The sequence below is a fragment of the Dendropsophus ebraccatus genome, chromosome 4 (genome assembly GCF_027789765.1).
Source record: "Dendropsophus ebraccatus isolate aDenEbr1 chromosome 4, aDenEbr1.pat, whole genome shotgun sequence".
NCBI lineage: Eukaryota > Metazoa > Chordata > Amphibia > Anura > Hylidae > Dendropsophus > Dendropsophus ebraccatus.
This window is the reverse complement of record NC_091457.1, coordinates 127,481,994-127,554,082: the sequence shown is the minus strand read 5'-3', so window position 1 is coordinate 127,554,082 and position 72,089 is coordinate 127,481,994. Positions and strand designations below refer to the sequence as shown.

The 72,089-nt window shown below is 43.6% G+C and overlaps 3 protein-coding genes across 6 annotated transcripts in view; all 3 read right to left on the bottom strand.

The window, feature by feature from the left end:
• The window catches only part of LOC138789927 (ficolin-2-like), a 14,075-nt gene extending 8,549 nt beyond the window's left edge, over positions 1-5,526 (bottom strand). For both annotated transcript variants that reach the window (XM_069968798.1, XM_069968797.1), the window contains exons 1-4: positions 5,349-5,526; positions 1,723-1,836; positions 1,468-1,512; positions 979-1,017 (exon numbers count right to left, since the gene is read on the bottom strand). In XM_069968798.1, the coding sequence (XP_069824899.1) occupies positions 979-1,017; positions 1,468-1,512; positions 1,723-1,836; positions 5,349-5,430 (280 nt within the window). In that variant the 5' untranslated portion in view covers positions 5,431-5,526. The remainder of the gene's footprint in view (positions 1-978; positions 1,018-1,467; positions 1,513-1,722; positions 1,837-5,348) is intronic.
• Positions 5,527-11,102: 5,576 nt separating this feature from the next.
• LOC138789926 (ficolin-2-like) lies at positions 11,103-22,481 on the bottom strand. 2 transcript variants are annotated; one of them, XM_069968795.1, is made up of 9 exons: positions 22,392-22,481; positions 19,690-19,803; positions 19,513-19,557; positions 18,900-18,935; positions 18,504-18,542; positions 17,754-17,881; positions 17,036-17,165; positions 15,698-15,832; positions 11,103-12,012 (listed from the first exon to the last, which is right to left on the bottom strand). In XM_069968795.1, exons 1-9 carry the CDS (start codon positions 22,474-22,476, stop codon positions 11,765-11,767), a joined length of 960 nt encoding a protein of 319 aa, XP_069824896.1. In that variant the 5' UTR covers positions 22,477-22,481; the 3' UTR covers positions 11,103-11,764. The 2 variants fall into 2 exon arrangements, with proteins under 2 accessions (XP_069824896.1, XP_069824897.1); XM_069968796.1 differs by lacking the exon at positions 18,900-18,935.
• A 13,049-nt stretch (positions 22,482-35,530) lies between these two features.
• Positions 35,531-65,294, bottom strand: LOC138788749 (interferon-induced very large GTPase 1-like). Of its 2 annotated transcripts, XM_069966967.1 has the most exons (3): positions 65,272-65,294; positions 65,056-65,142; positions 35,531-43,900 (listed from the first exon to the last, which is right to left on the bottom strand). In XM_069966967.1, the coding sequence occupies exon 3, from the start codon at positions 43,896-43,898 to the stop codon at positions 36,654-36,656; it is 7,245 nt and encodes a 2,414-aa protein (XP_069823068.1). In that variant the 5' UTR covers positions 43,899-43,900; positions 65,056-65,142; positions 65,272-65,294; the 3' UTR covers positions 35,531-36,653. The 2 variants fall into 2 exon arrangements, with proteins under 2 accessions (XP_069823068.1, XP_069823067.1); XM_069966966.1 differs by lacking the exon at positions 65,272-65,294 and having other exon boundaries at positions 65,056-65,205.
• Positions 65,295-72,089: the final 6,795 nt, after the last annotated feature.

The following is a 72,089-nucleotide window of genomic DNA, read 5'->3' as shown; positions in this document are numbered from 1 at the left end:
TCAGATAACAGCCCTGACACAGAGAGAAACAAAACCTCCTCCCCCCCCTCACCTCCTAGCAGCACGTTCTCCCCACCTCCCCTCACAGAGGTGACTAAGCAGAGCTGAGAGTGTTGTGTGTGAGGAGCAGCGCAGGGGAAGAGCTGGATGGAGGGACAAGTGTATCCAGTGCCACCATCACTCCAATGTACTGCATGAGGGAGAGTGGGTGAGTCACTGAGGGGAGGACTACAAGTCCCAGCACAACACAGCTGTAGTCCTTCCATAGTACATAGAACATTCACTATCAGATGTCTGCAGCAGGTGCCCCCACCTCCATGGCTGACATTATCCTACAGTGTAATGAGAGCAGATGACTGTATCTAATCCCACTGTGTGTGATACCATCTGCTGGGGCTCTGTATCTAATCTTACTGTGTCATACTGTATGCTGGGGTCTATCTGATCCTGCTATGTGTGATACCATCTGCTAAGCTGCTGGTCAGTGAATGGAGGGACCCAGCCAGGGAGATGAGGGATAGGCCACGCCCACTTTCTCTCAGCCAGAAGAAAAATTCATTTATTCCTCTGAGCCAAACAACTGGGGATATCTCAGCAAGCGTACACACTATCAACACAGTTTAGGGCTCTTTTTAAAGGGTAACATATGGGCTTTTTACTTGAGAAATTTAATTTTTTGGCTACTGAAATTATAGTTACGCTTTAAGTTGCGCTCATCTCTAGACGGTCGGCATACACAAGAATGCTTGGTGAGAAGCGGGACATGACCCGGCTGTTGGACTGGCCGCTCAGTCAGTCAGTCCTGTTACTGACTGACTGAGCGGCCAGTCCATCAGCTGAGACAGGCCTTCTGGCCACACTTCTCCTTTAAATGTAATACCTTTATAGTAACAAAACAATGCACTGTCATGTTACAAAAGAACGAATGTATAAAACATAACTTTATATCATCCAATCAAAATATCTTTCCAAACTCACCATATGCAGGACCTGAGAATCCAGGTTCCCCTTTTTCTCCTAGAAAAAAATAATTCAAAAAACAAATGTAAACTCATGAGAAATAAATGTACTTTGTATTTACTGGATTTTTCAATTTGCTTTGATGGAGAAGTCAGAATCCAGCTGTAACTGTAAATTAATTTTTTTCCCTTTAATTTGCATATACTATATAAACGTCAAGTTTAAGTATTTCTGATAAGGAGCAATGTTAACATTTGTATGTCCATATTACCTTAGTGTATGCAGCAATGGCAGTGTGACAAGCTAATTCCCAATACCCAGATATAACCTAAATTGTTTGAAAGAGATTCCTCGCCCTATACTTTTAGTAACTGGGATATCAGAGCTAGGAGTACCAGGACACTGCAAGTGCATATAAAATATATTGTGGCTATCCATAATTTAGAGGTACTCTTCATGCAGTGGTTCATTTACTAAAGACAGTCTATTTATCTAGATGAAAAAAACCTTGCTGTCCTGTAGGTCCGGCTTTCCCGGGGTCTCCTTTAGAACCTGAAAGAAAAACAGCAATTATTCATCTATTATAATTACACATTCTAGTAGTCCCAGCCCAGTAATATGGATAATAAATCAGGGTCTCATTTAGATCCTATACGAAAACACCATCTATCCACACAATGACTTTGCGCTCTAGGTGTCCCAACCCAAAATAAGAAAGTGAAAATTATACTGCCCCAAAAGAGGCAATAAATCAATATTCACCTTTCTCCCCTGCTTGACCAGCTTCACCTTTTTGTCCAGGAGCTCCGGGCAGACCAGGACATCCTCGGAGGATCGTCAACTTATCTGCTTCACCAATTGCCACATATTTTACTTCTGTAAACAAAGGATTTACAGAGAATGAATTGAAATAAAATGTGAACAGTTACTGCCATATGCCTGGGTAGCTACTCAGTGTTGTGGCAGCTAGGTGGGTGTTGGGTCACTTGGGCACTTGTCACGGTGGCCAGGAGTGGTGTTGGAACAGGTGCAACAAAAATAGGCCAGAGTCCAATGACTTAACCAGGGTAACTGCGTTTACTTGTAGAAGTTTCAATGCAATACAATATAATAACACTTTGGAGTGCAGGGGCAAGCAAGAGGATGTTGAAGCTAGCTGTAGAGAAGAGAGTAGAAATGTAATCTACTGGGATAGTGTAGAGTAGTAGAGTAGTTAGATTCAATATCTGACTGCCTTGTGCCCTAACTAGTTCACAGAGTGGCAAGTTTGGGTAGTACGAGGTCCCAGGACTTTACAATTGGACGAAGAAGACTTTCCAAGACTCCCAGAAGAGCCGTGTGTTGCAGTAGGGTACACCAGCTGTGGCACTTTTTGTTTTACTGGGGTTAGTAGTGGTCAGTGCCCTGTGTTTTTAAGAAGGTATCCAAGGTGTGGACAAGGTTATCCTCAGAGGACGGCAATCCCTCCCAAGAGAGCACTAGCACTGCATGCTTACTTTAGCTACTTGCAGAGAGAAATCTTTAAGGCTTTGAGGTCCCTGACAAGGGTCCTGGCCTAAGCCAAGCTCGGCTTCACTGCAGCAGGAACTTCTCTCTCTGTGTCTGCTTCTTTCTCCATTGCTACTGACTAAACATCAAAAGACCTCCCACCAGGAACTAACCTCCCTTTTATAGCGGCTGTCTAGCTGTCTAGTCACCTAGGGACTGTGTAGCTGTCTAGTCACCACTCTCTGCCTGTCGGCAGGCTTGGAGGGGATGATTGATAGGCAGAGAGGTCCGTTACTGGCCTCTCTGCCTGTCAATCATCCCGCCGAGTACGTTGACAGGCAGAGAGTGGTGACTAGACACGGGCGGGGAGCCGCCCAGATAACTACCTCCCCGTCTTTGCCTGTCACACACCCGGGTTATTAAACTCGTTTTTCTCCGGTATAAAGCTTCTGCAGCAGCCGCGGCCAGTACTAGCCGCGCCTGCTGCAGGAGCTTTATACAGCTCTCCAGGGAAACATATCAGCCCAATTGGCTGATTGATTCTCTTTAACATGGGTTGTGTTTGCACAATAAAAAAAGACCTATATGGGCTGACATTGTGTTGCTGGATTAATCTTTTCATAGCACAACGCTTTAGTTCTGCTTTTATGGATGACATATCAGTCGGATAGCAGCCACAGTTAATAGGAATTCAGTTATTTACTCTATAGGAGCAATTAGTCTAGAAAAAGTGACTGTGATGTATTCTTCTGATTTGTTAATCCAACTGCATGAAATCCCATAAACTGTATGACATACAGCAGATGTACAATCAACATTTCCAATCTTAAAGGGGTATTCCCATCTTAACTAATACAGTTGAATGTGTAGGGCCAATACATTTATTTAGCAAACTTGCCTCCTTCTCCTGATATGCCGCTCTTTCCCTCCCATTGTTAACAGCTTGTTTTTGAAACATAGAAACATAAAAGATTGTCAGCAGAAAAAGACCACTGGGTCCATCTAGTCTGCCCTTTTAGTATTTTCTTTCTTATTATCTTAGGATAGATATATGTTTATCCAAGGCGTGTTTAAAGCGACTCCGTACCCACAATCTGACCCCCCAAACCACTTGTACCTTCGGATAGCTGCTTTTAATCCAAGATGTGTCCTGGGGTCTGTTCGGCAGGGGATGCAGTTATTGTCATAAAAACAACTTTTAATCCAGCAGCGCTGTGGGCTTACATTTGTATATGCATTAGGCTGGCACCACCTCTCTGTCCTTCCTCCCCACCCTCCTCATTATTAGGAATGATCCAGGGGAACTATTCTATATAGGCATATTACAAAGGGGGGGGGACTAATCTATATGGGCATATTACAAGGGAGGGGAGAACTAATCTATATGGGCCTATTACAAGGGAGGGGAGAACTAATCTATATGGGCATATTACAAGGGGGGGACTAATCTATATGGGCATATTGCAAAGGTGGGGACTATTTTATATGGGTATATTACAAAGAGGGAAACTATTCTATATGGGCATATTACAAAGGGGGGATATTTTATATGGGCATATTACAAAGGGGGGCTATTTTATATGGTGATGTTACAAAGGGGGTGCCTATTCTATATGGGGATCTTACAAAGGGGGGGGGGACTATTTAATATGAGGATTTTACAAAGTTGGGGCTGATTCTTTATAGGGATGTTACAAAGGAGGGACTACTGTTTGGAGGCACAAACTGGGCCTAACAGCTTCTATGGGAGCATAGAGGGAGCAAGGTTACTGTGTGACGCAATACTCTTAGGGAGTTTGTATATAAATATAGATGATGCTGGAGCAACGAGCCTAAAATGTTTGTCTGGTAGATTCTGCAGAGAGGAGTCATGACCGTAGAAGTCTTCACGATAGCCGAGCAAGAGAAAGCCAACAACTTCAGCAAAAACATCACTTGGAATTCATGCAGAGAAGACGCTTTCTGTGAGTCACTGGATGTAATTGCACTATATTCACTTAATTTATAATCATTCTTTTCATTACCAGCTGAAGTGTCACAGCCACAGCTGCAGCACCGCCATGTATGGCACAGCAGGAAGGGGCGGAGGCAGGAGGTGCAGCTGTGGCTCGGCTCCGCCTCTGTGACACTTCAGCTAGTAATGGAAAGGAGGATTATAAAAGTTTGCACTGGACTAAAGATCTTGTCACTTATACTGTATCTCCCCCCACACCTCTCTACAGCACTGTACCTGGTATGGACTTAACAGAGTCCATAGGGCACATACATACCTAATCCATTGCAGATTTGATGCTGCTGAAATACATACATTTGCAACATTAAATCCACAGCAGATTAGGTTGTATCTTTATTTTTATGCATTGATGGTGGGGTTCACATAATTAGGGAAGTAGTGAGGAACATGACCAATTGAAACAGAATTCGCTACAGTATATTAAACTGCTATGTATAATATATCGTGGAGGATATGGCATGTGGGCTGCTGAGGTTTGAGTGTCAGGTCTGATTTTAAGTCCCAGTCCGGCCCTGCCTTAGCTGCAGGCCTGTCGGCGAAGAGGTCATGCAGAATTTGAACAGCGCCGCAGGACCGGACTGAAGATTCACCGCGGGACACCGATCATCATTGGTAAGTACTGTGTATGCTCCAGACTGCAGTGGAGGGAGGGATAAAAAAGTGGACTGTTTCTTTAAATTTTTATAAAAGAATCTATAGTTTTTGTTGAAGCCAGTATACCTTCCGAAGTTCTAAAGAGCAGAAGAGTGATATACTACTACTAGTAATAATAATAATAATAATTATTATTATAATAATGTGCTTTCATGTTTCTATCCCCTAAAACACAGCTTCAGAAATAGATATTTTAGGTCTATCTAGTATGTGGTGATCAGAGATTACTCACCTGGACAGGACTCTTCAGCTACAATACCGGTTACCAAGCAGAGCGCAGCCACAGAAGCCCACATTGTGACTGTAATCACCATCTGATCATCGGCAGCCCGACTGAAATGGGTTTTTATTGGAACCTAGACAGAAAACATCTGTATACTTCCCTTCAGATGTAAGACGTCTTCATAATCTTTCTTCAGGCACAGGGAATGTTGCACAATTGAAACATAAACTACTCTTTGCTGATCTTATCTGATTGGACAAAGTCTTAATCCCTAACCAAATACTGTACCTGGTATGTCTCAATCCTGTTCCTTATAGTCATTTGTTCTAAACACAACATCATTTCTATAATCCAGCACTCACAAGACCAGATATTTGCCACATTGGAGTTTAACCCCAAATAGCTTAATTTTCTGCACACGGTCCTACCACGGGTGTTACAGTTGGATACACCCTTCGCAAAACTCTGTACTTATTTTATTTCTGTTGTGATGAAAGCAGAACTAAAGTTCGCCACTAGATGTCACTGTATTATATATGTGTATTTGTAAGCTGCACAGCTGAAGGATGTAAAGGGTTATTATTTCTCTATGTGTCACCTGAATCTGTAGACCTGTAGGAGTCTTATTTTCTTCTTTCCTATCAACTCTCTCCTTTCTTCTTCTATTGCATTCTTCACCCACCCACTGGACGAGGAGCAAAGGTCTTTCGTGTTAGGCATTGTGGAGGAAGGCCAAAAGCTAGATCTCCACAGTGGTACTATCTGGGCCCTGGCCCTCTGCCAGGCCCCCGTACCTTAGGTCAGTCTTAGCTAGAACCCCGTATGGAAAGGGCGCAAGACAGTACGCCTCAAACAACCTTTTTCACAAGTAACGCTACACAGCACTATGCACTGTTAAACCCCTCTTAGAAGAGGACAAGCCAGAGACAACCTCAACCCATGCCGAGGTCAAAGAGTGAAACAGAGCAGGACAGTATCCACAAAAGCCAAAGAGCTAGGAACTGATCTAGATAGAGCAAAGTTGCCGTAAGCCTATGAACTTTATCTCACAGCGCGGGTGTCAGCAGGGAATCCTCAGCATTCTGCCCATCCCAGGTCTGGGGCCTGTGTCACCCTCTAGGAAGGTTCAGCCGAGTCTAGTGGGCATAAGGTGGTGTGAAGACTAATTCAAGGTCAATACACGGGCACAGGTGTTCTTCTTCTAACAACGTAGCGATGAGGCGGCACTCCAGATATAGTGAATAAAACAAGTGAATTTATTCACCCATTATGTGCAATACAACATTTCAGTTTCTCAATAAAACCTTTTTCAAGCAACATCTCAATCTCTTGGTGTTCTTCTTCTAAGTATTCTACCTTATCCTCCACCATCCTGGCAGACCACAGTACTACATGGGTTGAGACTCTCACGGCATCCTTCTCTCTGCTACTCTGTTTCTTCGAATCACTTAGCATACTACCCAGTCGGTACGACTATATCTTACACTGCACTTCTACTACAGATCATGTTGCTGAATTGTCAAGTATTTATTCAGAACTATTGTCAAGTGTGTTCTCAAGTGCTTTATCCAGAGAAACCTCATACTGTTGATTCTGTATGTCCTGCTGCACATTTGCAACTAGTAAACCAGCCTTCCTCACATTAAAAAGACTCTGTGATTTCTCACTATCCACCGACACAGCACACACCGCAACCTTGGGACACTTCCCCTTTATGTGGGTGCCAGATCCGATAGTGCGGGAGGGTCAATATAACACTCTGGCCATCCGTGAACACTCTAACCCAAGTGACCCCATAGCAACCCGGCAGAACACTGACCACAGGGGAAAAAGGTACAACCAGCCTTGTCAAATAAAAGCAGGCGTGCCATCACACCTGTGTGCCTACTCGGCACTGGCGTCACAAAATAACACTCCAAGGTCTGGTTGTATCTTGTACTGTGGATCACCACCTCCACACTTTTACATTTTAAATGGGTTTTCTACATTTAATAAATCATCCATGTTTGCTTTAAGGGGGTCCATGACTGTAAGGGCTGTATTACACGGCCTGACATTTAATGTACACAAATACCAATCTGCTAGATTGGCGCTTGCTTACCAGGCCTAATAGACAGCTCGATGATCGTAAAGCAAGGGGTGCACCGACATCGCTAATGATAGCCCTTGCTGTATATAGTAAATAATAAAGAATATACTTTACCTCTCCACGCACCTAACTGCAGCCACCGCTGGCACTGCTGGAGCCATTTCTGAAGTGACAGGCTGCTTAGCCAATGATTGGCCAAGATTGGACAGTGCCGCAACCTGTCATTGGCCGAGTGGCTTGTAACTGCACATTACTGACTGACTCACACACATACACACAGTACTTACAGCTCAGTCTTCTCCCTCTTTCTCTCTCTCTGCAGGACACTCACAGATCCTGCTCTTTCTCTCTCTCAGCAGGACGCTCACAAGCCCTGTTCTTTCTCTCTCTTCTGATGTTCAGTGCTCATACTGCACTACAGTGATCGGGATGAACATCAGAACACCAGGCCCTCTCCCTCCCTGGGCCTCTGGAGGTGCTGAGGCCCCGGTACTTGCCCAGGTGAGCCCTGTGCTGACACCGGCCCTGCACCCAAGAAATAGTGTCTGGCATTGCAGTAAGCACCACTGAAGTCCAATGCTGAAAAAGTGATTGACATTGATTTCTCTATCTCGTAAAGTGATAGACTGTCACTATGTCACGACTGTATGATGGGTGGCGGTCTAAACACAGGTCACAAAATCATAGACTACAGAATAGCATGCCATGTCAATCAGCTGCTACTAAGGACAGCAGGATATTGATATGTATTAAAACATGGACTTGCAGGACAGGGATATTATTTTACTGCTTCAACTGTGGGCACCAGTTCATAGAAAGGATGCCCTGGAGCTGGAATAATGGGCTCCTAAAAAGTGTGATCAACTTCTGTGTGTAAATGTCCCATAAAAAAAAAAAAGTGAAAAGCCATTGCAGGTAAATATTGCGCACTGTGCTGCCAGTGTAGCATTACATTGACATCGGTGTTGTTTGTTCTATATACACTTTTATTATTTATTTCTAGCTTCTCTTGCAGGTGTCCTTCCAATGGGCTGGCTGGAATTCCACATAGATTTTAGCCCTGCCCATGTAGGCGGAGCTAATATTGGAGCTCAGTATAAGCTGTACCAGAAAGGGCAGCATGAAATAAAGGAGAGCAGGGGCTGATGGCTACCTTGTGGGTGGCCAAGTGGTTAGCCTTGTTATCTTGCAGTGTTTGACTCCACATTAGAGCACCCGGATAAATACCATCATTTTATGAACTTTATCAAAGTTTTCAAAATGTCATTCAGGAATTTTGTTAACATTTTAAGTGTTTTACTAGAAAAAAAAATAATTTGTGAAGAGATCTTTCCATTACCTTAAAATGTCCCATTTCTCTTGTGCACTTTTACTTCTCACGCTGGGGTCCCAGTCTATGTCACCAAGGTCCTCTCTTAGTTTTTGGAAATTAGCCTTCCTGAAGTTGCCCATGAAGACAAATCATCCAAAAACATTTTTAACCAGTGAATAAAATACAACTTTGATCCGCCGCTCTGATCGCCCCCCCCGGCGCTCCGATCGCCCCCGCCGCCCTGGCCAGGAGCATACGTTACCTGCTCCGCGTAGCACGGCACGGCAGCACGGCACGGCAGCACGTATGCATGGCAGCACTGATTGGCTGAAGAGGAGCCGTTTGAAATTCCCGACTCTTCTCTTCAGTGGCAGGGGCGATCAGAGCGGCGGCGGCGGGTGGGGGGGGGGGGCGATCGGAGCGGCGGCGGGGGGGGGGCATTGGAGCGGCGGGGGTGGCGATCAGAGCGGCAAGCGGACGGGGCGATCGGAGCAGCGGGGGTGGCGACCGGAGCGGCAGGGGTGGCGATCGGGGCGGCGCAGGGGGCTGCGGTTGAGCGGGGGGCCGGGCTGCTGGCGCGCGATCGCAAAACAATCGCAAAACGATTTTTCCGTACGATATGTCGTACCGTCTAAATGCTGATCGTTATATAAAAAAAATCGTTACTTCGAAATCGTTAATTGTACGATTGGCCCAATTATCGCTCCGTGTAAATTTAAGGGTGCGTTTACACAGAAAGATTTATCTGACAGATATTGGAAGCCAAAGCCAGGAATGGATTTGAAAACAGCATAGATCCCAGTCTTTCCTTTATGACCAAATCCCTGTTTATAGTCTGTTCCTGGTTTTGGCTTCAAAGATCTGTCAGATAAATCTGTCTGTGTAAACGCACCATATGGGTCCATTTACACAGAAAGATTAACAGATTATCTGCCAAAGATTTGAAGCCAAAGCCAGGAATGGACTATAAACAGAGATCAGGTCATAAAGAAAAGTCTAAGATTTCTCCTAGTTTCAAATCCACTCCTGGCTTTGGCTTCAAATCTTTGGCAGATAATCTGTCAGATAATCTTTCTGTGTAAATGGACCCTAATGGTGCGTTTACACAGACAGATTTATCTGACAGATCTTTGAAGCCAAAACCAGGCACAGACTATAAACAGGGGTCAGGTCATAAAGGAAAGACTGAGATTTCTCCTCTTTTTCAAATCCGTTCCTGTCTTTGGCTTTCAAAATCTGTCAGATAAATCTTTCTGTGTAAATGCACCCTTATGGTGCGTTTACACAGCCACGTTTCAGAAGCAGCAGCTTCCTTCATCAGAAATTGTGCACAATTTCTGATGAAGGAAGCTGCTGCTTCTGAAACGCGTAATACCTGTGCTTTCACAATAAACTCAAACATTTCTTTCATCTACTTCGTGGCTGTGAATTCTCTGGAGCAGCGCTGGTCCCCAGAAGGACTTCTTGGCACCATTTTTTATTTTATTTTCGTCTATTTTTCTACTCCTGAGGATTTTCTTGACAACATCACCATCTAGTGTCAAAAAACCAGACGTGCAGTTTCTATAAAACTAGGGAGATCACTATGCTATTGTGTGTATATTTCCTACTCTAGAAAGAAAAATTGTGAACACTGAAATCTTTTAATACGAAATAATGCTTCTTTTTAGCAATCCATATCACATATCTTCAAGGGCATATGGGGAAACATTTTGGTAGACTTGAGATATCCATGTTTTACATGGACAGCCCTTCATTTGAATAACCACTATGCAATACTACATTTACACTGTTAGGAAAGCTTCCTCTTCAAAATAAGCCAGTGGCCGTGGTGTCTTAGTTCTGAAAGAATAGGTGATCCACAGGATTGGTTGGATCTATACAACAGGATGTCACAACACTGCAGGTACCGTTAGGTCTGGGAAGGGTGGACACAGTGGACCCTAAACTAGTCTCTGCCCACTGTCCCTTCCCCAGACAGCCCTTGGCAACTACAGGGAACTGGGCGACAGTCCCTAACTTGCGGTACATGAAAATACAAAACATGGACAACTGCAGGATAAGTCGCTGCAGCACTAAAAGGTAAGGATATAACACAGGGGTTCCGTTTCTATCTGGCCCATGCAGAGCAGCACCATGCTTGCTTGTCTGCCTCTATGTTGACTGTAGATGTGTAATGGGAAGTATAACCCTCCTATCAGCTTTATGACCTAGTCATATAATCCTTGTCTACAGAGTGATGATTTCAGGCAGGATTTACTCCATAAGGATGGTTTGGTTCATGTATAAGAGATCGGACACCATAGTATAAGCATTTATTGTATTACTAATAAGGTAACATATACAAATACAGTGATCCCTCAACTTACAATGGCCTCAGGTTACAATATTCTCAACACACAATGGTCCTTTCTGGACCATCGTAGCTTGAGACCAGACTCAACTTACAATGCTACAGACAGTCAGGATGTGCGGCACATGTGAACTAGATGATTGACCAAAAAAAATGCTCAATTTACTGGTAAAGGTGGGACCCTGTGTGATCTGTACAAGACTCTGAAAGTGCTCCAGTCCTTTGCATAAAAAGTAATTTACAGCTTCCATTAGCTCTTTCTGATTGTTGTATGTAAGGACTTGCTTTACCCATATTAGTTATCTGCTTATTATTATTAATTTTTTTTTAAATCTTCATTATTTCTCATTTTGGGGCTTCAGAACCAAATACCATTTTTCCATATAGTTATGGTCTCAACATACAACGGTTTCAAAATACAATGGTCATCCTGTGTACCAATAAATATCAGATGTCGAGGGACCACTGTAGAACATTTAAAATATTATTTCATGAAATGCGGGTACATCCTAGAGAGGAAAAAAAAAATCCCCTTTACATTTTGGAGACTTCTATGATTGAGATGGCCTTTGATAATATGCAGCCAGTGTCTAGTATAATTCTTGAGCATTGAGCAAAAGTTGGCCAATACTAATTCCTTTACACACATAAAAACAGATAAATACTGTATATCACACTGGCCTGAACTTCATTTCAGTTATTTTATAGGAATAATACTGTCCTTTCCCATATTCCCAGTTAACTCCATCGGCATAGCTGGTATGTTTCCCTCTCAGATACTGGCCGTTCAGATTGGCATTATGGCAGGCTCCGTACCACCAAGCACCTTTAAAGCTTACTGCACAATTATCTGGAAAAGCATCATTGTCTCTGTCTTTAGTTGTGAAGGGGCGGTCATTGTGATAAGTGAGAGAGTCACCTGCAAGGGAAAAAAAAGAAAGGAATATTTATCACATGTAACAACACGTAGCGTCCAGAGTAAGGCCATGTTCCCACTGAGTATAACATTGGCCATTCTGTGACTGGCCGGATCACAGAATGGCCGGTTTTACTGAAGATCATCCCAGCCAGTACTGCAGTACCGGCCAGATGATCTTTACTTCTGCTGAATTCGGATGTTGCCACACCTGTGTGCACCCGCATCCGAATTCAGCGCTGCACACAATGGAGCATGCGGCTGGAGCCACACGCTCCATTGTGTGCACCGACGTGTCTTCTGTGGCCACTATTCAATGAATAGCGGCCGCAGAAAACTGACATGTCAGTTTTTTGCGTGGCTGCTAGCGAGCCTGGCCAGAGTTTATTCCGTGATTCCATAGATGGCAGCATAATGTAATTTTCATATTATTCATGGCCGTTGTCGCAAATTGGTAACAAAGGCCGTGATTAATACGAAACCTACGTAGTGTGAACATAGCCCCCCGCCAATGAAAGTCTTTCAGTGAAATGATAAGTCAGTGAAACATCTCCAAAAGACCACAACCTTGAAAAGATCATCCCCTTGATTTTGTTCTATGGAAGCGAATCCCTGCTTCTGAATCTTGCACCCGCACAGTATCTGTATGAACATTGCAGGAATGCTGTTTGGAAACAGTTCTTGGCAGTGCTGTAAGCTAAGCCCTGACGGTCAATCTAGCAGGGACAGGGATAGAAAAGAGTCCACAGGTTTGGGAACACTTTTTTGATCACACACTCTAATTAGGCAATGAACAACAGCTGTTGTTTATTGACAGTGATCAATTACATTAAAGTGTATGGAACAAAGGCTGTAGTGTATGCACCCTGTACACACTACGGGCGTTGTTCTCTTCGGCCACACAAAGTAATTGCAGGTCTATTTTGTACGCAAGTCACAGAAATGGAAATTAAAACATAACCTTTATTATACAACTATTATATAAGATGCCAACTCACGTCAGTAGTCCGACTCAGAGAGAAAATAGTTAAAAAGCAGAGTCAACCATGAACACATCACATACAACCAGCAAATAATGTATATAATGTAGCAACCTACACTCGATGGACCCTCAAAGCATAACCCCAATTTTGTGCGGCCAGGGACGCCTGCCCTAGGCAGGGTTAACGTTCTAAAAAGAACGACGCCGCTCTGAAACCTATCCCTGTCTTCTAGTGTGATCCTATGGAGGAGAAGGGAGCTACCTATCTCACTAGGTAATATAGGCCTATAAAGCAACCATGTGCTAGTGAGAAGTGCAACGCTACGCTATGTCCAAAAAGCAAAAAATACAGGGCCTAATTTACTCTGTTTTTTCACATAACAAAACTAAAACCCAACCTTCCTTTCACATTAGAGATGGCTGACTTTAAGAATGCAAAACCTGTCAATAAATAGCAGCTTGTTTGATAAAGTTAGTTAGTGTAGGGACCCATGTGAACCAGGAGACCGGCACGTGGTACATGGGGCAATATGGTTTGATCAAATTATATACCAACATCCTGGCATTGGTTTTTAAATGTAGCCGAGCGGCATTAGTGTCAGCCATAGGTGTGATGTGCAACAGCTCCTCTCTCTCCATGTCGTATTTTACTTCTCTCCCTTTTCTGAGCAGTTGGCACTCCTCCTCAGTAAGACCCACATGACCCAAATTAGCAGGAGTCACCTGTGCTCACGTCAAATACGTCCTATCTTTCCCATTCTACCTGCAGGAGCAATGGTGAGTGCAATACCATATTCATACTTGTGTGGTTTGGGGGCAGCCTTCTCCGCCGGTGGTGCCGGCTAGGTTTTGGGGGTGCCTTTTGGGTTTGGTCCTGTGACATAGGGGTTGCGGGGCCACTCCATGGCCTCCCTTCCCTGCTTGTGCAGGCCTTGCAGGGTTGGCGGTCACTGACCGACACAGTGTGGAGTTAGTGTAGGGACCTATGTGAACCAGGAGACCGGCACGTGGTACATGGGGCAATATGGTTTGATCAAATTATATACCAACATCCTGGCGTTGTTTTTTAAATGTAGCCGAGTGGCATTAGTGTCAGCCATAGGTGTGATGTGCAACAGCTCCTCTCTCTCCATGTTGTTTGATAAATACGTCAGTTATGGTGGGTCTTAAAGGGACATGCCCATGACACACCCACTTTCGGTTTTAAACCACGAAATGATGCATGGGTCGGTTTTTAGAGATTTTTGGGGTGCAAAATTTTAGTAAACAAGAAACACACAGGGAAAAACTAGTAAAAACCGTCAATTTGATTACGGAAACATGTCAGTAAATCGGGGCCACAGTCATTTTTTTACAGTAGCTGAAAAGTGTGATTTAAATAACTTAAAGGGTGCTCCACAAAGATTTAACCATGTTCAATTTTCACCCATAATCTAAACTTGTTTGTAGTAGGTTTCTATTAGATCAATTGTCCCGTTTGTCTGCAGCACATTCTAATTCCCACCCTAAAGCTGCAGAAAACGCTCACTTCCTTTGCCAGTCCTCTGTTCTCCCCCTCCCTTATGAGACCAAAGTCACATGATCTCTGTCTTTTCTGTTGCCAGGCAAACTGTAACACCTCATCTGTAACTGACATCACACCAATCAGTGAGCATGTGGCCAAATGGCGGGGAATCAACAAAACAGTGACAGCCTCCTGAGCAGTATAGGGAAAGGAAACACAGTTATTTCATCTATCTCCCTTTCTAATCTATCTATGTATATGAATGGATGGATAGATAGATATTTTGTTTACAGTGTAAGGCTATGTTCCCACTATGTGAAGAGACCGGCCGTTTCGTGACCCGGCCTGGTCACAGAACGGCCGGTCTCTGCCCGGATCATCCCGGCCGGTACTTAAGTACCGGCCGGATGATCTTTTGGCCGCAGGATTCTGATGCGGGTGCATCAGCGTGCGCCCGCATCAGAACCTCCCACAGCACACAACGGCCGGAGCCGCTCGCTTCATTGTGTGAACTGACAGGGTTTCCTACGGCCGTAATTCATTGAATTGCGGCCGCAGAAAACTGACATGTCATGTATTTGCGGCCCCGTACGGGATCCCGGCCAGAGCGTAAACTATGCATATACGCTCCGGCCGGGATCTTACAGAAGATAAGGCTATGTCCACACCTCACAAAGTACGTCCGCTGTTGCCGATGGCAACAATGACCGTACTTTTACGTAGTGTGAACATAGCCTAAAGCAGAAGCAGATTGAGCGGTTGAGAGGTTGAAACTACAAGATGAAGCAGATTCTTGGCAGTTGGCTCTGAGGTGCAGTGCATGCTGCGAAATGTAGTTTCCAGGCCTGTCTTGAATATAGACCAGCTTTTAGAAAAACTTGTAGCTTTTTAGCTCTTCGGTGACATACTCATTTAATGTGCACATAGAGGGGAAACCTTGGCCAATTTGTGGATACATGGACAAGTCATTTTATGTCCTTTGTGTGTCTATGGGTGTGCATCAGGGGTCCTGCCAATAACAGCTTGTTGTTAGGGTTCCTACTGTCAGAGAACATGTTATTTATTCCTAAACAAAAATCTCCAAAATGGTTCTTCATGTGTACACAACCTTTAAATCTACATAACTGCTGTAGATTCTTATAGACGTTGGGTTTCATAGTAGAACATTACATATATGTCTGTGTTACCTAAATAGACATTACCTGCAGTTCCTCCAGTGAAAGCTCCAACACTTAGCTTGTAATTGTCACTTTCTCCTGATAGGGCAAATGAAGCATAAGTGGCAAAACTGTAGTCATTTTCAAAATCTGTCAGATCAACTCGAAGCGTCTGGGTTCCTAAACAGTTCATTATGTACAAAGTGAGTGTATGAATGAAGGACACCTACTAATAGGAGAATATACAGAGATTTGCATTTTTATGTTACTCACGTGAAATAACATACATAAGGAGTCTTAAAGGGAATCTGTCAGCACCTGGGCTAGTCCTGAGGTGCTGACAGTGTAGTGAAGGTGCATGTCTGTTAATGTCTGCAGTACCTTTCTTTTAGCATTCGCTACAGTAGTTTTCTTTTATCCTTGTCTGTAACTTGTAGTGGTGAGGAGTTCATGCCGCACTGGCCCTTGCCAGTAACGTCATCAGGAGGCAGGAGTCCGGGCAGCAAAGAGGGAGGAGGAAGCAGTGGTGAGGCGTGCCTAAGTGCGGCACAAACTCCTCACCACTACAAGTTACAGACTAGAATAAAAGAAAAACTACTGCAGAAAATGCTAAAAGAAAGGTAGCCCATACATTGACGGACATGCACCTTTACTACACTGTCAGCACCTCGGGACCAGCCCAGATGCTGACAGATTCCCTTTGAGGCTGGGTTCACACTACGTATATTTCAGTCAGTATTGGGGTCCTCATATTGCAACCAAAACCAGGAGTGGATTAAAAACACAGAAAGGATCTGTTCACACAATGTTGAAATTGAGTGGATGGCCGCCATTTAATGGCAAATATTTGCTGTTATTTTAAAACAAAGGCCGTTGTATTGAAATAATGGCAGTTATTTACTGTTATATGACGGCCATCCACTCAACTTCAACATTGTGTGAACAGATCCTTTCTGTGTTTTTAATCCACTCCTGGTTTTGGTTGCAATATGAGGACCACAATACTGACTGAAATATACGTAGTGTGAACCCAGCCTTATAAGGCCGTATTGCACAGGCTGATGTTAGATTGTCTGGATGGCCCATTAAAGTCAGCAGTGGTCTGCTGCCGCCACTCCTATTACATGGAGTAACGCGCAGCAGGCTGATCAAGATTTTTCAACATGTTGAAAGATCATGCGCATGTCGGCTGATTGTTGCCTTTTAACATGTGCTCTTACACTAAACGATTATCGGTCGGAATGGGCTGCTAAATGGCCAAGTAAGGCTCATGTTCATTCACTGTAATAGGTGCATGGAAAGGGGGCAGCTGTGGTCCTCATTTGTTCTGTGGCTGAGAATCACTCCCTTGTGGAAATTCCAAGGAGGTAAGGGAAAAGTTACCTGCAGATGTGAGGCGGTGAATATTGTCATTTCCCAGCCAGAACTCACTAAGCTGGTTGCCAAAACCTTGCTTGTAATCTTTCCAGTCTCTGATAAAATTTACACTGCCATCACAACGTCTCTGGAAAACCTAAAGATATGAAATTGATGGTAAAAGCTCTAGAAATCATAGAGGTAATTTAAATGGAACAGATATAAAGAGTCACAGAATTCAACATTCCCTATTGACAGAGGCATCTAGGGGGTAAAAACTTACATCAAAATGTCTAACTCTTAACGTTATGTTTTTGGAACAGATTAAACCAGATTTCTGTTGAATTTACCATAGTAAATCTTCTTTTCAATGTGTATCTCCTGCAAATGAGCCAACAATGTGTATTGTGGAGCATGGCTCTGGCTGCTTAGATAAGTGTGCCAATCAAAGACAGAGATGGGGTGACATCACAGCGGAGAGGTGGCAGTGCAGCCTGAGAGGACTTCAGACCCTGGGCCTGTCTCTCTGACACTTCAGGGATACACAGATTAGATTTTCATCAGATTAAAAGCAAGCACTATGCCTATAAACGCACCATATGTATCCTTGTACTAAGCCTGGGATCTGAACATGCTCCCAGACAAGAAAACCCTGCATGAATCTTTGGACTGACTGGGAACTTTGGGGGTAGAATAGTCATTTTTATTTTTTTTAACAAATTGAAAATAATTTTTTATGACTTACAATCCATCCTCCTCCATCTGTATCCATGTCACACAGGACTATAAGAGGATTCTCTCCATCTGGATATATTTTGTACCAGCCACTGAGAAAATTTCCTTGGTCCCGCAGTTCCTTGCAATTTCGAGGAGCTGAGAAATAGATTTGTTGGTAGACTTGAAAGTTAGCTACTTGAAAGTGCGTGTACAATGGATACACCTTGATGTTATACTGTAAATATACTTCACATAACAAATTACTAGTACAGAAAAAAAAAAAAAGTTTACACTGCATTTTTGCAGCCCATTTAACATATATGTTTTATGGGGGGAAAAACAGCGGCAATTGTGTGCAAGTTGTTTGGATCTGTTTTTTCCATTGATTTCTATTAGTGATGACCAATCACAGCTAAGATTTCATTTCTTAACTAGCTTTATTAAAATAAAAACCTGACCTTTGACTGTTTGCTGTGTCTATAAAACCAGCTTTGGTTTTCTCATTGTATATAATGTAGCCACTAAATTACAATGGCATAACAACTGACAAGTTGTGTACCTGTAGAATAAGTTGAAAAGATTTGCTGCAGGGGAAATCAAGCTGACCAGTCTGAGTCTAATTGTTGGGACCTCCACTGATCACAGGAGCCTTGAAATGGCCCAGCAATGTTCGGCTTCTTCTTTCCTAACTTATGCCCCCTATGCTTGCAATTGAACACCTGCAATACATACCTTTCAATCATCCAAATGTACTCCTATAAAGTCCTAATAAACTCACCATATGCTGAATTTGAGAGTCCAGGTTCCCCTTTTTCTCCTAACAGAAATGGATCAAAAAACAAATGTAAAAATCAGGAAACAGTGGGGGAAAAAACGGATGTTTTTTTTCTACAACAGCTAAGTTGGGAAACTTTATTTGGGGGGGGGGACACGAATCTAAAAATGTATGAAAAATTTCTATACCCTATATTTATTCGGCACTTTTTCAGCATGATGGGAAGGATTTGCTGCTATGCTTGTTGTGCAGAAATCCTGCATATTTTCTGCTTTGGACATTTCCCCAATGTGTGGGCATGCACCAAATGATGTCATATGTATACCTGTAACTACTGAATGTCTTAAACCACTGAATCCATGTGAATTTGTTCCTTGGAATTAAGTCTATACTTCTTACCTTTCAGACCTGATAATCCAGCAGAACCTGCAGATCCTGTAGTAATAAATAATAAAGTAATGAAAATGGATACATATTAAGCTGTAAAATATGGATTGTTTAAAGCGAATGTGCCACCTGCCGGGCATGAAGCACCGAACACTGCCGGTCCCCGGTGTGACGCGGCTCCATTGATTCTAACAGAGCCGCGTCACGGGGGGGGGGGGGGGGGGAGGGGGGTGTTGTCTGTCACACTGGGGGCTGGTGGGCCCGCCTCCAGTGCTTCATGTCTGGTTGGTGCTCGGGAATAGACTGGCGCCGTTCACAGGAATCGGGTAGTGGTTCATAAAAAGGACACATATTTTTAATTGGGTTGTCCATGATTTTTAGAAAATTACGTAAGAGCTACAAGTGGCATTAGATAGTAAAGAAAATCTTTGCCCATCTACACATTCGACACTGCTTTAGTGCAGTTGTTGCACAATCATAAGCCTCAGCGGTCACATGCAAGCAGTGCGTTAAAAGATTAATTTGCTGTGAAAGTGCCTGTATTTTACCGACAGGGCTTGTAAGGCAATAATGAGTAACATAAAAAAAGCTTTCTGTAGGCATCAGCCTTATCTGATGTGCAAACCTGGCTGTCCTGCAGGTCCGGCCTTCCCAGGGTCTCCTTTAGGTCCTGAAAGAAAAACAGCAATAACCACTCTATGTGGTAACCTCAAACCTGTCCTGGCTCCAGTTGCAGCAACCCAATATATAAGAACATAATTCATATGTGGCCCATAAAGAGGCTATAAAAAACAATATTCACCTTTCTCTCCTGCTGGACCAGCTTCACCTTTTTGTCCAGGAGCTCCAGGCAGACCAGGACATCCTCGGAGGATCGTCAACTTATCTGTTTCTCCAATTGCCACATATTTTATTTCTGAAAGCAAGATGAAAAAAAATGGAGATGATGTACAGAACATGTACCATAAAATGTAAGCAATCACAATGAGTAAGCCTTCATAGATTTACTTTTTAAAGAGGAGATACCATGCTTTGTGTTCTGCCCTATGTGTCAGTGCCATAGCCCTGGGTGCTGAGGTGTTATGCAGCAGGTGGGCTTGGTATTTCTGCTGGTTCACCCCAGACACAAGGCCACTGGAACTTGGTGTGGGTGCAGGTGCGGCAAAAAAAATCAGCACAGAGTCCAGCACTTAAACAAGGAACAGCTTTACTTAAGACCTTCAGTGCAATACAGTTAATGGTAATACACAACTTAGCAGGTGCAGTTACAGGTGACAGTAGTGATTGAGGTAGTAATTTGGAGAAGTAGTAAGCATAAGAAGTGCAGCTTGACTTGAGTAAGATATAGTTGAGTTTAGGAAAAGTGTAGCTTGACTTAGAGGAAGGTATAGGGACCATCTTGGGGGGCCTTGTCTAATGTAGCAATGTACTGTACTCTGGTGGGATTGTGCTGAAAGTAATAGTTAATGAGCAGAAGAGAATACCCATACTCACATTTTGTAGCAATTTAGAATACCGCCTTATGCCGGACCAGATCAGAGAGTGCCAGGTTGAGTAGTACGAGCCCCAGGCCTAACTTGGCATAGCAGACTCTTCAAGACCTCCCAAGGTAGCTGTGCGTGATCAGAAGGATACGTCAGCTTGTGCTTTTTGTCCTACCGGGGATCAGTCTTTGAAACACTTGTAGACTGTCTTAATAAATCTGGAGAAGCATCCCTGGCGAAGGTTTTCCCTGAAGGACGGTTACCCTCTGTGTGGGTTTAGCAGTGCATCATAACTCGAGTCTCTTCTGTAGAGGGAATCCTTTAACTGTGTCCCTGTCTACCATTCATTAACAAAAGACTTGCCACCAGGAACTAACTACCCTTTTATAGGGGAGGCTGGGTCCAACCTCTCATTAGTGGGGACAGTGTAGGAGAGATGAGAGGGAAGAAGTGTAATAGGTAGATAGCGTGTGAGGTACCTGCACCTGTTGTTGGATGAAACAGTGGTGAAAATGTCACCTTTACCCTTGTGACATAGGACTTATTGGACCACTTTGTAATGTACAGTATGTTAGTCACCTGTCTGGAGCCGTTCCGCCTCCCCCCCCTGGAAGTAAAAAAAAACCACATACTTACGAATTTACTTTCATCACCAACAATGTCGTCACAAGCAGGGGCCGGGCCTGGTCATCCTCTTCTTCCCCATTTTCCTTTAAAAAGAATGGGAGCGAAAAGACTGCCGGTGCGCGTACACACCAGCAGCCTTTTCATTGGCTGAAATGCATCACATGGCTTCCAGCTTGCTCAGCTCTGATTTAGGAGGGATTATGAGAATGGGATCTGTGTCTGTTAGTGTTTTTTTTTTTTTTTTTTGCTGACGCGGGAGTTGTCCTTTAAGATACTTGCCACCTACAGGTACAGGTAATGTTTTATGATGACAAAAAAACCTAATAGCTTCAACAGCAGCAGCTGACCCTTATAAGCAATATTACCATAAAAGTTAACCACCCCCCATATATTGTGTTAGCAGATTGTTCTCATAAACAGTAGTGCCTGGGAAGTGTCCTACATAAGGACAGCCAAAAGAATGCCCTATAATGAGCAGTGCCAGCAGTGTGTCCCCAATAAGCAATAGTGCCTGTAGTATATCACATAAGCAGTGTCAGCATAGTGCTTCCATTTACACAGCTGAAAATTAAGTCATTTTGTCACTATGAAGAGATGGGGCTGGGCGGTTATAGAGTAAGACATCTTCCCTTTGAGGTGTCTGTCAGCTGTCTTGTCGTCAGCTGTCAGGAGACTTGTTTGCTCTACCAGGAGTCCAGGTGATGTCTCTTATTTTGGTACAGTTGGCAATTATATATACTGAGATTCCACTTACACAAACTTAATATAACTGTATATCTATATGTCAGCTAAGGCTGGGTTCACACTGCGTTTTGCAATCCATTTTTAATATATTTTTTAAAAATAGATAGAAAAACTGATGCATTTGTGTGCATCCATTGTGATCCGTTTTTCCATTATCTTCCATGATAAAATGAATCAAAACTCATCCTTTTTTTAAACATACACAAAAACGTGGCTGACCACATTTTTGTGAACATCAAAAAACTGATGTTTTGATCCGTTCTTTTAAAATGGAGAAAACGGATGCACACAAATGTGTGTGTATATATATATATTTTTTTTTTATTTATTTATTTATTTTTTAATCGGATGAAAAAAAAACAGATTGCAAAAATGTAGGGTGAACACCCTAAGTGTTACGTTACCTGATAAGGATAAGCAAATTCACAAAATTTTTTGTATTCAACTATCTATAATTTAGTTAAACATAGTCCACCTTACTCTGTTCTTAAGAGCTATTACAAGGTAGGTGTACCCATTTTTAGTTATGTGATATACTACTAGTAAAATAATATAAGCAATACGTTTTTATCCAGAATGCTGCTTCAGAACAATGTCTACAATAGATCTTTTAGGTCTCTCTAGCATGTTCTGATCAGAGATTACTCACCTGGACATGAGTCTTCAGCTATAATAAAGGTTACCAGGCAGAGCGTAGCAGCCAGTGAAGCCCACATTGTAACTATACTCACCATCTGACCTTTAGCTACCTAAATGAAATCTGTTTTTATTGGAGTCTGCTTAGAAAACACATTGCACTTCCCTTCAGATGTAAGACAATTGCACAAGAGAAACATAAACTTCCCTTTGTTGATCTTTCGGATTGCACATAGCGTTAAGCTCTAACCACTCTGCCTGGTATGTCTCAATCCTTTTAGTGATGCGTTCTAGGCAATGTAATTTCAATAATCCTGCACTTACAAGACCAGATATTTGCCACGCTAATTGATCTTCTATTCTCTATGGTTGACATAAAATAAATAAAATGAGTATACCTGTACATACACATCAATACACGGTTCAACCCTAAATGACTTTCTTCCCCACAGACATATTTTCTTCCTTTTCTATTTCTTACTTTCTGCCTGTACTTTTCATTAATAGTCTAAGGGTACTATTACACGGAACGATAATTGGCCGAATTGGCCCGAATCAGCCCGATTCGTCCGATTATCGCTCAGTGTAATAAATGACAACGATCTTCGGCTGATCATTGATATAGGTTAGAACCTATAATTGTCGGCGCCGACCGCGCATCGCTATGTCTAATAGTGGTGCATGGTCGGCAACTGATGATATATTTTACCAATCCACGCTCCAGGGCTGCTCCTGCGGTCCACTTCTCCCCGGGTCCCGCAAGCTCCAGCTTCAGAGCCAATCACAGGCTGGGACCGCCGCGGAGAAGCCCTGGAGCGTGGATAGGTAAAGTATACAGTTTAAGCAAGGGCTGCAAGGACATGGATAACGATGTCCTTGCAGCCCTTGTTAAACGATTATCGGGCCGTGTAATAGGCCCAGTAAAAGAGCGCCGATCTAGCAGATCGGCGCTCGTTTACAGTTGTTATCGGGCCCCTGTCGGCCTGTCTAATACCCTAATATCCTAAGAGCCCTATTACATGGAGCGATATTCTGCCGAATCAGGACAATTCTGTAGATTATCTCTGGGTAATAAAGACAATGCTGCTGCTTAGTGTAGTGGTGTGGTGCATGGCCTGCAATTGGTCCCTTCAATTTGCTGCTCAGCCAATCACTAGCCGCAGCGCTGTCCTATCTCAGCCAGTGATTGGCTGAGCAGGCTGTCACTGAAAAGACTGTGCCAGTGGTGAGCAGGGAACACAGGCAAAGGCTGCAACACTGGGGGGAGAATGCCCTGTTTCCCCGAAAATAGGACATCCCCTGAATATAAGAATTGCTAAATATAAGGCCTCCACCGAAAGTAAGACCTAGCAAAGTTTCGGTTTGGAAGCATGCCCACCAAACAGAACACCAGGGCATGCATCTGTCATTATTTTTAGCCCAAAAGCAAGGACTGCATGGACATCACTAACAATATATATATATATATATATATATATATATATATATACAGCCTTGCTGCACGATGACTAAGCCATGTATGGTAAAAGATTCCTCCACTCCAACAAACCCTGGGTAGAAATGGTCATAGGTCCAAGTAGGCAGAAGATAAAATGTATAAAATCTGTCAGGAATGTGTAGTACCTAGTGTGAACTGGGCCTGGTGTTTGTTTTTGTGTGCCACACCCGACTGCTTCTCAGCTTCTGGTAATGCAGGAGTTAAGCTGAGAATACATAACTTGATATGCACCTGTGATATCTGTGTGATTGACAGGTTCCTCAGCCTGTCTGCTACCTGGAAGATCAGAGTGCTGGTCTAATGGAGATCCGGACCGGGCTCTTGGTCAGCATAAAACTAAGCTGAGGCAGAGTTCCAGCGCTGGTTATTAGGTTAACTTCCTGGTCCCAGCTTCCCCTGTCTACTCCTGCGATCCCCGTTCCTAATCCCTCTGTTTTGCTCGACTTATTACCTGACCTCCTGCCTGACTATCTGACTATCCGTTTTCTTGCTGATTTTGTACTGCACTGCCTGTTTGGATTTTGACCCGGCCTGTTTGACTATTCTTTTGTGTTTGTTTGTCTGTCTTGTTCCGTGTGCACATATTTAGCGCAGGGAACGTCAACGTGGTTGTCCACGACCGCCTAGGGCCGACTGAGGCAAGTAAGCAGGGACAGTGGGTGGGTTCAGACCTAGGGCCCACTGTCTTGTCGTGTCTGTACCTCCCTGTCCTAGCAAAATCTTTATTAAAAAAAAAAACACAATGCGTTTTAAGAAAGAAGTCGGTCTGACTTCGAAACGCTTCGTGTTTTTATAAATAAAGATTTTATACATTTTATCTTCTGCCTACTTGGACCTGCGCCCGTTTCTAACCAGGGTTTGTTGGAGTGGAGGAATCTTTTACTATTAGTATCCTGTTATGGAACCTGGGAGTGGCTGCGGTTCTTATACATGCTGTTTCTGAGTGTTGTGCCTTGCATTTGCACAACAACATCAGGTGAGAGTCTCCTATTTACTCTCCTTCGCTACTTTCATCTTTCTCAGACATCACACCATAGAGCGGTGTTCACATTTGTATTAACATTGAGCCATGTATGTGCTACGCCCTGGCCCCTGGGGGCCACTTCCGCAGTGCAGATGTTGTGAGGGTGCAGGAACCGGGGCAGCTGTAGGATGTAGTGTGGTCACGGTGTAGGCACGAGGGTGATACAGCTGGAAACCGGACTCCTGACCCTGCGGGAATACTGGGCATGCGATTCTTCGTTGTCCTTAGTCAGGGCACCAATGAACACACCAATGCCAAGGTTCAGAAACAACGGTAGTTGTATATTTATTGTAACGGTGGTAACTAGTAGTAACAGTCTCTCCGGATGCAACCGGGAATAAGGCAATCTTGGATAAAGCAGAGTAATGGGTGATGCTGCAATAGGCTGTGAGAGTAGCGTGCTGAATGATGGGAGTAGTAGTGCAACTGAAGCTGAGATGCTGGGTGGAATGAGACTTGAATGAAATACTTGCTGTTGATGATTTGAGGAGATGATCATGAGAGGAATTGAAGAATGACTGAAGAATCGACACCCAGATGAGAATCTTGAGACTCGAGACAGGAACACAGCCAGTGGACTGGAGCAGCAGAGCACACAGAGGCCTCTCTCCTTAGCAGGGAGAGAGAGGACAAAAGCACAACTTGTCTCCTGATGGTGGAGGACAAGACTAGACTCACGACCTACCCCCTCTGTGGCAGGGAATAGACTGAGGTAGCACAGGAAGTCACATGGTAACCCCAGCCAAAAGCTCGATGACCATTGGTGTTACCATGGAAGCAGGGCACAGTCACGTGACATCCAGCCATTGCATCATCACACCATTAGGCATATACAGAGGAATATACATGAGGAGTACCATCCTTGAACACTAGGAGGCGACATAATACCTTTAGACACTGATACCTGAACACATGCAATAAATGAATGAAATAGCAGACCTGAATACTGAGAAGGGTGAAACAATACACGCAGTTTGCAGTGGACCATAGCTTTCCAGAACAGAACTAGTTATAATAAAAACATGAGCATAAGAATGGCCGTTCTGGGACACTGCATATGGGCATGGTAAGCGACCGCTGATGTAGCATATTGGTGCTCGCTTACTTTGAGGGGTTGGGCCATGTAATACAGCCCTAAGGGTAAATGCACACAACTGGTTTACTGCACATTTTCCACACAGGAAATCTGTAGGAAAATCTGTGGCAGATTTTAGTACCAGCAAAGTACATGTGATTTCTTGCTATGTGATTTTATCCTATGGCAGCAAACCATGGGTTAAAGGTTCTAACCCTGTTTTTTGCATAAGAGACAATTAATTAGCAATGATTATTTGAATAATATTCTAATTAAGATGCCAGACTGGTGTATCCTTATGCTGGTCTTACCTGAATCCCTGCCCTTGTGTCCCACACCAGATTTATTGAGTGTTACATACCTTTCAGTAACTCGGGTGAATTTTAGGCTGTTGTTTAGTAGTTTTAGAAATTTGAGCTGATGTACTTTTTTGCTATGATTAATGCACGTCCCATATGTACCTTGCCTCGCCCCCTGCCCGCCTATCAGAGGGTACATCAGTAAAAAGTCACACATTCTTTGGAAGGAATGCTCTCTGATCTCAATCAGAAAAAATTTACCAACATTCTCTCCCAAAATACACAAACACATCTCTATTTCTTCAATTTTGCAGAAAATCTGAAATTTCTAAAGCCAGAAAAACCGCCCTGTCTAGATGGATAAAGCATACTTTCATTTTTTGCTATTTCAAAAGGGAAAAAGAGAAAGAAAACCGGGCACAGACGTCTCGTGTGATACCTCAATGAACCAGAGATAAGAAGATGGTAAAAAGGTGCTCACCTGAAAGCCACTTAGGCTTCGTGCATATCCATGTCTGAATCCAAGGTCTGTGTAGTGTAAGTCCACTGGATGAGGGTCTACTCACTCTAGGGACTGCCAAGTGGACTGTACCAAACACGGGATACTCCCAAAATAATGGGGCCCGTGGAGACAGTGGCGTAGCTACCATGAAGGCAGGGACAGCGACTGCTATGGGGCCCCTGCAGGAAGGGGGCCCGAGGAAGCCTGCCCTGCCTTCATGCTAGGTACCGACCACTGTACCCCCAGGGGTCAAGAGAGGAACAGGGACCCCCACTGCACTGTTCACCCCCTCACTGTAGTGCTGGGGGGTGAGCGGGCTGAACAGAGGAGCAGGACCTGCCAGGTCCTGCACGGCACATGAGAGGGATGAAGGACCTTTGGGTCACATGACCCAAAGGTCCTGAATACTTCTATGTGAAGATCAGCCCGGACTACAGGAGGAGGAGGGGGAAGCCTGGGAGCTGTAAGTGCTGTGTATGTGTGTCAGTGAGTGTATATATGTATCTGTGGGTATATGTATATGTCAGTGTGTGTATATATGTATCTGTGTATATATTTATATGTCAGTATGTGTATGTATGTATCTGTGTATATATTTATATGTCAGTATGTGTATGTATCTGTGGCTATATGTGTGTGTGTACATGTAAGTAATGTCTGTAGCACTGGTGTATATGTGTGTGTTTGTGTATGTCAGTGGTGTCTGAAGTGATTGACAGGTTTGCTCCCAAAGATGTTCTGCAGCAGCTTCTATTAATGCTGGGCTCTAAAAAAAGAACCCACCACTAATATCTGCTGCATTTTCTTTTATTTCTGGTTGAGTATTTCTTATTACACTGAGATGATTTCCCTGTGTACAGTCTATTCATGGTGTATACATCAGCACTAGTGTAATCATGCAATGCCCTGGCCCCTGGGGGCCACTTCCGCAGTGCTGGTGTTATGAGCGGGCAATGACGGGGGCAGCTGCAGGGGTTGTACTTGTCACGGTATAGGCCTGAGGGCGGCACAGCTGTAGGGCCGGTCTGTGGAATCTGCGGGTGATGATGGGCATGCGATTCTTCGCTGCACTTAGTCAGGGCACCAGTTAGTGGACACCAATGCCAGGGTTCAGTAACAGCGGTTTTATTATAAATGAGGTGACTAGTAGCAACAGTTCTGTCCGGATGCAACCGGGTATATAGCAGGCTTTGACAAATAAAGCAGGAGTGGTGCTGCATAGGCTGTGAGAATACGTGCTGGATGATGGGAGTAGGAGTATGAGAGAAATAGCGTTGCTGGGTGGATTAGCTTGAGAGTAATACTTGCTGTGAATCCTTGTAGCGATGATGAGAGATAACAGAATGACACCCCGATGAGAGAGAAGACTCCGGACACTTGAGCAGGCAGATACAGCCGAAGACTTGAACACAGCAGAGCACTCGATCCACACTTCTAGTGGTGAAGTGGGAGCTGTAAAGAAGAAGTCCAACTCCTCTGAGGTAGGAGAGAGACGACACACACCCTCCTTGCTTGGAAGCAGGGGGAAGACTAACTTGTTAGGAGGAAGTGGGAGGTCACATGGTTACTCCTGGCCAGAGCTAGTCGGCCATTGGAGGAACCATGGTTACAGGGCACTGGCACGGTCACGTGATCAACAGCCTTGCATACCACTGTACAATGTAATAATACACAGGAATACATGAGAATACACATGAGAATGCACATTACCAGAGAATACTAGGGGAAAACCAGCAGCAGTTGCAGTGCAAACACTTACCAGAACAGGCATGGACACAGCAATAGAAATGGCCATAATAGGAGTAGTAGTCCTTGCGTTCTGGGACACTGCAATCACATTACAGCGTATATATGTGTGTATGTCAGTGGCGTATGTGTATATACGTCAATGGTGCCTCTGTGTGTGTATATGTGCGTCATTGTGTGTGTTTGGCGGGGGGGGGGGGGGTAGGGGAGCGTACAGGATTCATAGGGCCCCGTACAGTTTTTTGCTATGGGGCCCCATGAATCCTAGCTACGCCCCTGCGTGGAGACAATATATGGATGAGCGAGAAAATAAAATAATATGGTACTCTAGGTCAGCGCTGTCCACATAGAGAGAGGTATCAAAAACTTAAATTAAAAAAATCAGCACAGATATGACGCGTTTCGAAGACATGTGTCCTCTTCATCAGATGAAATAAAAGTGCATAACAGATAATGGAGGTCAGGTTACTTAAGTAGGCCAAAGAACACAAAAACCCACACTAGGAACAGCCACTGTGGGTGTTTCTGGGTGCAAGGAGGAGTATACAGACCAACAATTATACAGTGCATCAAACAGCAGAACACTATAAATGAATCATAAAACACAGTGTAGCAGATATCATTTTAACCCCTTAATGACAATTGACGTAAATGTATGCCATTTAAGTCATGGCCCAAGTGACACATGGCAGACATTTACGTCATGGTCTGCAGGGCCGCTTTGAAGTGAGCTCAGGAGCTGGGCTCGCTTCAAAGAAAGTGAGGACTGGCTGATATGAGCAGCTGGGTCCTCACTGTTAATAACGGGCCGCCGCGATCTTGCTCGATTGCGGCATTTAAATGTCAGTAACAGAAGCTGTGCTCCTGGCACTGTCCGATCGGGACACCCGCAGTGTAATTGCAGACGTTTTACTGATGATAAAACAGTAAAACATTAGAAAAGCTATGTAAACCTGCATATCGATGTTTTCAGACTGACCTGCAGAATAAGGATAAAATGTCAGTTTTAAGTAAAGTGCATTACGTAAACACGGAAACCCCCCAAAATTTGCAGAATTGAAATTTCCCCCCCAATTTCACCCCATAAATAATGTTTTGGGGATTTTGTCATTCATTTTATGGTAGATTGAAAGGCAGCATTACAAAGTGCACCTGTTCCTCACATGGCCCTGAAGCTGGTGAAATAAAAGAGTTATGGCTCCTAGAAGGCGAGGAGGAAAAAACAAAAATGCTAAATTAAAACTTGTTGCGGTCATTTGGGTCAATTTAGGCTCCGTCCTTAAGGGGTTAAAGGGGTTATCCAGCGCTGCAAAAACATGGCCACTTTCCTCCAGAGACAGCAGTACTCTTGTCTCCAGCTTGGGTGGGGTTTTGCTTCTCATTTCCATTGAAGTGAATGGAGCTTAATTGCAAACCGCGCCTGAACTGGAGACAAGAGTCGTGTTGTCTCTGAAAGAAACTGGCCATGTTTTTGTAGCACTGGATAACCCCTTTAACCTAAAAGCAGACCAGGGGTAACAAGAGAGTAATAATAATATTACCATTAGTCAGGATATCATATGTTAGGCTTAGCAGGCACTGTGTGGCAAACAACTTAGACCACCACTATTGAGCAATAGAAAGAACATCATAAGATAAAAATCACTTACGTAGATCACTGCATACAAATGTAAATCACATATAGAAGTCACAGTCCGGAGGCCAGGTGCATCACTATTGCACTGATATTTGGGTTATAGGACGCCGCTCACACGCATGACACTTGAGAAAGAAACCAGTTTGGTTTGGAAACGCGTTGTTTTGCCATAAATGTTTAATTAACAATAAATTTTAAAGACTATTTTACATCTCCTTTTTGGATCTGCCCCCTAACTTACCCTGGTTGGAGGGAGGTCGTTTTGTTTTATGCTATCCATCTTGTATGGTATTACCTGGGAGTGGCAGCGATCCTAACACATGCCGTTATTGTGTGTTGTGCCTCTTCTTGCAAAACTCTATCAGGTAAGAGTTTTTCATACTATTTCTCTCACCAACCCCTTATACTCCTGATCTGTGCTATGGAGCGCTGTTCAAATTTCTTTTTCACACACGGCAGTGACAGAGAGAGGCGGAGAGAAGACAGAGTGTGGGAAAGTCCCGCTTCTGTCAAACACTTGCTACAGTGCTGCAGTCATGCGAGTGTAGCGCTGTGCCGTAATGTAGTGGAGTTAAGAAGGGGCGGGGCTAAAGCACCTCTAACAGTCAGAGATCGCAATCTGTCTCCTCCTCTTTCTGTCACTGCCGCATGTGAGCGGCTTCCTATTACCCAAATGGCACTGCAATAGCGATGCACCCGGCCTCCGGAGTATGACTTCTATATGTGAGTTACATTTGTGTGCAGTGATCTAAGTGTTTTTTATCTTATGATGTTCTTTTTATTGCCCCCCTTCCCAATACTACTGCTTACTAAATCCCACGATGTGCTGCCATCGGATGTCCAGGAAACTGGGCTCTACACTGATCCCCCTATTTTACTGCTTATTGAATCCCATGGTATAGATACATTCCTGATTTACACAAATATTGCATATTCTTTCTTTTTTTTTTTTTTTTTATAAAGAAGCCTGTCCAAGTTGTGATTATTTTGTCATTATTATACCCTCCCATTTTCTCTCCTGTACTCATTTTTTCTCAATAAAAAGTTTAAACATGAAAAAAACTAATCCAATGGGATGCTGCCTAGAGATGTTGAGTAACTGCTGCTCTACAGTGATTCCTCCTCATATTAATGCTTATTAAATATCATACCATATCATTCAAATACCTGAAATTTTCATTTCCTGTAGTCAATTGGTAGCTCAAGTTTTCACCCAATTAAACAATGCCGCAAACAATTCAGTATGTCTTTCCTTCTGTGTCAGTCCATGGGATCCCCATTTATAAGCAGAACAAAGTGCTGCAGCTATGACCCAGTGACAAACCTATGCAGCAGTTTTTATTATTACATTGGGGCGTCTGAAATGGAGTCTGCAATGATCCTATTCATTCTAGGGGTAGGCCATTAATGTAAAATTCATTTAATTTGATTTATATATGCATTTATTTATTTATTTTATTGTATTATCTATCTTGTACCAATCAGGATTTACATCCAGAGCTGTATACAATAGTCTGCTGTTTACTATGTAAATAGTCTGTAAGGTTGCTGTAAAAAAACCCTCTCTAACAGCTATGTTGATTTCGTTTAACCCCTTCCCTCTTGGGCTAATTTTCATTTTTGCAATTTCATTTTTGCGTCCTTGTTTTTAAAAGGCCATAGCACTTGCATTTTTTCACTTACAGACCCACATGACACCAATTATACTTTGCAATGGACTTAATTTTTCCATGAAATATACTGTTAAACTGGGGGGAAAATGATTTGTGCAGTGAAATTGAAAAGAAAAGTGCAATTCTTTTGATTTGGGGGGGGTTCATGTTTACGCCATATACTCTATGGTTAAACTGATATGTCATGTATATTCCTCAAGTCAGTACAATAACAACGATATATAATATGTATAACTTATATTTTATATGACAGCTTAAAAAAAAAACTAAAACCTTTTTTTTTAAAAACTTGAAATTCTTCATATTGCTCAATTCTGATCCTTATAACGCTTTTATATTTTGGTCTATGGGGCAGTGAGGGGTGTAATTTTTTGCGCCATGATCTGTTCTTTTTTTCCATACCTTGCTTGAATATATGTGATTTTTTTTAAATAATACAATTTTTCTGGATTTAATGAGGCAAAAAATAAATAAATCATCAATTTTGTACTTTTTTACACTGTTCACCGTGCAAGATCAGGAATGTGATTATTTAATAATTCAGGTGATTAAGCACACGGCGATATGTTTATTTATTTTTATTTATAAAATGTGAAAAGGAGGGTGATTTAAACTTTTATTCTTGTATGGCATTTTTTTTTAATTAATAAAACCCTTTTTTTTCCCCCTTATAATACTTTAACTTTTAATCCCCCTGGAAGACTTGTATTATTACTGCACTGATCTCTAATAGAGATCAGTGCAGTATACTTAATACAGCACTGATCGATTAGATCAGTGCTGTATTACTCTGGGCTGCTGCAGCCCAGATCTATGGATTATCTATCTATGGATTATCGCTCAGCTTGGTAAGAAGAAGGGATCTCCCCTCTCCAATCGCATCGTTGATATCAGCCTGGAGTCACAGGCTGCAGAGCAGGGTCACGGAGTGAACCCTCTCCGAACCCTCCTACCCGCTGCAGGACGTGCCAGCACATCCAAATGTGGGATGGGGTTCAGGGAGTAGAAAAATTTTTCAAATATTATACAGGTATAGAGAAAAGACTGAAACATATGTAAACATACAAGAATGTTTTGGCAAAAGCATAGGTTGAACAAGTTGTTGGATCTATACCTTTAAAGGGACTCTGCACCCACAATCTGACCCCCCCCCCAACCACTTGTACCTTCGGATAGTTGCTTTAAATCCAAGCTCTGTCCTGGGGTCCGTTCAGCAGGTGATGCAGTTATTGTCCTAAAAAACAACTTTTAAACTGGCAGCCTCGTGCCCAACGGCCGGGACTTAAATTGTGTATGCATTAGGCTGGCACAACCTCTCCGTCCCTCCGCCCCGCCATTCTCATCATTAGGAATGCTCTAGGCAGATTGTCTCCTATTCATCAACTGTGTGAATACTGAACCTGGGCTGGATTGTTAAGGCACCTGTGCAATGTTCAGACTGGAGAAAATGTTCCAGTGGCATTCCTAATGATGAAGAGGATGGGGAGGAGGGACGGAGGGGTGATGCAAAGATAGGGCACAGATGCGCTAAGCCCCGGCTGTTGGGCACGGGGCTGCAAGTTTAAAAGTTGTTTTTTAAGACAATAACTGCATCACCTGCTGAACGGACCCCAGGACAGAACTTGGATTAACAGCAGCTATCTCAAGGTACAAGTGGTTTGTGGGTACAGAGTCGCTTTAAATGCCCGTAAGAGGTTAGGACTTTTGGAGGTAATCAGGGCCTGTATCAGCACAGGGCTTATCCGGGCAAGTGCCGGGCCCACAGCACTTGTTTGGTTATACATGAACACTGGGCCGGACCTGCATCTGTGCACCCGCATATGAGAGATCAGCTGGATATATTTGCTTTTTTAAAGTGTCACTGTCGTTATAAGTTTCAAAATATAAATCAACAGTACATGTGATATAATTTATTATTTTTTAGTTATAATGGAAAACATGGCACTTCCTCTTTTCTGACTCTTTTTCTCAAAGAGTCAGAAAACAGGAAGTCCTTTGTATCCCAGGCCATCTGAGCACTCACAGAGAGAAGGCAGTCATGTGATTGATGAACACATTGATCTGTGACTCTCTGTACTGGCCAGAATTCCTGTGTTTAATCTGTTTTTGTCTGCCAGCACAAGTATAAAAATCTGCCTTCTGGAGACTGGACCTGGATTTCTGGTAAGTTCACCTTTGTTTTACAGCATGATAACAAAAAAAAAAAATAATGAATTTATATTGCAAACTTGCTTTATTTCACAGATTATCAAATAAATAAGTCTTACTAGAACACTCATTGTCGGTAGTTGGGCGCTGTAAAAGGTCCAGCAATTATTTGATGAACGAAAAAACTCTTGTTTGGAGCTGATTGGATCCTTTGTGTGGCTTATAAATTTAATTTCCGTTGCACACTGCCATGTTTAAACAGGGAACATGTATCCAAAAATGATGTATTTAAATGGCCACACAGTTAAAGGGAACCTGTCACCCCCCGTGCCGGGGTGACAGGCTCCCGACCCCCCGTTAGAGACCCCTATACTTACCTCATCCCGCCGGGTCCCGCTTCTGGATCCGGTCGGGTCCCGGAGATCTCAGCCGCTGCAGCCCGGCGCGTGCGCTGACAGATGAGTCCAACGCTCATAGAGAATGACGGAGCGCTGGACTCTCCTGTCATTCTCTATGGGTGTTGGACTCATCTCTCAGCGCGCGCGCCGGGCTGCAGCGGCTGAGATCTCCGGGACCCGACCGGATCCAGAAGCGGGACCCGGCGGGATGAGGTAAGTATAGGGGTCTCTAACGGGGGGTCGGGAGCCTGTCACCCCGGTACGGGGGGTGACAGGTTCCCTTTAAGCATCAACATTAAAGCGACTCTGTACCCACAATCTGACCCTCCCAAACCGCTTGTACCTTCAGATAGCTGCTTTTAATCCAAGATCTGTCCTGGGGTCCATTCGACAGGTGATGCAGTTATTGTTCTAAAAACAGCTTTTAAACTTGCAGCCCCGTGCCCAACGTCTGGGGCTTAGAATGTCTATGCTTTAGGCTGGCAACCTCTCTGTCCCTCCTCTCCGCCCTCCTCATCATTAGGAATGCTCCAGGCAGATTGTCTCCTATTCATCATCGTGATATGGGCTGTATCGTTAAGACACCTGTGCAATGTTCAGACAGGAGAAAATGTTCCAGTGGCACTCCTAATGATGAACAGGGTGGGGAAGAGGAACGGAGGGGTGGTGCAAAGTTAGGGTATAGATATTCTAAGCCCCGGCTGTTGGGCACGGGGCTGCAAGTTTAAAAGTTGTTTTTAGGACAATAACCGCATCACCTGCGGAAGAGACCCCAGGACAGATCTTGGATTAAAAGCAGCTATCCGAAGGTACAATCGGCTTGAGGGGGCGGGATGTCAGATTGTGGGTACAGAGTCACTTTAACAGTGCAGCCTGAGCCTTGTTGAGGACCTGTAAACAAGCACAAATCTCACTGATCTGCTCTAGTTATAATGGTGGTGTCAGGATGTCGAAAATGGGTACTTAGAAATACGTACAGTATGTGGGGAGAAAGTTTAATTCATGTAATGTGCCTATGAGGACAGGGAAGGATATACTGTCATGGGGCAAGAAGATGTAATGAAATATTTCTTTATTAAAATATACGGTAGATGGATCTTAACAGGTGGTTACGGATACAATAAGGAAAAGAAGAATACGATAACTATATAAGTGAAGATTATTGTGTTTATTCATTTGAAAAAGAAAATACAAAAAAGAAATAACATTGTATTTCAAAATACACTTTCTTTAAGATTTAACTTTGACTTATACCACCAACATAATTTGGCATAAGCACATTACCAGGTTTCTTAACATTACTGTATATCATTACATATAGAAATAGTAAAAAAAAAGTAAGTACGTACTAATCTGATACAAAGTCTGAATGACTAAAACAATCAGAAAACTAAAGTTACATCAAGTTAATTTTACTTCAAGTATAAATTTATAGGAAATACCTAAACATTAATTGTGCATAATAACTGTACATTTACATGATCTTATCAATTTTACCGCGTTTGATTAAAAAAGGGGCAAAGTAAAAAATCATAGATATTGTCTTAGTAAACTCCAACTCATAATTGCTAGTTGATAACGTTGTTGTATGGTTTAGATAATACATACATTATAGAGTAATCCTAAGTTATTAGATGGGTATCACATTTTCAGGGCCTTCAAGGGGTTATCTAGGGAGCAAAAAAAATTTTCTACCTGTTCTGCTCCACTTCCTCGCTCGGACCATCTCAGCAGTAGACCTTCCTAGACACGAGGGGGCGGATGCATGCTACAAAACCACACCCACACATGATTTTCAATATCTGCACAATGTTACTCCTTGCATACAGTTGTGGTTTTGCCCACATGCAATGCTTGCGATATGCACCTGCCTACCCTCTCATCTTGGTAGGTATATTTTTGAAATGACAAGAAGGAGGAAGTGGAGCACTGGGGAGCAGAACAGGTAGGAACTTTTTCTTCTGCCCAGACAACCCCCTAAAATATTAGTCAGAGTGGAGAAAAAATATTGATTAAAAGGGTGTATACTGTACTGTAATATGTATATTCCTGTTCTTCAACATTGAAAAATATAGATTACAATACCATGCTATGATGTCATGGTGTACTTAGTAAGCAACAAGTTTTTTAGGTGACCTAAAGGGATTTTCCCACCTTGTAATGTTTTCCCGTATCCCTGTGTTCAGATAGTTATTCTCTATCTAAGGGGAAACTTTATACGATAGGAAAACTCCTTTAATTGTTCACCTTAAAATAAAAAAATTCTCTTTAGAAGACTACATGAGTTTTTCTATCTCCATAATGGCAGCCTGTTTGGATATACTTCTCCATTGTGAAGGGATCTTTCCATTACCGTCAAATTTTAAATTATAATACCTTTCAAAATCAGGTTGAAAATGACAAGTGACCCATTTCCAGTATGATAATGAAGAGTTGTCTGGAGTAATAGACCACTCACTCCAAGGAGGCCCTGCATCTTTATAGTTTTTGTAGTGAAATCTTTTTGTATTATCTGCATTATCTACATGTATTAGATTACTTCCTACAAGAGTTGTGCAGATCTCTATGCAAAAATGATTGGTATTTTCCCATTTTTCACCATTTAAACCATTTGGACGGTGGAATTGCATGCTATGGCATCCATCATGATCACTTGTAGTATGTGTACAAACAGCCCAACAAAATGGGCAAATTTTCCAGCAGCCGGAAAACTGGTTTGATAACACAGTGAATGTCTTATTTTTAAGAGTGTTAAGATCACATACGGACAACTCATCTTTCAGGGATTTTACTACTATTTGTAAAGCCTTTGTCATTGCCTCTTTAAGGAACCCTATGTCAGTAATGTTCTGATATTGAACACTTTTCAGGTCATTTGATGATAATTTCATTTCATTTTCAAGCCCTTGGCAAAAACTTTCCAGCCATGATTTAACATCTCCACGTTTGTCGGTGACTTTCCTAGTGGACTCATCTATTGCTTTTGATACAAGTTGTCTCAAAACATCCACCTTTATGTTCAGAATTTCAGATATCTTTGCCTTTTCACTACAAGTCTTGTGAACACGCTCTTTGATAAAGGCTTGAACTGCTGACTTAGGATCTCTGATATAGGTAATGTAATCTTGGAAACATTCTTTTTCGGCCAGTGACTTAAGTAAACAGAGTTCTAGTTTTGATCTGTTCCCATTTAAAGAAGGATCATTGTTTTTCATGTCCCCAGCTAACTGAATTGCAGCTTTTTCTGTGACTTCTTGTTGGATGGACTCTTTTAATGTATTGCACAAGAACTCAGCTACCGATGCCGTTTCTTTTGTTTCTTTGCAGGAGATTTTAAAGCTCTGCCAGAATTGATCCTTCTTACTTTTTAGGTATACAAGAGGATTGTTAGCTTCTCTAAAAGCATCTGAAATGTAGACAAATCTTTTGGCAGCTCTTTGGCACAAGAACAGTGAAACATACAGTTTGTATTCTGTTATATATTTTAACTTATTATCCAGCATAGTATTTATTTCCATGTCAATTATGTTCAAAATTTGATAAAAATACATACACTGATAATCACTTTTTTCTTGTTCTTTTTCCTGAATATATTCATCAATTCGCTTCTTAAGAGCATATGTTGTATGTTGGATTTTGTTTTTATCTTCGTGTTTAAACGCTTCAGAGAACAGCCTTGCTATACGTATTCGTTTACTCTCAATATATTTGTAGAACACTGGAAGAAAATCTTTCCACTTACAAGAATCTCTGATTGTATCAGGAAGATTGGTTTCTGTTTTGAAGCGATCTAGAAAAACATTTTCTAAATCTTGGTGGATCTTGGGAGGCTCAGACATGTGAATTGTGGAGCTTACTTTAGTAATCAAGGCAATCCACATGTCATTAAATTTTTCTTGCAAATCTTCATCACTAAGGTTCCTTCCTTTCAAGGTCAGGGCCATTTCTTTGCTTTTCTCTAACATTTCATCTTCATATTTTTCCTTAAAACGGTTAACCTTTCTACTATTCTTTTTTGCTCTAAGTAATTCCTCAGCTTTATTCTTCATCTCCTCTATAAGATCACTTTTAAGAGTAAAGATTCTGTTTTCTGCATTTGCTCTCCATTGCACCAGTAACTCACTATCTTTTTCCTCTGTAAAAAATTTCTTTAGGTCTTCCTGAATAGTATTGTATTTTTCCTCAAAAATATTGGTTAGGGAAGCCAAATCTATGGATTTTAATACATCATTGTGAATTTGATTGTTGATTTTGTTTTGATGCGTTAGCATGTGCTCTCTTAAAGACCATGCCCATTGACTGTATTTAATTTCAAGTTTGCTGTAAGCTGCAATTTCAAGAGAATTTTTAAAACTGAATACAAAATTTTCATTAAGCAATGCATTCCACAAGTCATGGATGCGTGTTTTAAACACTGAAAGGCTTAGAATATTTGCATGTTCCTCTTGTTTCCCTGATTGCAATATGATCTTCTTTAACTCTTGCACATTTTCACTGTAACTTGGATTCGGAGGGGCCATAGGTGGGTCACCTTCCCATAAATGTGAAAAATAATGGATATGAGTGTTTACATCAAATTGAATGACATCATTAAAACAAGTGACATCACACTGCTCCTGTTGTGCTGCACATAATGTCATTTCATCCAGTTTCTCTTGAAGTCGTCTTCTTCCCTCCATGTTTTTCTCTTTAGCTGTGATCTCTCCCACATTTTGATGAACAAATAAACAGCTTGGCCTCAGGTTCACCTGTTTCATTCTCAAGAAGGCTTGGACAGCAATCTGTAGAATATCTTGCATTTCAGAAGGATTCTCACCAAAAATATTGATTACCGTAAGGTTACCCAAGCCAATTACAAATGTGGCCAGTTCATTATCATGGTTCACTGCATTCTTCTTTGAAAGTTCTACAGCTCTTAATCCTTCTGTGTCTATAACAAGCACATATTCAAAGTTCAGTTCATGTTTGAGTTCTTCATCAACCTTAATAAGTTGCATAAAAGCTCCTCGAGTACATCTTCCGGCACTCACTGCAAACTGTAGGCCGAACATAGCATTGAGTAATGTGGATTTTCCTGTACTCTGTATACCTAGTACAGAAAGGACATATAGCTTTTTATCTCCTATTATTTCTATCAGTTCTTGCAGAACAGCTCCTATCCACTTCAGTGGTACATGGGCAGCATCACCATCCATAAGCTCAACTGGATAACCCGAAACCATAAGCTGTGCTGCAATTTTTGGCAAAGTGAAAAAGCTTTTATCTTTTCTAGGGAATGTTTCTAAAGCTTCATAAATTTGTCCGAGTTCTCTCATAATGTGCTCCAGCCCAAATGTGGAGACATTTATCTTGGTGGATAGCTGTTCCAGGTTGGCTTCAATTTTTTGTATAAAACGTTGATTTTTGCCTGTTTGCTTTTCTACTTTGAGATTTGACCAAACATTGTGATATTCCTGATATAGAGCTGATAAGGTTTCTGAAGACAAATCATCCAAAAACATTTTAAACCACTGCAGAAAATACAACTTTGGTCCCGGGGCATTTGAGTGTAGAATGTGCAGGAAAGATCTCATAAAGTCATTCAGAGGAAATGCTTTTTCCAGTTGTTTGTTTCTAAGTGCTTGTTTTTCAGACTCAATATCACTCCGCTGTTGCTCAATACTCACATTATTTTTTCTCCTTAGTCGAGTGAGTTCCTTGTCTTTTATGCACCACATATGCCAAAGCTCTCCTTGTAATGGAAGAAATTCATCCTTCATAGCTGAGACATTTTTTTCTTTTAGCAGAGACAGAAGAACCTCTGCTTGTTCTTTTCCCTGCTTGCATTGCTCTTTGTCCACATCCACTATAAATCCTTCTTTTCTGGCAATGTCTGCACATTTGTAAAGAGAGTATCTTTTATTTGAACTAGTCAACAATGATTGTATAGACGTTGTTAATCCATGTACCAAATCTGCTTCATTTCTTTCTTTTAACCCCATTTTTAACTTTAACCCAGGTTTGGCTGGAGTATATTCTTTGTCTGCAAGAAGACAGATTAATGGTGTTGGAGATTTGTATAATTTTTGCAGAACCATTTTACCCTTTCCTTCCCTTGCATCAGAATCATTAAACAAGACTACAATGACTGAGGAAATCAGTTCTAAAAATTGTACTTGTTTATCATGTTCCCTAGCATCACCATGTAGATTAGTAAATGCAATACAATCATCAAATGCATCATCGTCCTTCCCACCTGGACAATACCATGCGATTTCAGCAATGCCATCCATTAGCAAGGAGTTTTTGGTACTTCCTTTGCAGTGACGGTGATAGAAGATGTCATGTCTTTGTTTGCTCATCAGCCAGTTGATCATTTGTGACTTAGAAGATGTTGATGAACCAAAGCGAATAAAAGATACAATAGGAGTTGCCGCCTCAGTAATAAATTTGTTGTTAGAGGTCCCATCCTTGTTAGCTGTACTTATAGTTTTCCATTTTTTTCTAACTTCTTGAAAAGACCAGAGAGGAAACTCAATACACTTGGAGTCAGGATTTCTTACCAGCAGTGGTAGAGCAAACTGACAAATTGAAAGTTTTGTGTAAATGTATTGTCTCATAAAATCATTAGCACAATGAAAAATTGCCATCTGCACATCCATAGGGTGAATAGACTGTTTATCACTTGCAATTTGTTTTTCAAACTCTTCATTGCCATCATCAAGGAAATCATCTAAAAAGTTATCAGATGTATCTGGTTCATAGTCTTCATTTATGGTCACAGTATTGCGTTGACTGAGATCATCAGTACTTTTGCATTGTATGTATCTTGCACGATAGTCTAACATGAGTAGCCTTTGTAGGTATTGAAAAGAAAGTTGACTTTCTCCTAAAGTCTTGGTTTCAGATATAGAAGAACTAAATATCTTATGAAAATCAGCTGTTTTCATTTTTTGTGGATAATATTTGACAATGTCGAGTCTATTCAACAATTGCAATAAGTCTATGCCTGTGTTCCCACTATCAGTTTGATCATCAATGTTTGCAAATTTTATTTTATCCTGACAAATATCTTGCAATTCCTTAGCTATGTCATCTGTGCTAAGTTCCTTCTTTACTGTGCTTCCATAGGCAAATGCTCTTAGATTATCTTCCATTTTGCTCCAGTCACTAAATTGTGACTGCTGCTGAATAATTTTGCCGACATTAGGTAAAAGACAATCTCCTAGTTGACTTTTCATGAAATTCAAACAGTCTGTTTTCTGTTGCACTGACATTTCTTTGTATTCACCAGCAGATGTTAATCCTGTATACAGAACAAATGCTTGTGCCCGCTCAGTACATTGATCTTTGAGGTTTGTGTACTCTCTATAGACTTCTTCCATGTTACTTTGCAAGTACTCTATGTCTTTCCGTCCTAAAATGTTGCGAAAGTAGAGATTTTGTACACAGTATCCAGAGTTTTTTGCAATAAGAAGGACCAACAATTCCACATCTTTTTGTTTTGTCTTTTTCACGGTTTTCAAAAATGAGTGAAGGGCAAGACTAATATGCTGGGTAGCTTCAATCTTTGCTTGGTACTGCTCATCTGTAGAAGATGACAGAGATTGCGTGATGTGAGAAACACTTTTCTTTGTTCTTTCTAAAACATCAAGTAGCTCTTTAAATTCAGACACGTAAATCTGATCAAGTTCATTCTTCTCAGAATTATAAATCCACCTCATAATAAAAGAAGCATCAGGAAAATCATCAACTGAATAAATGTGTGTCTCAAGTAGTTCTTGCAATGAGATTCTTATGAGGTAGACATCTTTTTCTGTACTTTCCTGGTATTTCTTAACAAGACTTAGTAAGAATTCTTGAAGACCTTTATCGGAAAGGCACAAATTCACCCAAGCACTGTAACTTTTTGTGGTTTCACTCAGTGATTGTTTAAAATCAATTAATGTTTTCAAATGCTTTTTAGAATCCTCGACTTTCCAAGACTTGACATCATGTAGGAATGTTTTAATTTTCTCTGCAGCAGTAACTAGATGTTCTCCAACCATCATTTCTGATGTTAGATCAGTTGACAATGTGTAAGAATCAATTAAACATGAAGTGAGTTTCATAATATCTTTAAACTGGTCCCTGTGGTTACTTGCAATAATTTCCCATACAGGTATGAGCTGAATTCCACGATCTATGACACGCCATGTCCTGTTACTTGTTACAAGACCTGATCTCCACGCAAGGAGAGAATCAACTTCTGGAGGACCACCTGTTTTGGTAGAAAAGAACTGAATATCTTTTTGAAATTTGGAGATTGTTGATCTATCAATGGATCCATGTGTATTTGTTTTTGATAAATCAAAGTCCCCTCCACATCCAGCATAACTAGCACCCATATAAAAGTTTAGTGCTTCAGATGTCATTCTTTTAGCTTCATGCACTTCATTAGATATGATGCCTTTCATTGAAGCTTTCCACCAGTATATTCCCCCAAAGTGTATAGGGCCTAGGTTAGCATGGGAACCAAACCTTTGAAAAAAATCCGAACATTTTGTTCTTACAACTTGTTCATCTGAATGCATTCCAATTAGTGTTTCAATGTCATTTAATGCATTTAAAGCGGCCTGTGAGAGCCTCAACTGATCCTTAGTAAAGTAACAAGTTGCTAACGGGATGTAATTATATCTTGTTGTACAAACATATGTTTGTTGAGCTGAGTGTATACTGGTGTTTTCAGTTTCTGAATCTTTGGTCACATTTACGCTGCTTTTTAGGCCAAAGCCCAAAAAACTAAAGTTAAAGGAACTACTTAAACTTAGTCCTATTTTGTCAACTGTTTTTTGAAACCAGGATTCCTCTGTTTGAGATGTAAATTCTTTTTGCTTAAATTCAGGACTCTGTTCTGGTCCAAGAAGTTGGAAACCTTCTGGAATACGCAGCAGAGGTTCACGTTTCTTAAAAACATCTTCAGTGTTCTTTGTTTGGAAAATTCCCTCAAGTGCTAGGCCCCCAGAAGCGTATGTAAGGACATCTTCATCTTTTAAATTTTCTTGTTTTCTTAAAACATCTTCCATTGACTTAACTTGCTTTTCATAGTGATCAATGAGATCCATGAATGACCTCTCAGATGGTGCAGAATATTTTGAAGGTATTTCTAGGGCTTTATTCATTTCTTCTTCCTTCTGCTTGACCATTTTGTCATGTCGATCTTTTCCCTCAGATCGTAATGTTTTTAGATCGGTTAAGACCTTAAGTGCCTCTTCATTTTTTTCTTTCATTGCCTTGTGCCGCTTCTCCTGTGTTTCCTTTATATTTGTACTGCTATCTGGCATATTAAACAGTTCACGTAATGCCCTTTTTTCCCATGGAAAACGAGCCTTCTCTTCTAGTACTGAGATGTCTTCAGGCTGAATGAATTGTGCTGATTGTGGATTATTAATGCCAAGTTTCTCATCAAGCACAGTGAGCCAATATTCTGGGTCCAAGCCTGTCTCTTTAAGTTTATTGGCAAGCTCAGTATTAGTAGAACTCCCATCATGATGTCCAGACATTTCTGTAAAAAAAAAGAAAAATAATAATAATAATAATAATAATAATAATGATAATAGTAATTAAAATAGTCACAATAAGGCAATTCCCTTACTGTGTTCAGTTTCTAATTTTGAACAGAAAACAATTTAAAAAAAAGGCCTTCTTAAAACTGTTTACTGCAGCTTCTTTATGTAAAGACATAATAATGTTGTGCTTTCCTTGCATTACCCATTTCAGAAACAGGCCTGCTGACCAGGGGCGGACTGAGACTTGAAAGGAGAAGTCCGGCCAAAACTATTTTTTAATATGTACTTACGGAAAGTTAGACAAATTTCTAATGAACATTAATTATGGGAAATGCACATAGAGGGCTATTTCCCTTAATTTAGTAGATCGGGGAGACTTCAGATTCTCTGAGATGACGTCAAAAAGAGATGACGTCACGAACCGGGGGTATAATGGAGTGTCCAGCAGGGGCGCACTATATATAGAAGTCAATGAGTACCATTGACTTCTATATATAGTGCGCCCCTGCTGGACACTCCATTGTAATTACAATGGATGTGTATGTAAATGTAATACAGTATACAGTGTTTTTGATTGAATACATTTATGGAATACTTTGGGGAGCAAGTGTCCTTGCTCCCCAAAGTATTCCATAAATGTAATCAATCAGTACATAACAGTAACCCGCCGAACCGCCGCCGCTACCGAACGCCCGCCGCTGCCGAACGCCCGCCGCTGCCGAACGCCCGCCGCTCTGGACTAGACTCAACTACTACTCTCATGGTGATGGGAGAGTGGTAGCTGGGTTTTATCGCTGCCGCCGCCGCTGATGCTGCTGATGATGGGCGCAGGGGAGCCGCTCATCACTCTGCAGCTATCATCCCCCTCCGCTCCTCCCTCCTCCTCCGGCCAAACTTTACACTGACTATGTGATGGCTGACTACCCGCCCGGCGCCGCTCTCCGATAACACATGCCAGCTCCCGGTGCTTCCAGGTGTCCCCGGCCGGCATGTATGATCGGAGAGCGGTGCCGGGCGGGGAGTCAACCATCATATAGTGTAAAGTTTGGCCGGAGGAGGAGGGGGGAGCCGAGGGGGATGATAGCTGCAGAGTGATGAGCGGCTCCCCTGCGCCCATCAGCAGCAGCAGCGGCGGCAATATAACCCAGCTACTACTCTCCCATCACCATGAGAGTAGTAGTTGAGTCTAGTCCAGAGCAGCGGGCGTTCGGTAGCGGCGGCGGTTCAGCGGGCGGGCAGCGGTTCGGCGGGTTACTGTTATGTACTGATTGATTATATTTATGGAATACTTTGGGGAGCAAGGACACTTGCTCCCCAAAGTATTCCATAAATGTATTCAATCAAAAACACTGTATACTGTATTACATTTACATACACATCCATTGTAATTACAATGGAGTGTCCAGCAGGGCGCACTATATATAGAAGTCAATGGTACTCATTGACTTCTATATATAGTGCGCCCCTGCTGGACACTCCATTGTAATTACACCCCGTGTTCGTGACGTCATCTCTTTTTAGAGAATCTGAAGTCTCCCTGATCTACTAAATTAAGGGAAATAGCCCTATATGTGCATTTCCCATAATTAATGTACATTAGAAATTTGTCTAACTTTCCGTAATAACATATTAAAAAATAGTTTTGGCCGCAGTTGTCCTTTAAAGCAGCCCTGGCATACCAACTCCACCAGTCCACATACAATATCAAGCTTTCTTGGCCCTGCCCCATCCGAACACCCCCAACCCCCTGACACTACTCTTTTGAATATGTAAACAAAACGAGGAAAATAAATGTGGAAAGTTAAATAGTGCTTATTCATTAACATCTAGGGTTACATTTTTTATCTCATTATCGTTTGTTACTATACCAATGCCAGGAGAGGTAATGGCTTCATTATTAATGCAGTAACTTTCAGATGGCATCTTTTCTGATAACAGTTGTCCTCCCAGGATAGAATTCTACCATACGCTCTTCTCCCAGGACATAATACCACCCCATACTCTCAGGACATAATACTGCTACACGCTGTGCCTCCAGGACATAATACTGCTACACCTTCTTCCTCCAAGAAATAATACTGTTACTCCCTGTGCCTCTAGGATGAAATACTGCCACATGCTGTGACTCCAGTGCAGGGATGATTGAAAGGCTTAGAGACTTTTGTGTGCAGTGTCACTGTCAGGCAACCACCTCAGTGCCCCACACAAAGTTCACTCGCTCACATATGTAACTAATATCAAAGCTCCATTGTGGTTTGAGCTTTGGTGAAAAGTGAATACATAAGGGGTTAACAACTCAGTCAGTGAAGGACAGGGGTGTCTGCTGATGCTGAACCTCTTCTTTCTGACCAACACACTCCTCACCTGCGGCATTCTTCACCTCCACAACACCTCTGATTGATCTGACGACCAGAGGTGTAAGTAGGCGGTACGTGCCAGGCCACCGTGCATAGGAGGACCCAAGGGCCATGTGAATAGGGGGCAGCCATAGAGGAGGAGGAAGATGATGGGGGTCGGATGATTCATCATCAGATCAGATAGCAGCAGGTAAACCACAACCTCTCACACACTCAGTAGCACATAGACACACAGCCACAGGGAGCAGACAGCCGACCCGGCGCCACTGCAACTAACTATACAAAAGATGATCTTCTCCTCCACTGGGCTGTCAGTGACTGTGCTTCTCTGCAGCGTTACTGGCGTGAAGTGAGCCAAATGTCTGGCAGCGGCTGCAGCCCTCAGTGTCTTTTAGCAACCCTCTACGGCAGATTATTATATAGGGCAGCGTCAGGCCGCTGTGCTATCAGCTTATATTAAAGTAAAATTTAAATGTGCAGCCTGGGCGGCCTATCGGACTGGGAATCGGTCCAGCCCACTGGGAATTTGCCAGATTATCAGTCACGGCCTGCTGCTGACACAGTGCTCACTTATTTTCTCCTATTTTCCTGCCAACCACAGGGCAGCACTCACTCCTCTCTGCTATGCCTATGACTCCAAAGGCCCTATTAGGCCAACAATTATCGGCCATACTTGGCCAATTACCGGCTGATAATCGCTTGGTGTAATAGGTTATGTTAAAAGACCACGATCAGCCGACATGCACAATGTTATACCATCATCCATTAGGGAAGGTAGAGAAATTAGAGTAATGATACTAACTTAATAGCCGCCAGAATCTCATAGCTAACCACTTCAGGGAATCCAGGGGGACCAAAATTTTAGCGGAGTCCCACCTTGGCCACTGAATGACTGAGCTGCCTTGAGATGTCACTTGTCAAGGCGCAGCTCAGACCAGGAAGGGGTAGCGGGATGGTAGAATGTGGTGGAGCGATCCGGGACCCGGCTCTGGAACCGGGGAAGTAAGTGACTAGCGGCCTCTATATCCACCCCCTCCCTGGCCATACACTGAAAATAACAACAGCCCGGAGTAGCTCTTTAACTGCCACTTTAAGATTTTGCATCACATGAACTCATTCACATACACTGTATGTGGGGTTGTGCTAAAATGCAGAAACCAAATGTACATGTATGAGGAATTGTACTATTAGCTACTAATATTTACTAAACCTATCTAAAAAACACATCTAATCACTGATGGTCAGTGAGTTTGGGGTTGTTTATCCCCTGTCACCACTGTGTTCAAAACACTTAATTGGTGATCGGTTTCCAGAAATTTTATATCCCGATCCTCAAATTTCCAGCCCCCAGCATAACATGCACCCCCTCCCCTCATAATGCCCCCACCCCCATCCCAGCACTGTCCAACACTGTACCGTTTAAAAACAGTTCTAAACATTGCTTGTCAGTGGGTTCTGGGCTTGGTAACTCTCTCTTCACTGTCGTCCACTTTGCTTGTGACATTTGCTTGAGGCTGGGGGAATCAAGGAGCACCGCAAATGCCGTCTTCTGTCTCAGTGGCGCCGGCACGGTGAGAGCAGGAAAAGAAGCAGCGTCTTCACTGCCTTACGGCAGAACACGGCACTTATGGCACTCCTGGGTCCCCATCGCCCCCCCCCCCCCAACCTCGGCAACAACAAAAGAGGAGTGTATTGCAACAAAAGAGGAGTGTACTGGCAGGGACAGCGTTACAGCTTTGGATTTGGTACGCATCTTCACCTTCACCTTATAAGACACACTTTGGGAGGAAAAAATATGCTAGATTAAATCAATGCTAGTTGCTATGGCTTACTACCTCCTGGGTGCTGAAGTTAACTAGGCTATGAGAAAACCCCTAATCACAGATATAGGTTTGTGCTCAAGAAAAGAGTGAGGTGCCTAATCCCCAAGGCTAAGTTTTATATGAATAATATATGGTGTGTGTATTCTCCCCAGATGTACAGTATTAATGGATTAATATCGCAATTAAGTCACCATTTGAATCTTCTATACATGTAATAATGAGAAATAATGTTTATTTAAATCGCTAAAATAAAATAAAATTGTGTACAAAATAATAAAATATTATGAAATGCTTATATATACATATATGAACCTAAAATCGGTAGTCTACAGGGCCCTTGTGGTACAGACAATAGTCAGCAAAATAATAAGCTCAGATGCAATGGTACAGATGCAGTAGTGAAAATGCAAATCTATTGCTAGCAAGCAGATAATGAATAGTCCTTGAGTATTAGGGTTACACACTGCAGAGCCACAGCATATGAGTTCTTACTTTCTATTAGGCTATGTTCACACTACGCATATCTCCGGCCGTAGTTCGTACGCGGCCGGACATGTGCGGCTGAAACTACGGCCGTGTGAAAAATAGACATGCGGACGAATTGCGCCTGACACAGTGCTCTCTGCTGACACCTCTGGCCGAGACAGGAACTATCCAGGGAAGGAGAGATTTTCTATGGGAATTCATAGAAAACTGAGACAGAGCTTCTGTCTCGGCCAGAGATGTTATGGGGCCCCATAAAAAACTGCATGGGGCCCCATGAATCCTGTATGGGGGCAGCTGGGGTGACTAGAAGCCAACTGGGGGTGTATGGGGCAGCTAAGGGCAACTGGGGGCAGACTGTGGGCAGCTGGGGGTGACTGGGGCAGAATGGAGGTGACTGGGACAGACTGGAGGCAGCTTGGGGTGACTGGGTGCAGCTGCGGGTGACTGGGGAATCTGAGGGCAACTGGGGCAAAATGGTGGTGACTGGGGGCAGCTGAGGGTGACTGGGGGCAGCTGGGGGTGATCTGGGCAGAAGAGCAGCAGTGTGGCACATACTCGGTATATCCCCCTCTCACCCCGGGCATGCACACTTTCCTCCTGGCTACTCGCACAGGGTGGTCCCCTGTCTCCCCTGTAGGGGAGGAGTCCGCAGGGACCGTGGGATCGAGTGATGACGTCGCTGCGCGTGGTGGAGCTCTATAGGGGGACCCCGATCCAGACCCACGATCCCGCAGTGCAGACCCACGATCTCGCTATACAGCTTCTGCACCTGCAGCTCTGGTATGCATGGGGGGGAAGGGCTTGAAGGCGGAGGATACTACCTTTGGAAGAGGTGGAGACCGAGAAAGGTACCAGCCGTCCAGTCTCGCTGCCTGTTGGAAGGGGGCATGCTGGTGACGTTTGACACGCGGATGGGACGGTGACAGCACCTGACTGCCTGTTGATTTTGCCATCACCCAACGCCTTGCGCTCGCAGGTTTTTCAGGGAGCTGGGGTTGGCGTGGGAGAGGGGGCTGGGTGCTAATGGATCACCCTGTCACCATAGAGACAGGCCATGTATGCGCTCTGCCGAGGGGGCCGGGCCCCCTGTCACCATGGACCCCATAGCAGCTGCGTGACCTGCCTCTTTGGTAGCTACGCCACTGGTCCCAGTCACAATGGGGCCAAAGTCAACAGGAGCAACTTTGCATCAGATGCACGTTCTTCCGATGATGTGCCAAGTGGTGCCAGCTCGCGTCTGATAGCACTTGAGCAACAATCTGTAACTCTAACCAAGCCACTGAGGAAGAGGAGGTCATACAGTATTTGGCACCAAAATATAATATACATTACCAGTTTGCCACTGATACATTCCCTATGCAGACCAAGACAGATCTATTACCAATGACCTAAGAACGGGGCCCTGCACCACTGTAAGCATTGTTATCAAAGCTGGAGCAAAAACAAGGCTCTTAGCCTCACAGTGAGCAGTGTGGTGAGCGTGCATGGTCAGACTGGGAAACCAGCGCTGCATCGAAAAGAACTCCAGGAAGTCGAGAAGTAGTGAGAGGTGTCTTGGTACACTTCCGGGTTCGGTCGGTCTTCGTCGGAAGTCCTCGGCTCTTCAGGCTTTTCCGTCGCCCCCATCTTCGGCGGTCTTCGGCATCTCCACTCTATTGCCCCCTAGCGGCTGATCAGTGTATATTATACACTGATCATTTGCTTTGAGGTAAAAAGAGTTTTGTTTTTTTTTCAAAAAAATTTCTTTCCTTTTTATGCGCTCTAACGTTGCTGAGTGCTGATCAGCATTGCATGTAAATGCGCCGCTGATCAGCAACTCCTCCTTTTTGGTGTAGGGCATTTTTTCCCCCTATATCCTACCGCCACTGGCTGCATTTATCAGCAACTCCTTTTTTGGCGTGGTTTTTTTTTTCCTTACTGTTAAAAAAAGACGTAAACAACACTACACAAAATAAAGTTTTACACTACACCACTACATATTTACATACCCCATATACCAATCCCCATATAAAGATGGTCCCCAGGGTGTTTTCGGCGTCGGACGCATACGTTATTATTGCCTCCGACACCGAAACAGCCAGTGAGGATTAATGGAGAGATAATTTTTTCCTCTATTCATCCTCATCCTCATCATCCACTGACGTGTCTGGGGGTAGCGTAGCGTACGCTGCCCCCCAGACACGTCTTTTCCGCCAGTACCGTACCAATAAGAGATGAAGGTATGGTGTGAAATTCTACAAACTTGTGAGAGTACCTCAGGGTACACTAACAGATTTAGGGTACGTGCACACTGCGGAATGGCAAAGGATAACCCTTTGAGCATTCCGCAGCTGGCACCCGCTGGTGGACTGATGTGGGCGTGCACGTCTCCGCACATGCACGGGCGGATTCCATCGTCTGTCCAAAGAATAAACACGTTCATTCTTTGGACAGAGGGCGGAATCCGCCCGTGCATAGAATGGAGTGTGACACGAGCGGAGACGCGCGCCTGCACCAGTCTGCCGGTGGGTGCCAGCTGCGGAATGCACAAAGGGTTATCCTTCGCCATTCCGCAATGTGCAAGTACCCTTAGAGTGTATGAAGGAAGGGACACCCGAATCCAGCCCCCAGATGCCCCCTCATCCTCGGAGTTAGTGGGAAGATCGTTCGGGAACTGATCTTTCCACTGCTGGATAAAGGTTACCACCTGTACGTTGAAAATTTTTATACCAGCACCCCCTCTTCAGGTCCCTCGCTGCCCGAGCTACTGTAGCTTGTGGTACGATCCGAAAATATCAGAAGTATTAATAAACCCCTAATAATTAGCAACCATGGAGCGGACCCAGCGCTTCTGGATATGAAGGACCCCGTATCGCACCAGTGCAACATTTTCCAGGTGACGTCCCCCACACTGGAAAACAGGAGACCCCAGAAGAAGTGCAGAGTGTGGCTTAACAGGGGGATCAGGAGGGACACCATTTTCCAGTGTAACACCTGTCCTAATCACCCCAACCTCTGCATACTGGATCGCTTCAAGGCGTACCACATGTCATTGGAGTTCTACATTATCTAAATTCTGTCCCTTATTCCTATTTCAGGGGTCACGTTGATCCAGGGATTATTCTAATTGCCATTATGGAGTCGGGAAAGAATTTTTTCCCTGTGATAAGGCTACTGTCGTTTGTCTCACCAGGGTTTTTTGCCTTCCTCTGGATCAACACAGGTTAAATTTGATGGACACCTGTCCTTTTCAACCTTATAAACTAATAATTGGCCTAATACCCCTAAATAAATAAAAATTGTCCCTTTTCCCCAGCTAAATAGGTATGGCCGCCATTCCCATTAGAGGATGCCATGATGCAATTACAGAGCCTCTGTGCTGCCAGGAGAGTAGAAACCCCCAACAAGTGACCCCATTCTGGAAACTACACCCCATAAGGAATCTAACAAGGGGGGCAGCGGGGATATGGGCCCCTGGTGACGGGCACATTTGTGCCGTGAAAATGAAAAAAAAATTATTTTTTATTTTCACACCACATGTTCTACATGTGTGCCTGTCACCAGTGGGGTCCATATTCTCACTGCACCCCTTGTTAGATTCCGTGAGGGGTATAGTTTCCAGAATGGGGTCACTTGTGGGGGTTTCTACTGTCCTGGCAGCACAGGAGCGTTGTAATTGCGACATGGCCTCCATCCTCCATTCCAGCCTCTAAATGGCGCTCTGTCCCTTTGGTGGCTTGCCCTGTGCCCATATGGCACATTATGTCCACATGTTGGGTATTTTCATACTCAGGGGAAATTACACGTTTTGAGTTCATTTTCTTTTTTAACCCCTTGTGGAAATGAAAAAATCAAGGCTAGACCAACATTTAGTGTAAAAAATGTTTAATTTTTACACTAAATCATTGGTCTTGTCTTGATTTTTTCATTTTTACAAGGAGTTAAAAGATAAAAAAAACACAAAATGTGTAGAGCAATTTCCCCTGAGCACAGAAATACCCCACATGTAGACATAAAGCGCCATGCGGGTGCAGGGTAAGTCTCCAAAGTGAAGGAGCGCCTTTTGGCTTTTGGAGGCTGGATTTGGCTGGAATGGATTTTGAGGGCCTTGTTGCATTTAAAAGGCCCCTGTGTTGCCAAGACAGTTGAAACCCCCCACAAGTGACCCCACTATGGAAACTACACCCCTTAGGGGAATGTAACAATGGGTGTAGTGAGCATATGGACCCCACTGGTGACGGGCACAAATGTGGAACAATGTGGCGTGAAAATGAAATATAAAATTGTTTACACTATAATGTTGGTTTAGCCTTAAATTTTTCATTTTCACAAGGGGTTAAAAGATAAAAAACAGAAAAAAATGTGTAGAGCAATTCCCCCGAGTCCATAAGTACCCCACATGTGGACATAAAGCGCCATGTGGGCGCAGGGAAGGAGTGCCATTTGGATTTTGGAGGCTGAATTCGGCCAGAATGGATGATGAACGCCATGTCACATTTACAGAGCCGTCGTGCTGCCAAAACAGTGAAAACCCCCCACAAGTGACCCCATTCTGGAAACTACACCCCTCAAGGAATCTAACAAGGGGTGCAGTGAGGATATGGACCCCTTGATGACGGGTACATTTGTGCCGTGAAAGTGAAAAAATTTAAATTTTTCCTTTCACGTCACATTGTTCCACATTTGTGCCCGTCACCAGTGGGGTCCATATGCTCACTGTGCCCCTTGTTAGATTCCTTGAGGGGTGAAGTTTCCAGAATGAGGTCACTTGTGGGGGGTTTCCAGTGTTTTGGCAACACGAGGGCTCTGTAAATGCGACATGGCCCTTGAATTCCATTCCAGTGAAATCCAGCTTCCAAAAGCCAATTGGCGTTCCTTCCCTTTGGAGCCTCGTCCTGCGCCCGCTTGGCACTTTATGTCCACATGTGGGGTATTTCCGTACTGAGGAGAAACTGCGCTACACATTTGGTGTTTTTTTTTCTTTTATCCCCTTGTAAAAATGAAAAATGAATGCTAGAACAACGTTGTAGTGTAAAAAATTATAATTTTTTTCTTTTTTACACCACATTGTTCTGAAAATCTGTGAAGCACCTGTGGGGTCCAGATGGTCACCGCACCCCTTGTTACATTCCTTGAGGGGTCTAGTTTTCTAAATGGTGTCCCGTTAGGGGTGTTTTTTAGGTTTTGGCACCCCAGAGCCTCAGCCAACCTGAAGTGGTACAGTCAGAAGTGACCAAATATAATAGAGGCATTGAAATTCACTAGGTGCTCCATTATATCTGAGGCTTGTGGTTGCGTCAAACAACGCAATAGGGCCACATAAGGGTTTTTCTATACACTGCAGAAATGGGGCAATAAATATTGGGGTGCATTTCTCTGGTAATGATTTATAATTATGAAAAATATTGGATTACAATAAAATCTCTGCACAGAAAATTAAGATTTTCAAATTTCTTACACACTTAGCTTTTATTTCTGTGACTCCCCTAAGGGGTTAAAAAACTTTCTGGATGTGCTTTTTTAGCGTTTGGGGGGTGCAGTTTCTGAAATGGGGTGCTTTGTGGGGCTTTCTAACATACAGTCCCCTCAAATACACTTTAAACATGAACAGGTCCCTAAAAATATCTGATTTTGAAATTTTACTGAAAATTTGGAAAATTGCTGCTAATGTTTAGGCTTTCTATTGTCTAAAAAAAATGAAAGAAAGTTTAATAAATGCCGCCATCATAATGTAGACAAGTTGCTAATGCTATTTAATATATAATTTATGTGGCTGTATAAGCAGAAAAGTTCCAAAGTTGGAAAAATGCATTTTTTCACATTATTTTTACGTTATTTTGTTTTTTTTTCATAAAGATTTGTTATAAGTATCGACTCCAATTTACCAGAAATGTTAAGTACAATATGTCACGAGAAAACATTCTCAGAATCAGCCGGATAGGTTAAAGCATCCCGAAGTTATTAATGGATAAAGTGACACTGGTCAAATTCATAAAATTTGTCTCTGTCCTTAAAGGGGTAGTCCACCCAAAAAAATTTTCTTTCAAATCAACTGGTGCCATAAAGTGCCAGAGATTTGTAATTCACTTCTATTAAAAAAATCTTAAGTCTTCCAGTACTTATTAGCTGCTGTATGTCCAGCAGGAAGTAGTGTTTTCTTTCCTGTCTGACCCAGTGTTCTCTGTTGCCTCCTCTGTCCATGTCAGGAACTGTCCAAAGCAGGAGCAAATCCCCATAGAAAACCCCTCCTGCTCTCCAGACTGGAAATAATACAACTTCCTGTTGGGCATACAGCAGCTGATAAGTACTGGAAGGCTTGAGATTTTTTAATAGAAGTAAATTACAAATCTCTGTCACTTCATGGCAGCAGTTGATTTGAAAGAAAAAATTTTTGGGTGGACTACCCCTTTAAGGCCATTTCAGGCTCTGTCCTTAAGGGGTTAAGGGTGCCTTCACACACCGAATCCGCAGCAGAAAATCCACTGCGATACGGTGTGTGTGTAAAGCTACCCTTAATCATAATTTTATTTCATTTTAGAGATTTAATTAAATAATTTCTCAATATTACTTGTATAGGAGAATCAAATGTTAACCCCTTAGTGACCGCCGATACGGCTTTTTACGGTGGTCACTAAGGGGCCTTATTCTGCTGCCATCAGCTTTTTCGGCAATGGCAGAGAATAAGGCTGTGGGGCCGGGACGGCCCCCACCCCATCCCCCCAGCTACCGGAGGTAGTTGAGGGGTTGCGGCAGTGTGTGGGGTCCGTCCCGCCCCCCCCCCCCTTACCGACGATCGCCGCTATTAACGCTATAGCGGCGGCCGTCGGTAAAGGGGATTACCGGTGCCGCCGCTGCTTTTGATCTCCCCCCGCCGTGATTCACGGCGGGGGGAGATGAAATAAGTGTCCCCTCAGACCCCAGATCAGCCCCCCCTAGTAGGGAATCACTAACCCCCCTCCCTCGGCGGCCATCATTTCCAAGATGGCCGCCGCCATCCCTGCGAACAAACAAACGATGTTTGTTCGCAGGGATGGAAAAGTTTAAATGAATGAAAGCCCCATGCTCTCCGGAGGTAGCGGAGAGCATGGGGCAGTCATCGGGGACCCCCCTGTGAGGTCCCGGTACAAGCGATCAGCGGTATATACTATATACCGCTGATCGCTTGTACCATGTGCCACCGGCACTTTTTATCCCCTGTCACCATGAATGATTGGTGACAGGGGATAAAAAGTGATGTCCCCCCACCCCCCCAATTTGGTCTCTGTCACTGAACTATGATTACTGTGATACAAAATATCACAGTAATCATAGTAATACAGTGAAAATGAATGTATAAAGTACAAAAAGTGACAAACATACAAAAAAATAAAACACACACTTTTTATTATAGTAATAATTGCAGTTTACTCCCAAATTACCCCTAACCCCCCCAGATTACCCGTAACCACCGCACGTTGCCCATAACCACCGCACGTTGCCCGTAACCACCGCACGTTGCCCGTAACCACCGCACGTTGCCCGTAACCACCGCACATTGCCCGTAACCACCGCACGTTGCCCGTAACCACTGCACATTGCCCGTAACCACCCCAAATTGCCAGTGACCCCCTCCAGATTGCCCGTAACCACCCCAAATTACATTTACCAACCCCAGATTACCTATAAGCACTTCAGTTTAGCAGTAACAATCCCAGATTGTCTGTAACGCTTCCAGGTTGCACATAACCCCCCCAGATTTCCCGTAATCACACCAGATTATATGTAACCCCCCAGATTGCACGTAACCACCGCACATTGCCTCTGACCACGCCACGATGCCTCTGACCACCGCACGTTGCCTCTGACACCGCACATTGCCTCTGACCACCGCACGTTGCCTCTGACCACCGCACATTGCCTCTGACCACGCCACGATGCCTCTGGCCACGCCACGGCGCCTCTGACCACGCCACGGCGCCTCTGACCACGCCACGTTGCCTCTGACCACCCCAAATTGCCAATGACCCCCTCCAGATTGCGGTGCCCATGCCAGATTACAGGTATCCACCCCAGATTGCCTATAAGAACTTCAGTTTATCCGTAACCACCCCACGTTGCCCGTAACCACCCCAGATTGTCTGTAAGCACTGCAGGTTGCCTGTAACCACCCCACGTTGCCCGTATCCACCCCAGATTGTCTGTAAGCACTGCAGGTTGCCCGTAACCACCCCACGTTTCCCGTAACAACCCCAGATTGTCTGTAAGCACTGCAGGTTGCCCGTAACCACCCCACGTTGCCCATATCCATCCCAGATTGTCTGTAAGCACTGCAGGTTGCCTGTAACAACCCCACGTTGCCCGTATCCACCCCAGATTGTCTGTAAGCACTGCAGGTTGCCCGTAACCACCCCACGTTTCCCGTAACCACCCCAGATTGTCTGTAAGCACTGCAGGTTGCCCGTAACCACCCCACGTTGCCCGTAACCACCCCAGATTGTCTGTAAGCACAGCAGGTTGCCCGTAACCAGCCCACGTTGCCCGTAACCACCCCACGTTGCCTGTAACCACCGCACGTTGCCTCTGACCACCTCACATCGCCTCTGACCACGCCACGTCGCCTCTGACCACGCCATGTCGCCTCTGACCACCGCAGGTTGCCTCTGACCACCGCAAGTTTCCTCCGACCACCGCAGGTTGCCTCTGACCACTGCATGTTGCCTCTGACCACCCCAAATTGCCAATGACCCCCTCCAGATTGCGGTAACCATGCCAGATTACAGGTACCCACCCGAGATTACCTATAAGCACTTCAGTTTATCCGTAACCACCCCACATTGCCCGTAACCACCCCACGTTGCCCGTAACCACCACAGATTTTCTGTAAGCACTGCAGGTTGCCCGTAACCACCCCACGTTGCCTGTAACCACCCCAGGTTGCCGTAACCACAGCAGGTTGCCCGTGACCACCCCATGTTGTCTGTAACCACCCCAGATTACCTGTAACCACCTCAGGTTGCCCATAACCACCCCAGGTTGCCCGTAACCACCCCACATTACCTGTAATCTCATTTTTTTGTAACTGTGCTATTCTAATAACCATTACTAGCTGCGGTTTTGCTCCAGTAAATTGGCACTCCTTCCCTTCTGAGCCCTGCTGTGTGCCCATACAGTGGTTTATGCCCACATATGAGGTACCGTTTTGGGGTACGTTTTCTCTCCTGTTCCTCATCAAATTGAGAAATTTCAAACTAAACCAACATATTATTGGAAAAATTTGAGTTTTTCATTTTTACTGGCCAATTTTGAATACTTTCCTCTAATACCTGTGGGGTCAAAATGGTCACCACACCCCAAGATGAATTCTTTGAGGGGTGCACTTTCCAAAATGGGGTGACTTTTGGGGGGAATCTATTCTGCTGACACTACAGGGGCTCTGCGAACGCACCTGGCGCTCAGAAACTTCTTCAGAAAAATCTGCACTGAAAATGCTAATTGGCGCTCCTTCCCTTCTGAGCCTGGCTGTGTGCCCATACAGTGGTTTACGCCCACATATGGGGTACCATTGTACTCAGGAGAACCTGCGTTAAAAATTTTGGGGTACTTTTTTTCTCTTGTTCCTCATGAAATTGAGAAATTTCAAACTAAACGAACATATTATTGGAAGAATTTGAGTTTTTCATTTTTACTGTCTTCTTTTGAATACTTTCCTGTAATACCTGTGGGGTCAAAATGCTCACCTCACACCAAGATGAATTCTTTGAGGGGTGCACTTTCCAAAATGGGGGTTTTTCTCTCTGCTGACACTACAGGGGCACTGCAAACGCACCTGGCGCTCAGAAACTTCTTCAGCAAAATCTGCATTGGAAAAGCTAATTGGCGCTCCCTTCCATAAAGTGAGACAGGTCAGATTTTGAAAAATTAGCCTGGTCATTAAGGCCCAAACTAGCTGCAGCACGAAGGGGTTAACACTGTACATCTGGAGAGCATATACACACACGCCATATATTATTCATGTAGAACTTAGCCTTGAGGATTAGGCACCTCACTCTTTTCTTAGGAAAAAAATACGCATCTTATAAAGTGAAAAATATGGTATATTAGACCATGCTTTAATGGCTATTTAGAGTTAGAGAGGAGTCAGGTATAGTAGTATTTAATATATTATATATAGATAGCCTTAAAGGGAACCAATCACGCCGAAAATCAATCTTAAGATAAGGAAACGTGCTGGCACATCACCCAGCACGTTTCCTAAACATCCCCCTGTAACCTCTGTGCCCCCATCCATCAGTCAGTAATCTTACTTTGAAGAAGTCCCGCGCTGTATGTAAATTTCTGACAAGTAGTCACGGTGGGCGGATTTAGTCAAGGTGGGCAGAATCAGTCACAGGTCCTGGGTGTCTGTAATGGCTGTAATCACGCCCAGAGGGGCGTGCTTGAGGTCTGCCTTCCATCCACGTGACCCGGCGGCTTGCGTTTCACGTCGGCGGCGCCAGGGCCGTCTTAACAGCATTATGGGCCCCTGGGCAGAGGTGCGAATTGCCCCCCCCCCCAACCGCCGCCATCAAATCCCCCACATCTTTGCATATAGTGCCCCCCATAGTAGCCAATCGCTCCCATATAGTTACCCCATAGTAGCCAATCCCCCCATAGTAGCCAGTGCCCACATAGTAGCCAGTGCCCCCCATAGTAGCCAGTGCCCCCCATAGTAGCCAGTGCTCCCCATAGTAGCCAGTGCTCCCCATAGTAGCCAGTGCCCCCCATAGTAGCCAGTGGCCCCCATAGTAGCCAGTGCCCCATAGTAGCCAGTGCCCCCCATAGTAGCCAGTACCCCCATAGTAGCCGTGCCCCCCATAGTAGCCAGTGCCCCCCATAGTAGCCAGTGCCCCCTATAGTAGCCAATCCCCCCATATAGTGCCCCCCATAGTAGCCAGTGCCCCCCATAGTAGCCAGTGCCCCAATAGTAGCCAGTGCCCCCAATAGTAGCCAGTACCCCAATAGTAGCCAGTGCCCCCCATAGTAGCCAGTGCCCCCCATAGTAGCCAGTGCCCCCATAGTAGCCAGTGTCCCCCATAGTAGCCAGTACCCCAATAGTAGCCAGTTCCCCCTATAGTAGCCAGTGCCCCCCATAGTAGCCAGTACCCCAATAGTAGCCAGTGCCCCCCATAGTAGCCAGTGCCCCCCAAAACAACAAACCAGTTACTCACCTGTCCGGCGGCCCCAGCAGCTCCTCTCTCCGGGCACAGGCAGCGGGGTACAGAGAGACTGCCTGTGCCGGAAGTGTCCGGCTGCACGACACATCCAGGACATCCTGCCTGTTCCCGGAGGATGACGGGAGCGCGCTGCCAGGAGACATCAGCTGCTGGGGCCGCCGGACGGGTGAGTTCCTGGACCGCCCGCCCCTTCTATCGCCGCTCAGCTGAATCAATCAGAAGCCCAGGAAAGTGCTGCTCATTGCACTTTCCTGGGCTTCTGATCGGCTCAGCTGAGCGGCGATAGAAGGGGCGGGCTGGGCAGGCGGAGGGGGCAATAGAGGGGGCGGGCGGGACGGCTTCCTTGCGGTGCTCAGCACTGCTTGGGAGCCGTCTTCACTTTATAGGACGCACTTAGTTTTATAAGTGCGTCTTATAAAGCGAAAAATACAGGTCACAGAGGGCAGGGGCCCCCTAGGATGCAGGGGCCCCCGGGCAGCCGCCTGCCCTGCCCAATGGGTAAGACGGCCCTGGGCGGCGCGCTGACATCATCCGCACGCAGCGCAGACGTCTTCTGTAGTCCGCGCATGCGCAGTATGGCGGGAGACGACGCCCAGATGACGGCGCTGCATGCGGATGACGTCAGCGTGCCGCCAACATGAAACGCAAGCCGCTGGGTAACGTGGATGGAAGGCGGACCTCAAGCACGCCCCTCTGTGCGTGATTACAGCCATTACAGACGCCCAGGACCTGTGACTGATTCTGCCCACCTTGACTAAATCCGCCCACCGTGACTTGTTTGTCACGGTGTCAGATTGTCAGAAATTTACATACAGTGCGGGACTTCTTCAAAGTAAGATTACTGACTGATGGATGGGGGCACGGAGGTTACAGGGGGATGTTTAGGAAACGTGCTGGGTGATGTGCCAGCACGTTTCCTTATCTTAAGATGAATTTTCGGCGTGATTGGTTCCCTTTAATGTATAGCGTATTAGCAATATACATTTGCTCTATGTCTGTGATTTACAGACTACTACTACCTCCTATCTGACAGCCAGTGTCAAGTGTGTAGTATACATATAATAAGGCACCTTGCAAAAGTATTCACCCCCCTTGTGTTTTCCCTTTTTTTGTTTTAATGCAGAGTGGAAGTAAATGGCTTTTTGTAGCGTTGATTTCCAAAACATGCTTGCAACTTTTTACACATAAATGAATAGAGTGGGGTTTCAGATAATAGTTGTACAACACAGTTCACATGTACCTTCTTTGCGGGAGAGCGGCAGGTTTGGGCGGTGGAGGAAAAGTATGTCAGCCTATAAGTGATTGTTACACATTGTACTCAGTGAATAAATCAACCAACCACTTGCATTGAAGACTTGTGAGTATGATGAGGGCCAATGAGAGTTAGCGTTGGCCCCTCATGGTGTCGTCCCATCCCCTTTCTCATTTATCATTATTAATGTATGTTCTCCTATTTATATTTATGTACTAAGTGATATAGATTTTATTAATGGTTCAGCCTGTAGGGGTCATATTCACTTGGTTTAATCTACTTTGTTTCCTGAAGCTGTCCACAGTCTTTTATTTTTCAGAAAATTTGATTGGGTAAGCGGTGTCCAATAGCACACGCAGGTTATCACCTCCATCACTATGGAGAAGTCTCGCTTCCTGTTGGCTGAAGTTATCCCGCTCTAACCTGGCTACGAGATCTGATTGGTCAACTGTTGTGTGGTGAAGGAATCTGATTATAGAAAGGGGCTTTTTAGTGAATTCTCTTCAGTCCTGTCACAGCTGTTAGAAGGAGAACCTATGCGCCCCACCCTTCCTCCCTTTCTTTAGGTAGTTCACTATGTCGTGAACTTTTGTTAGGGGAGTAATCGCCAGCTGATGCTAGGCAAATGATTAATACTTTGGTTTCATTAATAAAACTTTTTGAGTTATGGCCCTATTACATGGGACGATTATCGTGCGAAAAATCGTTATATTGTTCAAATTTAATCGATAATCGTTCTGTGTAATTGCAGGCAACGATCGAAAAATTGTTCATATGTCGTTGATTGTAGATTTAGATCTGAACCTAAAATTATCAATAATCATTCGTTAATCGTTTGCTAATCCTTTGCTGTAATTCCACATTCGTTCCGCATCATAGTAACGATTGCAATTACAATCGTAGTAATGATCGTAACTAACAATCATCGTTCTGTGTAATATGGTGAATGGTAAACAATCTAATATGCAATCGTTTATTGTTAGTCGTTAAAAATCGCTCCGCGTAGTAGGACCCTTACTGTATTTTGGATAATCTGTGTAACCCCATAATAAAAATTTTCACGGCCATTATTTTCTCCAAAATGTGAGACTGTGTTTTTTATTTCTTTCAAGGTTATTTATGTGGTTGTGGTTGGGTTGGGGTGATGGGTACGATACCATGTTGCTTCTCTGAAGCAGAGAAACGCTGGCTCAAAGTTGTGAACTGTGTTGTACAACTATTATCTGAAACTCCACTCTATTCATTTATATTTGTTTATGGTGGACATTGTGGAGTCTCATCTATTGCTAAAGTGCGGATCCTGCTGTTTTTTTTATAAAGATTGACACTTTTTATATAACACATTTTCATCCCTTGAGGGGCCTTCACACGTACCGGATCTGCAGCGGATTTCACGCTGCGAGTTTGCAGCGAAATCTGCTGTGGATCCTGGTATAGTGAAGGTCTACGGGGGCCAGTATGTGACCCGGCCCCTTTAATCCCCCACCCGCAGCCCCGGAGCATACATTACCTGCTTGGCACCTCGGCTATGTGAGGCTGCACAGCAGCATTGATTGGCTGATGGGGAGCGAGAGGAGCTAGGAGCCTCACACAGTCGCGGCACTGAGCAGGTAATGTATGCTCCGGGCCGGGGCTGCGGGCGGTTAAAAGGGCCGGGTCACATATCACTATACCAGAATCCTTGCAGCGTGAAACTCGCAGCGTGAAAATCTGCTGCAGATCCATTACGTGTGAAGACACCCTGGATGTCAAAACTTTGTGGAACCACAATTTCCTACAATTATAGATTAACCCCTAGCCTCTGCAGCCTGTTTTGGCCTTAATGACCAAGCTCATTTTTCATAATCAGACCTGTCTCTTTTTATATCATTATAACTCTGAAATGCTTTAATGAATGCTCACAATTCTGGGATTGTTTTCTCATGACACATTGTACTTTATGTTATATAAAGTGACACATCAGTACTGCTATGTGCTATACCTGTCAGTTTTACACTGACACTTAGCCTGTGAGAGGGAGCCTGCAGCTCCCTCTCACAGGAGGTTTCCATATTGGAGTTGCTGGGGGCCAAGTACACAGCTCAGGCACACATCAGGACCCTGCTATCCCTAGTATAACACATAGCAGTAAAGTTTAACTTTTCTTAAGAGAAGTATCTTCAGTGCAAAAATAGTAACTAACAGTGCTTAGCGCAAAAATCAACAGTAGAAATAGGAACAGACAAAAAGATGTGGTGAAGTGTCTCTATAGTGTTCTGTAATAATCCTCGTTCTCACGTATATATACTGTATATGATCTCTGCAAATACTGTATGACCGCCATCTTCCCCTCAGTGTCAGTTTCTGTCCTAATGGGGTGGTACAAGTCCCAGGTCTTTTGTCACTTTGTGGAACTAGCTAGTAGTATCCTTCCTACTCGCCTAGCGTAAGTCAGTAGAGAGAGGGTAACTTGCACTGTGCTCTACTGTGGTGCAACTTTAGTGTTCCTCTCCTTTTCTGTAAGGTGGTTGACTGCCCAGAGTCTAGAAAAATCCACAGTGTAGGTAAGCCATTAGGATTGAGTCACTAGCTGGAGAACAGGTGTAGCACGTCCAGCCGGGCTTAAAACCAGGCACTAACTAAACTAAAGGAAATGTAGACTATAGAGGGAAGGGTGTGTGGCTAAATCTAGTTTTGACTGCAGCTGTGGAAGATTGTGACACCTAGTGGTTTGAGTAAGGTACAGCAGCTTACTGTCCTAACTGTCGTACTGAATAGAAACACTTTTGCCTGGTGTAAGAGAGAAGAAAAAAAAAACACATAGTGGGACACTACACATATACAATGTAAACTTTCTGGAGCAGCTTATATATATTACAATAGTGGTGTTGTGAATGAGATTTTAGGAAATAATTTGGCAAAATCTGAATATTATTCATGTGGAGAATGACCTAAACATTTTAAATCTGCTATGCACCAATTAATTTTTTTTACTTTTACGATCCTCTCTATGAGTAGTAAACATTGTTCAATACTTTCTCTGAGAAAGATAATGAATATGAAGTGTACATGGTGTATATGGCTGTAAACCTCTTTAAAGTGACACTGTCACCCCCTTTTTGCATTATGACTTACCTACACAGGTGTACAGGTTAAGTTTTGCAGTTTTTATACCTTATTTTATATCATGCGTCATGGTGCTTGTTCCAATAAAAAGTGAACAGTGTCACTTTACTGGGTTCACACTACGTATATTTCAGTCAGTATTGTGGTCCTCATATTGCAACCAAAACCAGGAGTGGATTAAAAACACAGAAAGGATCTGTTCACACAATGTTGAAATTGAGTGGATGGCCGCCATTTAATGGCAAATATTTGCTGTTATTTTAGAACAATGGCTGTTATATTGAAATAATGGCAGTTATTTACCGTTATATGGCGGCCATCCACTCAATTTCAACATTGTGTGAACAGATCCTTTCTGTGTTTTTAATCCACTCCTGGTTTTGGTTGCAATATGAGGACCACAATACTGACTGAAATATACGTAGTGTGAACCCAGCCTAAGTTACTCTGTAATTGCAGACCTGCAACTACAGACAGGATTAGGAATGTTTTTCAGTAACTGTCCGCATTTGCAGGGACCCACTGTCGAGCAGGTGACATGGACGCACAATGGCTTAATCATTTTAGCTCTTTGGAATTAAGGGTGCTTTAAAATAAATAATAAATAATAATAATAAATAATAATTAAATATTTATTTAATAGAATAATTATAATAGTAATATAACAGAATAATAATATAATAGTTTGGGTCTATTATACAGTAAGAAACCATACACTTTCTAGAGCAACATAGAAAGTTTATTAATGTAAATCTAATTCCTAGGTCAAAAAGAGGGACATGTAAGGGGCAAAGGGGGACAGACGGACGTGAGGCAAAAGTAGGGACCGTCCCTCCAAAAGAGGGAAACTTGGGAGGTATGAGATATACCCTGGTGTTGTTGCTCTCTTCAATATACAGTAGGAGTCATGTATGCATTACAATTAATATAAGTAGAAAAAGTATACTATTTACTTACTGTAATAAAAGTCTGTAGTATTATGGCACAAAGTCGAAGAAGCTTTTGCATACAGTAGATTCCTTTTCAAGCCATTATAACCAGCATCTGTGAACAGAAAAATGTAAAACATTTTTCTTAGTTTAAAGGAGTCTTTCCAGCTGGGAGGTATGTTTCTAATGCTTCCTAGTGAAAGTAAGAATGAAATATGCTTTACTTTCTTTCAATGTGACTTACCACCCTCCCAGACTTCCTGACGCTGGCTACTGACCTTTGTGATTCTACGAAAATCAGCTCCTATTTATACAGTCCAGGAAAACCTACTTACACTTTCACTTTGAGTGATCTTTGAACTGGTGCATTGCATTCAGCAACAAATATTTTGCTTGTAGTTACAACCCTGACCTCTTTATCCGAATAAAAGCTATAAAACCATTTATATGACAATGAGCTGTAAATAACATTAACTAACATAAATCGGTTATATAGCTGGATAAATGCAGACTCAGGAAGATTCCCTTCATCAACCATCAACATTTCTTTTATATTTTTTACTTGTACAAAAATACATTTTTACACATAAAACAACTTAAATGTTATATGTTATAGTAACTTTAATTGGGCCCTACCTAAGGTGCTGACAGTGGTGAAGTTAGGCTCTCCTGCACCCGAGACAAAGAATCAATTTGGAGCCTAACCCCCCCCCCCCCAACCCCAAACACACTGACAACATGATGTGGAGGACCTAGCCTTGCATTGTTTACCAAGCCTGTGCATGATACTAAATATCTTTATTAATACATATAATTTACATGCTTTGAATGATTAGAATTTTATTATGGGAGGGATTTTTTTTATATTTGAACACACACACACACACACACACATATATATATATATATATATATATATATATATATATATAAAATTTATTTATTTACATTATTATCATTATTTACATGCATTAAAGCGACTCTGTACCCACAATCTGCCCCCCCCCCCAAACCACTTGTACCTTTGGATAGCTGCTTTTAATCCAAGATCTGTCCTGGGGTCCGTTCGGCAGGTGATGCAGTTATTGTCATAAAAACAACTTTTAATCTTGCAGCGCTGTGTCTAACGGTCGGGGCTTACATTTGTATATGCATTAGGCTGGCACCACCTCTCCGTCCTTCCTCCCCACCCTCCTCATTATTAGGAATGATCCAGGAACATTTACTGCTGTTTGAGCTTTGCACAGGTGTATTAACGATCCAGCCCATGTGCCGGGCTGCGACAGGTGGGGAATTGGAAGCAATTTGCCTGGAGTATTCCTAATGATGAGGAGGGTGGGGAGGAAGGACAGAGAGGTGGTGCCAGCCTAATGCATATACAAATGTAAGCCCCGGCCGTTAGACACAGCGCTGCAAGATTAAAAGTTGTTTTTATGACAATAACTGCATCCCCTGCCGAACGGACCCCAGGACAGATCTTGGAATAAAAGCAGCTATCTGAAGGTACAAGTGGTTTGGAGGGGGGGGTCAGATTGTGGGTACGGAGTCGCTTTAAAGCAATGTATTAAAAAAAAAGTGTGCTATTTATCCCCTGACCCCCATTGCAGCAAGTACTTTTTTTTTTTTTTTACATTATTTTATGAGAATAGGGAAAACTTACATGCCAAGTAGAATTTATGCAGGCCAGGGTGGGGCCAGGAGTTCCAGGAACAAAAGAGGAAGGAAGGCAACTAAAGACAGGCTGCATAGCAGTGGGAACTAAACTGGTGTAACCTCATGGCCGCCACATGACAGCTCATGCACCTCTTCTCTCAGGGACTTGGGGGGGGGGGGGAGGGAGAAGAGAGACCTGAAGTGCTATATTAATTACTAAATGGACTGTAACATTAACATTCATGTCACTTTACTACATTGCACTATGAGTAGTGAGTGACAACTTGTTTTGTGCTCTGTCCACGCACACCCACTCATGTCTGCTCTGTTATTGATCTGAATCCAACTCCTGCGGCCACGCCGCTGAACAGGTAATGTATGCTGTGGGCTCCGGGCAGTGGGGGGTTAAACCCCATTGAACTTCACTGTACAAGGATTCGCAGGGGATTTCGCTGCAAACTATATAAGGCAATATTGTTCAGGTCTGGTGTGGCGATGTTAAATGTGACGCCTGGAGCTATTACCTACCAATCCACCAATAATATGCAGACTGCTCTAATCATAGATTCAATGTGGAAATTTATTTATGTTTTGAGCAGTTAAAAACCATGAAAAACGTGATGAATGTTTCCACATGTAGAGAAATTTATGTGGCCGATACCATGCTCCCCAAGATGGGGCGTCTTCAGGTTTAGTGCCTAGGGCAGCAGCATCTGTTAATACGGCCCTGGATGTGGGCTCTGCGACTGCATTAAATGAGGAAGAGTGATAGCGGCTGTAGTGGCGGCTCGGAGCACGGGATTCCGCCGCAGCCCTAACCGATGACAGGTGTATAGACTGCTTGCAGCCATCATTATTAATGGACGGCCACCTTTTCACAATAAAATCCTGTAATTGGAACATAGCCTATGGATGTATCCATGTTTTCCAGGACTCTTTAGGTCTGCACCCAACTCTTCCAGATGCCGGGAGCCAAATGCTGAGCGTTTGGGTTCACACAATTGTTGCCAAACCCAAACTTTCAGCAACAATCAATACTAACCTCCTGTTAGGACTAGTGCCGTGCATTTGGCTCGGCGTCCATAGCAGTCAGACTGCTTTTCATGTTCTGCTCTGATATTCCTGATTGTAGCGGTGACCAGTATTGCACCCCCTGCTGATCAGCACTAGCTGCTTGTGATCAGAGTGATTTTTTTTTTTTTTAAATATATGTTTATTCAATCTTTTATCTTTTTTTTTTTTAAACAGAACAAACCAACAATACAAAGGTCCAAACATAGGACCAACAATAATGGGGTATACACCATATTACCATTGAAGAATGTACAAATAAAGTCACTGATTGTGAATACAAAAAGCAATAGCAATATCAACATCAACATTAATATTAATATTAATAGACATCGGCCTCTGTTCTGGAGATCACATGTCTCACCTTGCTGGTTCTATACCAAGACATCTCCCTCCCTTCCCTCCCATCCTTACCCATCCCCCCTTTCCTCACCCCTATCTTCCCTATACTGTAGATCCTCTCACTAATATGTCACATTAAATGTTGGTAAAATCAGCACGACCCCTCATGGCTGACGGTGAAAGGCGGAGGGATCCCAGTGTACCTGCTAGGTCGCTTCTACAATACCAATCAGTGCATCTGAATGGAAAGACAATATCTCTCATCTCGTGCGACTCCGGAAAGGATTTCCATCTCTTAGGGTGCGTTCACACCTACCGCATCCGCAGCTTATTTTTCCGCGGAATTCCGCAGGTCTGGTAGTGCAGATTTCAACCTGCGAGAAATCCGCGTATGTGTGCGTTTTGCGGTTTTTCCGCAGCAAGTTTATCGCAACTGAAATGTCAGTTTAGAATGTCAGTTTAGATGTTTCGCACCTCATTGGCCCCTGTGTCATAGGTCCCTATCACTCGCATGATCTCCTCCTCTTTATCCTTAGTTTTCGGTATTAGAAGGTCAGATCTATCCCTTCGTTGGGCACACTGGTATGCCTCCCTTAGGACCTCATCGGGGTAACCCCTGTTTTGAAATCTATTTCTTAGATCATCCGCTTGTTTCTAAAATTCTCCTTCAGATGAACAATTGCGTTTCATACGCTAGTATTGACCCTTGGGTATTTCAGCCCTCAATGGTCTCGGGTGATGGCTCTGCCACAATAGTAACGAGTTAGTGGATGTTGCCTTCCGGTATACTGTCGTGTCTAGACATGACACAGGGGCCAATGAGGTGTGAAACATCTTGAACAAACACTGGGGGGTCTTAGTCCTAGACCCGGACCTGAAAGGGAAGGTAGGTAGCAGACCCCAGATAACTTTTCGTAAAGGCTGGAGTCTGAGAGATCGGCTGGTAAAAAGCCACTTCACATCTGCACAAAGGAGGAAGACATGGTTGGAGCAACCAGTGATAGGTTCTTTTAGATGTAGTGGATGTATAGCCTGTAGATACATACAAACGGGTAAGACTTTTGTGAACAACACAGGGAAAACCTTTTATTTGAGGGATTATATCAATTGCCGCACAAAGGGCATAATTTACAAGATCACCTGCAGTTGTGGATTAGAATACATAGGAAAAACAGTGAGAGAGTTTAGGAGGAGAATAGGGGAACATTTGAGAGATGTCCGGGTGAGAGCAGATAAGCCAGTCTCAAGACATGTGAATGATCAACATGGAGGAGACGCAACAGTCCTCAAATTTATGGGAGTGGAAGTGATCAGACCCCCTGTGAGAGGAGGGGATTGGGATAAGTCCATACTCAGAAAAGAAACTGAGTGGATTTATCGCCTGCGCACGGTGACCCCAGGGGGGCTCAATGATCAGCTTAATTTTGCATGTTTCCTATAGAGGACTGTACACCCTAACTTGTACTCATGTGATCCATGACTGCCTGTACTAATGATGTGTAACCTGCCTGTAGTTGCGGTTATTCTTCCGTGAACATTAAGGGGTTAAAACCTCTGTTGACAAACTGTGTGTTTCTAGACATAACAATGATTTACGTGGTCTGGTCCGGTTGGATCGATGACTGAGTTAATTACTTTGTAAATAGTTTGTATATAGCTGTAAGCCGTATTTTGACATTATGTGTGTAAACGAGTACAAGTACTGTGCTACTCTACTGTTTTGGATATTATGTATGCAGGAGAAAAGAGTGAATCAGTCCATAGCCCGACATGACATGTTAAACAGTTAGGAGACTGAGCGCATGCGCCTTTCATCCTAGCGATAGTAGGACGCGGCCGTAACTATGGAGCGTGAGAACCGGAAGTGAGGTCACGCACCAGAAGCAACCGCGGACCTAAAGAAAATTATATGAATCCCCGCATTCACGTGTACAGGTGAGGAGCCATTGCCCTGCACTCCAGCGCTCTGCGCACACCAAGGAGAGCGATATAGCGTACTAGCTACCACTGTAGCAGACACGCAAACTCTACCCTGCCTGATGCCGATACAAATGTCCCGTTTTTGATGCCCACGCTCCCTGAAGATCCCAGCAAACTGGCTGAAACGATCGTAGGAGGGGGACACAGAGTATGGACTTGGTATCTTAGGGGCAGTAACAAAGGGGTAGCACGGGGTAGGGGCAGCCTGATCCACTAAGGGTTAACCCCAGACACCCCGAGCGAGGAGGGAGAGCCGGCATATTTGACACCGTAGGGAACAACAGGGTCAAAGACTGTGCTATACAAGTTTGGATGCGGCTTCTTCCTACACACCACTGGACCTGAAAGCTGACAGGAGACCATAGATGGGTGAGATTACCGGTTTATTTCACTTTATCGCTGGTTTTGTTGTCTGTCTGGCGCTGTCCAGTGGTGACTGAGGAGTAATACCGATTGGTGATAGCTCCTAAGTGGTTCAGGTGACCACGACTGTGTTTGTCATGTGGGGTTTATGTTTTTTATACATTGACGTAATAAAGGTATTTTTTATTGGCGGTATTATCCAGTCACAGTATGGTGGTATTGGTCAGGTCTGGTGTGGTGGTGTTATCCAGTCACAGTATGGTGGTGTTGGTCAGGTCTGGTATGGCAGTGCTATACAGCCACAGTATGGCGGTATGGTCCAGGTCTGGTGTGGCAGTCTTAAATGTGACGCCTGGAGCTATTATCTACCAATCCTGATGCTAATTGGTGAGTGAAGATGGGCCATCTTCAGGTTTAGTGCCTAGGGCAGCAGCAGCTCTTAATACGGCCCTGTCTATAGTGGTACCTTGGCTTAAAAGCAACCTGGATTGAGAGCATTTTGCAAGAAGAGCTCACATTTTTTTAATTGTAACTTGGTTTAAGAGCATTGCTTTGGTTTAAGAGCCCCCTGTACTGGATGGGGAGGGGAGTGGGAGAAGGGCATGATCTGCATAGGTGGTCTACAGCACTATACTCTGACCCAGGAAGTCTCCCTCACCTTCCAAATCATGGGTTTCCCATCCTCTCCATTCCTGCTATTATGTGCCTGCACTTACACTCAGCTATACACACTGCTGCTATAATGTGCCTGCACTTACACTCACCCATTCACACTGCTTTATAGAGAAGTCTCTGTCACTGTCCTCCTGCACAGCTCTGTGATTCTCACTTCCTGATTGGTCCATGCTGAAGGCACACCCCTTCCCCATTGCTGTCATGTGACCACACAGACCTCTGACAGCAGCCCTGCTTCTCTATTCTAGCCTGTTGTACTACACTACTGCATTTTGGGGATCTACAGTTCCATCCTGTATCTTCTGCTGTTTTATTTCCAGGTTTATGCACTTACTATACATTATACTCCACATGCTGATTGTTATACTGTACAGTAACTTATAATATCACATATTCAGCTGTTTCTGAATGTTTGTTTCATTTGTTTTACATGTTATTCAGAATAGAAAATCATTAGTTTTGGGATGTGGAACCATTTTTTTGCATATCAGTAATTTCTTATGGGAAAATTTGCTTTGGTTTAAGAGTAATTTGGATTACAAGCACAGTCCTGGAACAAATTATGCTTGTAATCCACCACTATATATATATATATATATATATATATATATATATATATATATATATATAATATATTCTAGGGGGCTGCTGAGGGACCTTTACCTCTGCCAGGGAGACTTGACTGAAGAATACCTGATAGAAGAGGTACCTGTAGTATCGGTTTGGAGAATACTGCCCGCTATCCATGCATCTCCTGTATTCCAAGTCTTTGCATGTGATTTTGTTTACTAGGCTATCAACTCCTTCAAGGTCATCAGTCATTGGCAATTTGGGGTGGTTAGCGGCAAGGTGAAGTGGTCAGTGGCAACATGCGGTGGTCAGTGGCAACGTGCGGTGGTCAGTGGCAACGTGCGGTGGTCAGAGGCAACGTGCGGTGGTCAGAGCCAACCTGCTGTGGTTGCGTGCAATCTGGGGGGG

Bases quoted from the DNA above. Each gene is read 5' to 3' on its own strand.
- LOC138789926 (XM_069968795.1), bottom strand. From the start codon at position 22,476: ATGGTGAGTATAGTTACAATGTGGGCTTCACTGGCTGCTACGCTCTGC. The intron at 19,558-19,689 runs GTGAATATTGTT...TTTTTCTTTCAG, and splicing joins TGGTCCAGCAGGAGAGAAAG to GACCTAAAGGAGACCCTGGG. The intron at 12,013-15,697 runs GTAATGTCTATT...TTTCCCTTGCAG, and splicing joins TTTCACTGGAGGAACTGCAG to GTGACTCTCTCACTTATCAC.
- LOC138788749 (XM_069966966.1), bottom strand. From the start codon at position 65,167: ATGTTTTACATTTTTCTGTTCACAGATGCTGGTTATAATGGCTTGAAA. The intron at 43,901-65,055 runs GTAAGTAAATAG...TTTTTTTTACAG, and splicing joins TACTACAGACTTTTATTACA to AAATGTCTGGACATCATGAT.